The sequence below is a fragment of the Pecten maximus genome, chromosome 13, assembly GCF_902652985.1.
Source record: "Pecten maximus chromosome 13, xPecMax1.1, whole genome shotgun sequence".
Classification (NCBI taxonomy): Eukaryota; Metazoa; Mollusca; class Bivalvia; order Pectinida; family Pectinidae; genus Pecten; species Pecten maximus.
The window spans coordinates 9626764-9687711 of NC_047027.1; the positions used below are offsets into that span (position 1 = coordinate 9626764).

Sequence of the window (60948 nt, forward strand, 5' to 3'; positions counted from 1 at the left end):
CATATAACACAACCGAAAAAAAATAGTTTGGTCCTTCAGCTGAAATTTTCTCCAGGGTAGCCATTTTGAAAATGGGTGAATTTCGCAGGAAAAAATCTCAAAAATCTTAAATGTTTACCTGATGATTATTATTACCTGAACTTTTTTGGGGGAAAAAATCAATCGGACTTACAAAATTTATATCAACATTTCTTATGTGTAGTTGCGAATCAGGCTACATATCTATTTTCTTACTTCATAACAAACTGGCCAATCAGTGGCTGCCAGACATTTTATCCTTGGCTCAACTTTCTATACACAGGTGACTACACACAGGGGATGTTTCAAAAATATATTGTTTTTCACTTGGTTGGTTGTTCCCGATATAGTGCTAATACTGTATTATGCGGTAAATGGTCATAACGAGATCGTGAAGTTATTACTGGATAATGGTGCCAAAGTAGATTCGGGGGATATTTCAATATGTATACTTTAACGTTCAGAAATTTTAAATAGTTTCGACATTACCTTGTTTCCAATCAAATTAAAATCTAGATGGTCATTCTCACTACGTTACATGAACATCTAACAACATCCCATAGGGGTCACGTCAGGGCGACCTTTTGGATTAGCCAATCAAATGACTACTTCCAGAATCTTGGAAGTGAATTTTACGTGTCCGAATTAGCATGACTAGAGTGCATAGCTTGTATAATCTGTCAATTTGTTTCAAGTCTTTTCGTCCAACAAAGCATATAGCTATATACAACCTGTGCCGAAATGGCTTGCTTCAGGTGCAATTTGTGACGAAATGTTTTGCTTCGACGACATCGCCAAATACACAACTCACCCTGAAAGTGAAACACACATATCGGAGGTCATCAGAACGTGACCCCTTATGGGATGTTGTTGGATGTTCATGTAACGTATTGAAATATTCACGGATTGATGCCTTACATATGAATGAAAATAAGATTTTGGAATTTGGTACATGGAATTGGCACGTAGTACATCTAAATAATTTAGTATTGCTAGTCGTAGAATCGTTACTGACGTTTCTTTCTAACACAAATTGTACTTTTGTAGCTGTATTATCTCCGTATAAGACGATGTTTTAGCATTAATTTAATTTACGCCCATTTCAATTCGAAAATATATGTATATCGTGATACTTTTATATTTGTTTACTAATAACTTTTCTTTATGTTTACCATCTAATCTCTAAGCCAAAGCTGATCGAAATTAAATTAGTCGTTCAAGTTTTGGCAGTTAAAATAATTCCCCTCTATTATCCTTCGGGGGGAGTAACACCCTCCTTTTATATAACATCGGATCTTGTTTATCTAATAATGATGTGGAACAAAGTAAAAAAAATCATTAAATCGTCCCAATTTATAAGAAATGCTGGTGGACGATGGACTATGTGACATGACGTAAACTCGTAGGTTCTTCTGGCGATGAGAGAAAAAAGTTTGACGAATATTGGCATGTTTAAAAAAAATGTTAAAAACTATGTGTTTGAATATAAACTTTCAATATTTAGCAGAAAGATAGACTTAATTTTTAAGCTGTAGACCAATGCAATCCAATAAAAGAAATGTTTAATTGTAAATGGTGTATCCTCATGCTTCAGAAAGTGGTGTTTCGTTATATGTCGGTTAAAAGTAAAAAGAATCTACTGCATCCTCGACAAGAAACTGGATAATTAATATTTCATATCTCATTTTCACTTTTTGTCATATTAAATTGATTTTCTACAAGTATGCATTTTTTCTTAACCCGTTCACACCGTACAACTCACCAGTGGACCACTATTTTGGTACTGTTTAAATCAAAATACAGACCCGTGTACGTTCGCAGTTCCGGTTTAAGCGTAGCATTTCCGTAGCATTTCCGTAGCATTACCGTAGCATAACCGTAACATTTCCGTAGCACTTTCGTAGCATTACCGTACCATTTCCGTACCGTTTGCGTCCACTCACCGTAGCATTACCTTAGCATTTGCGTTTACCTATTTTCACTCGCAGACCGTATCATAACCGTTCGGTAGAACATTTTGCGGAGTGTATTTTTTATCCAAACGAAATTTTGTTTAATATACTTACCGAGCATCAAAAAAGAATGTAGCGACAGCAAATAATTTGATAAGGAGGTGCGAATTACAAAAATACGATTATAAATCTTTCTGTATCTTTGTATAGAAAAAATAACACTCACAAGAAACAAGTCAAGTCTGGTCCATCGATCTTGGTGTAATAAAAAATGGCGGATACTTGTAGTAGTCGACGCATTACGATGGAAACAAAGATGAAGATCGTGTCAAATAAGCAATATTACCTCTAATGTGATATAGTCTAACCATTAAAACAGTTACATATCATATGCACTGGTCAGGCTACATGTATAGGGTATAAATGGTCCAGACAGTATCACACAGGTAAACCAGGGTAGTTAGACTTAATTGTCAGGAATGATGCAAACAACACAGCATGCTGTATACAGGTAAACTAAAAGTAAGGTGTTGTGTGGACCAAGTGATACTAGGTGTGAAAGGTAGAACAATAAGATATAATTATAGCCTACAGGTAAGGCTATAGACTGATTCATAAAACGTCCAACTTTAATGAGAATGGCACCGTGATCTATGGAGTTGTTCATTATTTATTTCAATTTTAAAACGCAAAGGTCTAATCACAGAATTGATAACAAATTGATGAAATCAGAGACGTATATATCGCATATGTGTTACATATATATGTATCTGATAAGTATAACAAGAGTAAATTAATTACATATTAAGAGCAAATACGGTATATAAAGTGCATACGCATGTTAAATAGAACTGATGTCCTAAATAGAAATCATCCAGACAATCAAGTAAGTCTTGCTATGAATAGTACAAAATAGACATAATTCTGAAAACAAATCTTCGTCCGACATAAATATCTCAAGTGAAACGTTAAAAAACTGTCAGGAACATGACGAAGATAGTTAAAATTAATTAGGACTCTTTTAAGAACACTGCCCTGCAGGTAGGGCGTAAGAATTGTACCTGCTGCCCCCATTGCATGATCGTAAGAGGCGACTAAACTTGGGATCTTATCTTTTCTCTTCTTGATAACTTTCTACTTTCTAATGTCTCCCTTGACAATGCCGCACTTTTGGCCTTTAGTTGAGCGTTCGCCCCTGTGAGGAAGGTTTTGGGTTCTGTCCCCTAGCCGAGACATACCAGAGTCTTTAAAAATGGTAGTTGCTACTCCCGCTTAGCGCTCAGCATATTTGGAGTGGAACGACTGGTTGGCCCGTTGTCAGTATAATGTGACCGGGTTGGGTGTGCTGCTGGGTGTCTTCGGCAGTATGCTTCAGTGAAATAGCACTTTAAATCGGCAAAAGTTCCGGCCTATCACAAGGAGACTTAACACGAACATACCGCAGCCTCCCAAAACTCACATACGCACTCATCACACTCATACATGTCGCACGCAGGCCGTCCTTAAATGACCTTAGCTGTTAATAGGACGTAAAACAAAATAAACCAAACCGCAGCCTCCCAAAACACACACACTCACTCACCACACTCATGCATGTCGCACGCACGGGAGGCCGTCCTTAAATGATAAACCATACTAGAACCAATCCAGTCGAGTTAATATAGAATAAAGCTTCACATTTAAAGTCTTGTACAAAAAACTCATATTTCGTGCTTTTTCGGTAGAAGGTTTTTTTTTGGTGTTTTTTTTTATAATAAGTTTTTTTCCACATTGCTATTACACAAAATTAGACATGATCCACTGTTATGAATAAATACTAATACACAATTGTGTGTTTTGCTGTTCACAAAATTGAATATTAACTATTGAGTGACAATGTCCTCTTTTTTAATATAATTATGTTGTTGTGTTTCCCCCGTTTGTCCTTGAGTTTTGTCTTTTTTAGTACTACTTCTTAACCTTGAAATCTTTTCAACCTATGAAATATAACTCAGAGTAGTATATGAGGTTTTAAAGAATCATACATTGAACATAAGTAAGAGTTGTAAATGATATCATAATTTCTCATTTTTTAAAAGTATTTTTTACTTTAAGGTGTAACAAAAATAAGAGGTTTATATGATGTGTTAAACTTTCGTAACTTTTATATATTTTACTATACGCTGTAACAAGAGGAGTTACAAATGATATGGTAATTCATCAAACATATACTTCTACATGGTGTAACTTAAGTGAATGTATATGAAGTGTTGGATTAGCATACATTTGATCAATATTTTCACAAATAGATAGAGTAGTTTTTGATGTAGTTAATTGTTTGTATTTTTTTCAGCATTCCTTTATTTTACACTATATACAAAAAGTAGACAATACAAATAGTATTTGAACCTTCACAAATGCTATTAATTTTACCTTATGCATTCTGATTGGGCGTTTTCGAGACAAAGATGAAGCAGACACATTTTGTTTACTAAATTTACACTAAAATCAGATCACTTAAACAGACTTTGCTTTTATTACCTGTCTTGAAAATGGAAATAATGGAATAAAAAAAATGGAATAAGTTAAATGTGGGTTTAATTATTAAAAAACGAGAGTGTAGCATATATAGTAAAAAGAAATGTTAAGTGAACCACTATTTAAAATAAGTTAGGAAATAGTTCCAATTACTTCCATATTAAGTGTTTTTGACGCTTTTTAATCTTTTGTACAACAATATAAGGACAATTACCAAATATCAACTGAAGCAAAATGAACTTAGATAAATCTGAACATGACGTATGTTAGATTAAAATCGTTCTACTTCGCAATATACAATAGAAACCATGTGTGTCGTAAAATAATTATTGTATTTATATTGCTTAGAAGATTCATGAATGCACTTGTGATTGGATCATGATGATTGTGGAACAACATAATCTGTGTATTTCCAGGATTATTTCATAATTTGTATTAAATGATGGCTTTATTTCAAGACCAGCAAAGTATTGAAGACATCAGAAACGACAGAGATGGCTTTGCAGAGTGACACAATTAAAGGTATGAAGATATTACAAATACACAACAGGCTTAAGTTGAGGATAATTATGTCAAAGGAAACAGCTTTAGTATTTTAGTGCCTGGATAGTTAGTTTTTATTATATATTTTAACACAAGAACAATCCTTTTTAATTTGAAGCTGTTTTGTTCTGTGTTATCCTGATTTTCGGATTATCATTATTATTTGTTCACCTAGGGACGATGCTTTTGGTATTTCCATATTGTTGCCATATTGTTTGCAAATTAAGGAGTATTGTAGGCTTAGGTTAAGTATTGTCATCAAGTAAGTCTTTTTAGATGTACACTGTATATTAATCATGTATTTAAACAGCATATACATTTGTAAAGTATTGATAGCCACGAGTTAAAAAACCATTATCATTGTTGTGTGTATAATCAAATTACCTTTTCGCTGCAGTTTCCAATCATACATTCTGCATTAGATTCATCAGACCAGAAAAAATCAAATCGACTGTTTACAATTAAGTGTTTGCCTGAAAATGCATGGATGTAAATACATTTACTCTCAAAGAAAAAATATCTCCCTCGGGCTATAGATGGTAACATATTAAAGTATAACACATAAGATACCGCGGGTGATTTGGACAATGTGTTTTGATTTCAATAATTAATTCACAGGACCGAGCGCAAGCAGCAGTTCAACGGCTGGATCATCGGAGAGAAGTTTTCAAACAGATGTAGAAATAACAGGCATGGACACAGCTTCTGTTGTTGAACAAAACAATATGACTGATACTGGTTCTGCGGTCGATATTGACGACAAAAAAACAAAGGCTGAGCACAAAGCTCAAGCACCCGAACATAGTTTGCCTGACGATCCTGGCGCAAGTACAGAATGCGAACCTATTCCTGGTCATTCAGGTGCTTTCTCAACTACCCTCGACACACCATCCTCTGTTCCACAGCAAAGACAGGGTAAGTTCAAACAAACTGGAAATTAGAATTAGAGCTCAAATATAAATTAATGTTTTACGACATTGAGTTGGGAATATAATTTTAGTAGTAATGTATCTAGAGGAAGTGACCAAGGAATGCAGACTACAAACGGAAATTAGGCGTTATGATAAAGTAAAATGTGTGTGCTATAGGTCAAATGACATTATAGCACTGATGTAATCTAAATCATAATTCAGTGATGACGTTTCTTTATTGCAAACGGTAATGAAGGGGTTAAGGCGGCTTTTCAGGTTTAAATTGCATTTTACAGACGAAGAAATCCAGTAGGATCACGTTATAGAATGCATGGCCAAAGTCGGTGCATTACATTGATGGAATACGGTGTTATCATGATAGGTCACCATAGCACCAGTTTTCTTATATAATGTTCAATTAAGCAACAGGTCGGATGATCAAACATATATGTAAAACATGTTCTTTAAAATTTAATACTATGTTGACATGATACTTGCTAATGATGAACGCAAACGTATAATTACTTTTATCATTTTAAGAATGATAATTATGATAATCACGACCTCTTCCCTGTCCAATTTCTATCACATGAGACTGATCAGGCGCCAATTGAAATCATTAATGAACTTTCAACACGAAAATGACACTAAATGAAATTCACAACTTACGATGAACAAATTGAAGAGGTAAAAAGTACATTTAGGAAGTTAAAATTTAATGTGTTTGATAGCATCATTCCATTTTGATATAGTATATGTCTTTGTGGGATCTGAAGTCAGACGTTTAATATGCTTGTTGATATGATTAATACTTCTGTTTTCATCACCATAGTTCTCATTTGGAGAGTGTGTTTAAATCGAATTTAACCTTGATCTGTTTGACGCTTAATCTTTTACAACTGATATTAAGCTTCTTGTACTTTTTAAGGTGGCCAAGCAAGCGTAATTTATCGATTAATACAGGTTTAACAATGAGTATACAGCTAAAGTGTTAACATCAGTTCATTGAATGGTCTGCCCTGCAGGAAGGGCGTAAGAATTGTTTGGTTTATTTTGTTTAACGTGCGTGCGACATGCATGTGTGTGGTGAGTGTGTATGTGTGTTTTGGGAGGCTGCGGTATGTTCGTGTTACGTCTCCTTGTGATGGGCCGGAACGTTTTCCGATTTATAGTGCTACTTCACTGAAGCATACTCCCGAAGACCTTAGATGTTAATAGAATGTTAAACAAATAAACCAAACCAAACTGTTAAGAAGTGAAAAGATAAGATCCCAAATTTAGTCGCCTCTTACGATCATGGAATGGGGGCCGCACGGGAGGCCGTCCTTAAATGACCTTAGATATTAATAGGACGTTAAACAAAATAAACCAAACTAAACCAATCATTGAATGGTATGGATAGATGGCTTTGTTTTCACAAAAAACTTGTGGTATGTGCCTTCGGCAGTATGCTTCAGTGAGGTAGCACTATAAATCAGCAAAAGTTCCGGCCTATCACAAGGAGAGTTTACACGTACATACCGCAGCCTCCCATGTCGCTCGCACGGGAAGCCGTCCTTAAATGACCTTAGCTGTTAATAGGACGTTAAACAAAAGAAACAACCAAACCGCAGCCTGCCAAAACACACATACGCACTCACCACACGCATGCATGTCGCACGCACGGGAGGCCGTCCTTAAATGACCTTAGCTGTAAATAGGACGTTAAACCAATAAAACCAGAACCAAACCTTAATTGTATTGTTACATGTTTCGTGAGTAGTTGTTCAATAGCTACATTCTTATGTACCTATCGGCATTTTGGCTGACAGTTGCCAGGCAACAACCAAAGTTGCCCTGCTAAAGTTTTCCGCTATACGATTTAATAAGACGAGAACATAGACAGAGAGACATACACACTTAACCACACACATACTAAATCTCACGCTTTATAATTATCATCACAATCTGCTTAGAATTTGACAGTACAAAGTACCGACATACATATATAATTACTGCATGTATATTAATCCACACCACCAAACTCACAGACATGTAAAGATATAAAAGTAAATTTGACAGCTTTGGACTTGCATCTCTGGCCCCGGGATGGACAAAACTATTTTGTAATGTTAAACTGTTATAATTCCAATAAAATCTTTCAATGAGTTCCATTCAAAACTTCTATCAAATCTTTCTATAAGTTCCATTCAAAACTGATTAAGTTTCCTATATACAATTGTATATTATTACAAACTTCAACCCTTCCCAGAGGCAAATACGAAGCATAGGGATAATAAGATCCTCAACTTTATTAAAGAACCTTGCAATCCTTACATCAATTTAGAATATTTTATTCTACTATATTTAGATATTAATACTTGAAATGTTTTAGTCAATCTGGCCCATTTTGGCCCTGCGAATCAGCCCTTGCAGTCAATTAGAACCAATGCCGGTATGTGCAAAATCGGACTACGCCGACAATTATAACTAGGTTTTCATTTTGTTTCCAGTTAAAATTGAACAGGTACAGAAAAGGGTATATAAAGTTTGCTACGTGGTGTTGGAAAACGTGTGAGCCAAGGGTCATTAAATTATCACTGGAACATGTTCTTCATTTTAGTAAAATATCAATAACACCATATCAAATATAGAACACTCCATCTTTGAATAGTATTTTATTTTACCAAATCTGGGAACTGGGAAGACGTTGAATGAAGTCGAAGTCAGTTTTACCCATTTTCGCCCCATCAGTCTTTGGACGTTGAATTTGTTGCGCACATCATTAAGTCGCCTCACCGTGGGGAAACGTAACCTTTGGCCCAGTAGGGCCCTGTGGTGTATGAGGATTATTTGATTTTATCATATATGGGTATTTTGTGGCCGTCAATAAATCTGCCCCTGTGGTCAGACAGGGCTAGTATATGCATATCATAAATTTCCCTACCGCTCTGATAGTAGTTACCATTTTGAAATATATACAACGGAAAATAATGCAATTGTGTTCAAAATTCGAAAATTGTTCATCAGTGTCATGAAATCAACCATTTCGGTGAAAATGCCATAAAACTCTTCCATCAATAAAAATATTTGAATCTAGCATACCTAAAAAGAAGGAAATGTTATGAAATTGCAATGCAGTTGACATCATTTTTAAGCTGAAACAGTATAGGGTGCTACATTTAAAAGATGAATACAAAAGAATTCTTTGGAATATACCTAAACATTTGTCATTCTTATTACAGGACATAGCAGGTACATCGCTGATTTATGTATTTTTTACTATGAAAATTGGAATGACCCTGATAGAAAATATTCATCATTGAAAATGTTTACAATGAAAGTATCATTATTTTAATACATAGCAAAATACATGTACTGGTTATGTTATTGTACAGAATTGCTTTTATAAAACCTTTACATTACAGACAAAAGTAATAGAACCTTCTTGGAAACATTTGAAGATGTACTCAACAGTTCCAAGGACATGGCTGAGGTTGGAGAACGACTGAAAATGAAATATTCAGAACAAAAACCTGCGGTTATTCCTGGTCACATGAAAACGGATGACGGTTCATTGAGGAAAGTATTTGTGGTATATTCTCCACACGTATTGCACGCAAGCAATCACGAAAAGGAAGGTATAGGATTAGTCATGTTGAGAAACCCCTACAAAGTCGATAACGAAGCCCGGACAGTGTCACAAAACAAAGGGAAAGAGTACACTATCCCCAAAGAGGACATGGAAAGGGCAAAACAAGTCATTCAATCACACAGCAATACCCTATGGTGTAACCATAGCAACCTCAATATCATCAGTGTTTCTTCTGTGCGGTCTAAACGTAAAGGAGCAGAACTGGAACAGTGTCTATGCATTGTGCTTTACTGTAGTACGAAAGGTGTTGTACCTATCGGAGAAGAAGAGTTCCCTCGAGAGCTTGATTCAGTTAGTATCGATGTACGGGAAGGCTATTTTGAACTTGGAGGATATAATACTTTGCCAAGCTCGTCTCGACACAGAGATCTAAAAATGGGATGCAACATTGGGAAGATAACAAAGCGTATTAAAAACGGCGGAGGATCACTTGGTCCGTTAGTAAACTACAATGATAAGATGAGTTTCCTAACATGTGCCCATGTGCTGTTTGATTTCAACCCACAGATTAATTATAGCGTCAATGCATTCAACCGCATTTATGTCGCCCAACCTTCTCCGGGTTCTTCAACTGCAAGTGGTGATAGTTGTGGATTTGTGCAGAGGGCAATTTTCAACCCACAGCTACCTACCGGCATTGATGTGGCTGTTGTGGCCATATCTGATTCAACTAGAAAACCGATTAAAGGAAGATTTGCCATGGATCACACTTTCAGATATAGAAATACGGGTAGGTACTCTAAGGTAACCATGTAGTCTTAAAATTAAGTGGAATGAGCACCTTACCTGAGTGTCCACAAGTTATTACTGTTTGCATTAATTCCCATGGTTTCTAGTTATTAGTCTCCAATGTGTGACGTGTAATTAGGCCCAGGGAGAGGGACTAGTTTTGCGTTATGTCCGTTCTTCCTTCTGCCCATCCTTCCGCACTTTATCTTGCCCGGGCTCCATCCCCTAGACTACTTGTCACTGGTACTTTGTACTTCGTCATGGTTTCACCTAGGTCAGCCGCTATGTCATGTACCAAAATACAGTATTTCCGACCTACATCAGAGAAAATGTTTTTTTTTTCTAGTTTCTATCATCTCCAATGTTTTGACTGGAACTTCATACTTGACATGAAGTTACCTAGATGACGCGGTTATCATGCACCAAAGGTAGATCACGGACTTCATTTTTGACCTCTGACCTTCATTAATGTACACTAATATTACTGGAACTTTATATTTGGGTCATGGGTTCACCTAAGTAAGCTGGTGTGTGTGCCCTGTACCAACCATACTGATCTATACCTGGACCTGCTGCTCCTGTAGCGCTTACTAACATAGTTAATATTTTCTATTTGAAAGCACCAACAGAAATTCAAATGCTGGTCTATCAGACAAATTTTATTATCTACACATTCCTTGCTATAGTGTCACACCTGGTAGTAGATTGTTAATCACTGAGTTGCATTGTTCATTCAAGGTCTTAAGTAGTCCAGTGATCATATCGATTTATTATTTTGCATGGTTTTATTTTTCAATGCTTCGCATCCTATTACAAACCTGCTGCCCCCATTGCAAAATCATCAAAATTCGACCAAATTTGGGATATTGTCTTTTCTTCTTTTTCTACTTCTTTCTAAAGTCCCACTTGCTATCGTCTCATGTTCGGCCTTTATGTGAGCGTTCGCCCTTAAGCGGGATGTTTAGGTCCCTGTCTCCTTGTCGAGGCATAACAGAGTGAACGAAAATAGTGGTTCATACTCTTGATAAATGCTCAGCACTTTTGGAGCGGAAAATGCTGGGCGTTTTCGGCAATATCTGCCCTGTAGGTAGGGCGTAAGAATTGTCCCCCCCCCCCCCCCCCCCCCCCCCCCCCCCCCCCCCTTTTGCATGATCGTAAGAGGCGACTTAACTTGGGATCTTATCTTTTCTCTTCCTTCTGAACAACTTTCTTCTTCCTAATGTCTCCCTTGACAATGCCTCACTTTTGGCCTGTAGTTGAGCGTTCGCCCCTGTGAGGAAGGCTTTCCGTTCTGTCCCCCTGGCCGGGACGAGTCTTTAAAAATGGTAGTTGCTGCTCCTGCTTAGCGCTCAGCAAATAAGGAGTGGGACGACTGGTTCGCCCGTTGTCAGTATAATGTGACCGGGTGGGGTGTGCTGCTGGGTGTCTTCGGCAGTATGCTTCAGTGAGGTAGCACTCTAAATCGGCAAAAGATCCGGCCTATCACAAGGAGACTTAACACGAACATACCGCAACCTCCCAAAGCACACATACACACTCATCACACTCATACATGTCGCACGCACGGGAGGCCGTCCTTAAATGACCTCAGCTGTTAATAGGACGTTAAACAAAATAAACCAAACCAATTCGGCAATATACTTCCTTCAGTGAATTAGCTTAGTGTTACATTGTTAATCACAGGCATGCAGCTGGCACACAGGGAAAACCGGAAATGTTAATTGAATGAACGACAACAGCAATGCATTTGTTATGTATGTCTGTGTGATATTTTTATTCTTTCATTTCAGGATTTAAAGAGCTACCAGAATACAACAATGGTTCCATAGTCCGCAATATTTCCGAGTGTGGCACTAGCAACATGGTTGTCCAGTTTGGAAGCGAAACCCACCTAACAAAAGGTTCTTTGGTCGTTGATGGTGTAAGCGTGAGACCTCTTTCCACTGTTCTAGGAAAGCTATTTTCTGCTAATATGTATTGTTTCAAAGATCAGTATGAAGTGGAGGGACTAAAATCAGCTGTTAATATGTTTCTTCCGGGTGACTCTGGATCAGCAGTGTTTATGCTGAATGGAACGTCTTTACACTGCATCGGTATGTCTATTGGTCACATGTCTAACGGAAGTGCTGTAGTAACGCCAATCGGAGCACTGCTAGATGCTCTTGGTCCTACTTGTAGAATGGAAACATTTTAAGGCAAGTTCACAATTCACAATCAGTGGGTAAAAGGGTTATTGTTCACGGTCAGTCGACGAAAACTCAATGTAACTTGGTCCATACCTTGAATAAAACAAAAAAAAATTACAATTGATTTTTGATAAGGATGTGTCCGTTAGCCAAAACATTATTGAGGCTACTTACGATTGTGTGGGATGTTTGACCAGAAAATAGGTGCTGACCTGTTAGTGCTCTAATTTTGAAGCGTCAGATCAAATGCATGCAGCAGTCTAGGGAACACTGGCCACCAGCTATGTAGCCAAAGGCCTCTTTTCTGTATCTTTTTTTAGTAAACCGAGTCTGTTAATATTGCGTAAAGAAATGCCAACCAAACTTAAGCAACAGCCTTTGTATCTTATATATAAATAATTATAATACAATATATTTTGATATATGTAATACATGGTACATGCATTTTGAATCTGTTATTTCTGTTAGAAATCAGATAGGTTAGCCATCATCATGCTTTGCGACGAAATGTTTAAGTTTTCTTTATTGTTAAAACATATTTTGACTTAAGATTTAATATCCTAGCTTTGGTTTGGTTTATTTTGTTTAACGTCCTATCAACAGTTAGGGTCATTTAATGACGGCCTCCCGTGCGTGCGATATGCATGCATGTGGTGAGTGCGTATGTCTGTTTTGGGAGGCTGCGAAATGTTTGTGTAAAGTGATAGGCCGGAACTTTTGACGATTTATAGTGCTACCTCACGGAAGCATACTGCCAAAGACACCCAGCAGGACACCTCAAACGGTCACATTATACTGACAACGGGCGAACCAGTCGCCCCACTCCTAATATGCTGAGCGCGAAGCAGGAGTAGCAACTACCGTTTGTAATGACTCTGGTATGTCTCGACCAGGGGACAGAACCCAAAGCCTTCCTCACATGGGCGAACGCTCAACTAAAGGCCAAACGTGAGGCATTGTCAAGGGAGACATCAGGAAGAAGAAAGTTGTTCAAAAAAAAAAAAGAATAAGATCCCAAGTTTAGTCGCCTCTTACGAGCATGCATTGGGGGCAGCAGATACCATTCATACGGCCTTCTGCAGGGCAATAATATCATAACAATGATATTAAACAGTATGTTTGATTGTATATTGGTCTTATAAGTTGTTTTCGTTTTTGGAATTATACAGACATAACATTTATCATATTGCAGAACAAAATATCACTATTATATTCTTAATGGCCCATGAATACTTAGCAGGTTGTTTGGGCCAATAAATAGTTAACAAAACATGTATCAAATAAAACAACATGACACATTTAAACATTGATGTCACTTTTTTTTTAGTTCAATAAGGGTATGAAACAAATTTTGAAAAAAAATTTCATACCCCGATGAAACTAAAAAATAATTGACATTAACGCTTATAATTAATTTTTGAAAATGATTTTCTAATTTAAAACAGGTTTTATGTACAATTTTACTGGTTTCAAATGGGATTCTTTTTCTCAAATCAATACGTAACGTCAATTGTCGTATTGTGACGTCACATTTTTCGCGCCATTCTCGAAATTTCTTTCATAGAAAAATGAAAAGAATTTTTCGACCAATCACATTTGAGTAAATTTGGCCATGGTTATTCATATCGGGTATAGACCGACATCGTTTCGGCGATTGTCTTTACAGCATCAGACCATTCATCGATATTTGTTTTAACCCAATGTAATTTGTTGTCTATGTATTGATTCCATTCATTTTGCACATAATTAACCGTAAATTTTGTTAAAATGTTATAAACGGTTTCAAATCGGTTAAACGATGTGAACAATTTGTCGGTGGAAGTGATTATGCTGAATTTGCAGCTTTTTCATTACCGGGTATTCCCGTATGTGCAGTAACCCAATCGAATATAACATGACGACTTCAGGTAATATGATTTAGTAAAAATAACATTTTTCCGTATAGGGATATTGTCCAGTTTTTTTCACCGCATCGGTTCCCATGTACCTAAACAACTTGTTTCTCTCTTCCTTATACCGCACTCTATTACTTTCAGTTGACGTATTACTCCTGTTAAGTTGTCCTAGAGTTATGACGTACGGAATGCTCATGTTGTCCTATTTGCATGCTTATCAATAGGTACTCTTCGGGATGTGCTTTGATGTGTGTTTTTGTTCTTTTTAGCACTTCTAAAAAGCTTTCAGTTCTGTACTGTTCTCTGCTTGAGCTTCACCTTAAATATGTTGGTGATAAGGACTAACTTGCTTTCGGTAATATTCTGTAACCGGTTGGCATCACGTTAGCGTGACTTTGTGTTGTGTCCGTTAGTCGTGTACACAATCCTTAAATGACCGTACGTTTTAGTAGGACTGTCCCCTGGTATTGGCATATCAAAGTCAGTAAAAAATAACACTTTCTTCTCAATGTATGAAAGGGGTACACAATAACACATAACTGGCTTATCCCTGTCCGTAGATGCAATAGGCCAAGGAGAATACCATGGTTAAAAACAAAGCTTTTATCAAAAAGGACATGTATCGCCTCTTGTTGATAGGGTCAATAGGGGATAGCTCAGTCGGTTGGGGCGTTGGCCTTCGTTATCTCAGCTGAAGATCCGAGGTGCGTGGTTCGTCGCTCCCCACTCTGGTGGTTTGTATTTCTCGGTAGGAAGAGAAACGGACCGGTCTGCAATTAAATGATAACATCCTTGAGCAAATCACTTTAGCCAAATTGATCTAGATTTGCAGTTTGTTGTTCAATGAGGTAGCCACCAGCTACGACAAGGAGACCCGGCCTCAAAATGATACTGGCTGTTAAAGGGGCGAAAAAACAGCAAGATAAATTATAAAGTACCAACAATTTTTTCACTCTATATATGTGTACGGACCGACCATCACTGTGCCATTGAAACGCTCCTTTTTAGAGCAGCGGTATTAGCTGCGGGTATGTGTGGCTCGGCGACTGGGTCCCGTAGATCGTGAATTCGAGGCACGAGTCATAAAGTTGTCTTCCTTCGTCAGTTGTGTTACTATATTACAAAGCATAGTGTTATTATTATAAGTCATAGATTAAACAGTATATAGTAATATGTCGGAAGTAGATGCTTCTTATATCTTTATATGATAATTAATTTACAGCAATCTGAAGTGCCATTGTATCTTAAGTTGTATGCAAGGTTAATGATATATTTGTAACTCATTAAAAACGACGCAGCGTCTGCGTTTGTATAAACCTTGTATCTTATGTGTTATCGTAGCGATGTGGTTATTTCATTTGTATGAAATATATGTCTGTTTTTTATTATTATCATATTGCACTTAGATATTGGTATGTAATAAGTACTGATTGTTTTATAAATTTATGATTAGAATGTGTTTTGTTGCAATAACGATGTTTAATCATTATCTTATTTTCCATATCTTTGAAACGAGGGTATATCATATATGTGCCTCGAAATGAATTTTTCAGGAAAGAAAATTAATATCAAACTGAAAGATTTGCATTGAGTCGGTCGTTGTTTTTTGTTTCTTGTTGTATTTTTTTTTTTTTTGTGAATGGACAGGCAAGACATAAAGTGAAGTTATTTTTGATATTCAAAACAAATTTTTAAAAAGTATAAGTTATCACAAACAAGAGACCCAATGAGCCTTCGATGATCGACTGATAACGACTTCTTTTAATGATTCTCAGCCTTGCGGTTGTTCTAACTTTCTGCCTTTATTCTAATAAACTAAAATCATTTCAGTGTTTTAACAAATCTGACGTCATCGCCCAAGAATATGTTTTGCATATTTCTGTGGTATTAGGGTTCTTTTGCAAGAATGACCAAAACGTTCGTCGGTTCTAATTCCTTTTATTCCTAACAGAAATGGTCCATGCAATGTTAAAAATACAAATATATATATACGAACTTCGTACACGAATGCACTTGACCTATAGACAATCAACACATACAAAACACTAGCGTGGCTTTCACACGGACTTACATACCAGCGCACATACACAGTCCAGAAATATATTAACTGGTCTAGCTAATAAGGATAGTTAGGCATATGTATATAAACTGGCTATGAAATGTACTGAAACTATATCTAGCTTCGGCTTAGAATTATTAGAAAATACAATAATAACCGATACGGCATTATTTGATATAAAATATATAGAAATCCTATAGAATATAACAGCAATAATTAACAAAATATAACTAGCTGTACTCCGTGTACTCACCCTGCATATGGTGCTGGGGACCCGACACAAAGTGTAGACAAAATAGCTATAGTGGTTTCGTAACCATGGCCAGAGAGCGTATGTGTAGATGTGGACAGCTCCACGTCTGGATGAGAAGTGCGGTAGAGAGAGAGAGAGAGTCTAGGGAAAGAAAGAAAGGAAGACGGCGGGAAAAGAAATGCGCCCAAGTCATGACGCACGAGGTATCCGTGGTCAGTCAGTCCAGTCACGAGACATGATTGACAGATACACAAACATTACGTCACACAATAACTTACATAGATAAAACGAAAGTAGCAATCACGTGACATCGCGTGTACGGTGGTACGGAGGGCGGATCATAGGAACATACATAATGTAATAAGATTCTAAGCACCAACAATGCGGAGCGCGGGTTAACACAATGGATTGCACATATATATATATATATATATATATATATATATAATATAGCAAACAAACACTGTGCTACATTTCTATCAGGGGAAGCAAGTTATACTTCCTCGCTCAGGAATAACTTTACCAGGACTAAATCATTGATAGTTTGTCATCAATAACACATATTGATGAATCAGAGGACATTGCATATTCATAATACATGGTTATCATTATCATGATAAGTCATATATTACCGAACCGTTTAATATGCGGGCAACAAGTTACTCATTATATTTTGTATATGAAACTTATCGTTAGCAATTCTAAAGTGTCATTCTTATCTAATGTTGTATGCAAGATAAGCGTTTTATGTGTTTCTCATTCAGAATCATGCAGTGTCTGATAATTTATAAATATAAACATGTATAACAATCGCCTCGTATACATAATTTAGCGTAACGATTGTATTACTATATTTGTATGTAATACGGATTCAATATACTAGTGTGTTTATCCATTTAACGGTAACAGTTTGTTGCAATAATAATGTCCAATCAGCATCTAACTTTGAATTTCTGTTGATATTGTCAAAAATATTTTTCTATATTTTAGGTTATCATTGAAATTGGTTTTATACTGTACCCATATATTAAGTGTTTATTTTTATATTCAATAAAATACTAATATTCCAAAAATACATTTTTGTTTTCTTTTGCTCTGTATTATCCGTGTTGTCAGCATAACGTATTTCAAATACATGGGTAAGGTACGGATGTCAAAGGGACACCTATATCTAAGGTCATGTGAGGACTGTTGTCATGGAGACACCAGTAGCTAAGGTCCTTGAAGGCCGGATATAAATGGAACACGGAGAGTTAGGGTCATGTGACGACGGTTGTCAAAGACACCCAAAAACCTAAGGTCATTCGAACGACGGATGTCAAGTAAATTACTTTAGCGAAGGTCATGTGAAGGAATGGTGTCAAGGTGACACGAATAGTTAAGGTCATGTGAAGGACGGATGTCAAGGAGAATCCAATATATATGTCAGGTAATGTGAGGCAGTTGTCAAGGAAACACCAATAGCTAGGGTTATGTAAGGACGGATTTCAAGGAGATACCAGCAACGCAGATCAGTTGAGAATTATATAAAGGAAGTGATATTGAACTTGTGCTTGCTTTTCGCATGGCTGGATCTGGTCGGCTCACAACAAAATGACCATAATCAACCAGCATAACAGTGCTATGTGACCTGATATTTAGTGCTATGCTATGAAGTTGCTTAACAACAATCCTTGAAATATTTGCGAAGTCGAAGGAGTCAAATATCAAGTTCCAGAAGACCCGGCGACCTGATATTTTGCCAGCAGAGTGTTATATTTGTTTTCTCGTATCAAAAGGACTTACTTTCTGAGCTCAAATATGTTAATAACCTGGATTTGATATACAAATGTATGTTTTGTCTTGATTTATAAATAAAAAAAATAACGTTATTAGCTCGCCGGGGCAAAGTTCAATGGAACTAGGTTTAAGTTTTAATAAAACCGCGTTGTGTCAACATTAACGAGGATACAGCTTAGGTATTTGACAAGGCCTTTCCATTGGTATTAGGGACCAACCAACCAATTGTTTTTCCATAGACTTTAGTGTTAACGTTTTGGAGTATATCATTAAAATTCTTGAATTCAATTTGGCAGTTATGGTTTACAACAGAAGTTTAGGGTCTCGTATAGCACATAATCAAAAAAAAGTTGGGTCCTTCAGCTCAAATTGTTTCCTGGGTAGCCATTTTGAAAAAGTTATATAAGATTTCTAAAAATAGTAACAGTGACCTAGATTCACAAACCATGACCTTGAAGTTCGACTCGTCTCCAGCACTTGTTGCAAGGAACACATGTGTGAAGTTTCATTGAAATTCATTCAGTACTTTGACGGGAAACCGCCGGACAATGGAAATGTTGACGTACGAATGGACGGCAGACAGGGTGACGCCAGTATACGTCTTCGCGGCGGGCGTATACAAACTAAGTAAAGTAGTGATTTTGAATTTCTAACGGATAAGATCAATTACATTCTGGTGATAATACAATGAAACATTTGAAGAGATCTGCATTTAACGTACTACAGCCGTGCTTGAGTCTAGTGTGTATAATATCAAGTTTTCTATTGCCAACAGACCGTTTAGTAACAGGTTTGCCTTTCCTAGAAACACTGCTTTTGAATTTTTATACCTATTATTTAGTTCTGGTATATATATTTAGCAAGTTCCATATTTTCAGAGTACTGGGGATAAAAGATTTTTCATACAAAACGTATCGACACTTGGGTAGTACATAGTCTTGGCCAATTCTTAGATTATATCTATTATTGCCATTTACTCTATTGGGAGAAATATCATTTCAATAATAAAGAGCTAGCTTATCATGCATTTTGTACAACAATAACAACTTTTTCTGCCTTCGTCTGTCTTCGAGTTTTTTCCCAACCAGTTTTATCATACAATAACCGTCTACTAGCAAATAAAGGCAAACCTGTTACTATTCTGGCCGCTTCCAGTTGTAATTTATCTATCTTATCAATATCTACAATGGTACAACCATGATTCCACACTTCACTAGCATATTCTAAAATAGGTCTAATGAATAAAATATATAATTTAGATGAAAGTTCTTTTTAACAGTAAATTTCAACTTTCGTAAAACAGACAAATGCTTAGAGGCTGATCTGACAATGTTATATATATGTGTTTCCCTCTTTCCATTTTCTTTTAAAGTTACTCCTAAGTGTTTATGTGTAGCACTCTTTGTGGGTGTATTATTATTCAAAGTCAACCGGATATCAAGCTGTTCTAGAGAACCATTAAAAATAACTACGTCTGTTTTATTCGGATAAAAAATTTACATTCCATTTATTCCCACCAATACTCAATAACGGCTAAATAACAGTTCATATAATTTTCAATGTCTGCGCTGTTATTTGAAGAATATGCCAGCGAAGAGTCACAGCAAACATTCTTGTCATTGAAAACAAATTTTCACAAATAACATTGATATATAACAGAAACAAAAACGGACGGACCTTATACAGAACCTTGTGGTACATCAGACTTTATGTATCCTGTATAAGAAACTGCATTGAATAAATAAACAAAAAAATGATTTCTACCACTTAGGTAATCTTTCAACCAATTAAAAATATTCCCTTTAAAACCATATGCTTTAACTTTCATCATTAAACCGTCATGTCAAACTCTGTCAAAAGCCTTTGGTATGTCATAAAATACCATACAGGTTTGTTTGGGATTTTTTCTCTCTAAAGATAAACAAATGTTATGATATGTGTAACTGTTTATATTTGTATAAAAGATTGTTATCTATGACACAATTATATAAATGTTTGTAGATTACTCGTTCAAACACCATAGTAACAGTACTAAGGAGATAAATAGATCTGTAATCAGAGGATAAGAAACGTTCACCTTTTTAGCCCACCATCATCAGATGGTGGGCTATTCAAATCGCCCTGCGTCCGTGGTCCGTCGTCCGTCCGTCCGTCCCTCCGTCCGTCCGTCCGTCCCTCCGTCCGTCCGTCCGTCCGTCCCTCCGTCCGTAAACAATTCTTGTTATCGCTATTTCTCAGAAAGTACTGAAGGGATCTTTCTCAAATTTCATATGTTGGTTCCCCTTGGTGCCTAGTTATGCATATCGCATTTTGAGACCAATCACAAAACAACATGGCCGACAGGCAGCCATCTTGGATTTTGACAATTGAAGTTTGTTATCGCTATTTCTCAGAAAGTACTGAAGGTATCTTTCTCAAATTTCATATGTAGGTTCCCCTTGGTACCTAGTTATGCATATTGCGTTTTGAGACCAATCGCAAAACAACATGGCCGACAGGCAGCCATCTTGGATTTTGACAATTGAAGTTTGTTATCGCTATTTCTCAGAAAGTACTGAAGGTATCTTTCTCAAATTCCATATGTAGGTTCCCCTTGGTGCCTAGTTATGCATATTGCGTTTTGAGACCAATCGCAAAACAACATGGCCGACAGGCAGCCATCTTGGATTTTGACAATTGAAGTTTGTTATCACTATTTCTCAGAAAGTACTAAAGGGATCTTTCTCAAATTTCATCTGTAGGTTTCCCTTGTTGCCTAGTTATGCATATTGCGTTTTGAGACCAATCGGAAAAACAACATGGCCGACAGGCAGCCATCTTGGATTTTGACAATTGAAGTTTGTTATCGCTATTTCTCAGAAAGTACTGAAGGGATCTTTCTGAAATTTCATATGTAGGTTCCCCTTGGTACCTAGTTATGCATATTGCGTTTTGAGACCGATCGGAAAACAACATGGCCGACAGGCAGCCATCTTGGATTTTGACAATTGAAGTTTGTTATCGCTATTTCTCAGATTGTACTGAAGAGATCTTTCTCAAATTTCATATGTAGGTTCCCCTTGGTGCCTAGTTATGCATAAAGCATTTTGAGACCTATCGGAAAACAACATGGCCGACAGGCAGCCATCTTGGATTTTGACAATTGAAGTTTGTTATCGCTATTTCTCAGAAAGTACAGAAGGGATCTTTCTCAAATTTCATATATATGTTCCCCTTGGTGCCTAGTTATGCATATTGCATTTTGAGACCAATCGGAAAACAACATGGCCGACAGGCAGCCATCTTGGATTTTGACAATTGAAGTTTGTTATCGCTATTTCTCAGAAACTAATAAAGTGATCTTTCTCAAATTTCATATGTAGGTTCCCCTCGGTGCCTAGTTATGCATATTGCATTTTGAGACCTATTGGAAAACAACATGGCCGACAGGCAGCCATCTTTGATTTTGACAATTGAAGTTTGTTATCGCTATTTCTCAGAAAGTATTGAAGGGATCTTTCTCAAATTTCATATGTAGATCCCCTCGGTGCCTTGTTATGCATATTGCATTTTGAGACCAATAGGAAAACAACATGGCCGACAGCCAGCCATCTTGGATTTTGACAATTGAATTTTGTTATCGCTATTTATCAGAAATGGCTGAAGGGATCTTTCTGAAATTTCATTTGTAGGTTGCCCTCTTTGCCTAGTTATGCATATTGGATTTTGAGACCAGTCAGAAAACAACCTGGCCGACAGGCAGCCATCTTGTATTTTGACAATTGAAGTTTGTTATCGCTATTTTACAGAAGGTACGGAAGGAATCTTTCTCAAATTTCATATGTAGGTTCCCCTTTGTTCTGTCGTATTGCATTTTGGGACCAATCCGAAAACAACATGGCCGACAGACAGCCATTATCGCTAAATCTTAAATTTTATATATAGGTTCCCCTTGTTTGAAAAGTACTAGAGGGCTGTTTCTGGATTTACCCAGATTAGTAAGACTTAGAGGAAGGGAAAAGTAGAGAAAAGATCAATCTGACATGGAACCTATAAAGATCATTCAATGGTGGGCGCCAAGATCCCTCTGGGATCTCTTGTGACAATTGAAGTTTGTTATCGCTATTTCTGAGAAAGTACTGAAGGGATCTTTCTCAAATTTCATATGAAGGTTCCCCTTGGTGCTAGTTATGCATATTGTAGTTTGAGACCAATCAGAAAACAACATGGCCGACAGGCAGCCATCTTGGATTTTGACAATTGAAGTTTGTTATCACTTTTTCAGAGAAAGTACTGAATGGATCTTTCTGAAATTTCATATGTAAGTTTCCCTTGGTGCCTAGTTATGCATATTGCGTTTTGAGACCAATCTGAAAACAACATGGCCGACAGGCAGCCATCTTGGATTTTGACAATTGAAGTTTGTTATCACTATTTCTGAGAAAGTACTGAAGGGATCTTTCTCAAATTTCATATGTAAGTTTCCCTTGGTGCCTAGTTATGCATATTGCATTTTGAGACCAATCTGAAAATAACATGGCCGACAGTCAGCCATCTTGGATTTTGACAATTGAAGTTTGTTATCGCTATTTCTGAGAAAGTACTGAAGGGATCTTTCTCAAATTTCATATGGAGGTTCCCCTTGGTGCCTCTTTATGCTTATTGCATTTTGAGACCAATCTGAAAATAACATGGCCGACAGGCAGCCATCTTGGATTTTGACAATTGAAGTTTGTTATCGCTATTTCTGAGAAAGCACTGAAGAGATCTTTCTCAAATTTCATATGGAGGTTCCCCTTGGTGCCTCTTTATGCATATTGCATTTTGAGACCAATCGGAAAACAACATGGCCGACAGGCAGCCATCTTGGATTTTGACGATTGAAGTTTGTTATCGCTATTTCTGAGAATGTACTGAAGGGATCTTTCTCAAATTTCATATGAAGGTTCCCCTTGGTGCCTAGTTATGCATATTGCGTTTTGAGACCAATCGGATAACAACATGGCCGACAGGCAGCCATCTTGGATTTTGACGATTGAAGTTTGTTATCGCTATTTCTGAGAATGTATTGAAGGGATCTTTCTCAAATTTCATATGAAGGTTCCCCTTGGTGCTAGTTATGCATATTGTAGTTTGAGACCAATCAGAAAACAACATGGCCGACAGGCAGCCATCTTGGATTTTGACAATTGAAGTTTGTTATCACTATTTCAGAGAAAGTACTGAATGGATCTTTCTCAAATTTCATATGTAAGTTTCCCTTGGTGCCTAGTTATGCATATTGCGTTTTGAGACCAATCTGAAAACAACATGGCCGACAGGCAGCCATCTTGGATTTTGACAATTGAAGTTTGTTATCACTATTTCTGAGAAAGTACTGAAGGGATCTTTCTCAAATTTCATATGTAAGTTTCCCTTGGTGCCTAGTTATGCATATTGCATTTTGAGACCAATCTGAAAATAACATGGCCGACAGTCAGCCATCTTGGATTTTGACAATTGAAGTTTGTTATCGCTATTTCTGAGAAAGTACTGAAGGGATCTTTCTCAAATTTCATATGGAGGTTCCCCTTGGTGCCTCTTTATGCTTATTGCATTTTGAGACCAATCTGAAAATAACATGGCCGACAGGCAGCCATCTTGGATTTTGACAATTGAAGTTTGTTATCGCTATTTCTGAGAAAGCACTGAAGAGATCTTTCTCAAATTTCATATGGAGGTTCCCCTTGGTGCCTCTTTATGCTTATTGCATTTTGAGATCAATTGGAAAACAATATGGCCGACAGACCGCCATCTTTGATTTTGGCAATTGAAGTTTATCTCTATTTCTCAAAGTACTGAATGGATCTTTCTCAAATTTCATAAGTAGGTTCCCCTTGGTCCCTTGTATTGCATTTTTGGACCAGTCTGTCCTGAAAACAACCTGGCAAACAAACAGCCATTATCGTTAAATCTCAAATTTCTTATATAGCTAGGATTCCCTTGTTTGAAAAGTACTGGTGGGATGTCTCAATTTGCACAGATTAGTAAAATGAAGGGAAAAGTAGAGAAAAGATCAATCTGACATGGAACTTACGAAGATCATTCAATGGTGGGCGCCAAGATCCCTCTGGGATCTCTTGTTTAATAAAGGTTTTGTTATAGCAGTTTTTCACCGACTTCGAAACTTGCATTGACTCAGAGATAAATTAAAGAGTAGTTGAAGAGGTATGCATATACTTTCTGCGGTATTTTTTAGCATTTCATGACTAATCTTATCTTTTCCGGTTGTTTTACATAAGTTCAATGTAAAAAGAATATCCTTTATTTCATTTGTAGTAGAATGAATATAAGTAATTGAATTAGGGCATCTTGAAGGAAATTCTGGGATGTTAGTAGGCTCATCAACATTATTAGCTATAGAGCAAAAAACTTGAGAAAATTTGCTTTTTCTTTATCAGCATAGACTAACACACCTGTGTCACTATCATATAACGAGGGATTTGATTCAGATTTAGCTGTTTTACCAATGAGTCGATGCACGCGCTTCCACTAGGTTTTAGAGTCATTCACTGAAGAATTATCAATGATACCAATAGTATTTTCAAAAAATTATGATTTCGCATACTTTTTCATATTATTTACTTTATTTCTTTGTTGCTTGAATTTCAGGATATCGTTTTGGCGATTGAATCTACGATCTTCTTTGTATAACCTATCCATTTTTCTAATTTCCCTTCGCAAATCTGAATTGAAGCAATGTTTATAATTCTTTCTAATATTTATTGTTTTCATCGGTATGCAACGATTAGCAAACTCGAGAAAGAATGAAATAAAAATATCAAAAGCTTTATCTAAATCACAATTTTCAAAATGTTCTCTCCACGAAAAATTCCTAATCAATAATTAAACTGGTTAAAATCAGTGTCTTCATATACCCACACATCGCGTGTATGTGTAGTTATACGGGTAGGCTCGTTTATAACATTAGTAAAATTAAAAGGGAGAACAACACCAGTCAGTCAATTATTTCTAACTTTTATCAATAATAATATCGCAAAGTATAATAATATTAGAACAATAACTAAACGCTAGAGGTTTGGAAATTGTCCCAAAATGGTATGTTGAATCCTTCAGGACGGTATACAGTGCAAATAAGACAAGAGTAATCAGTACAATTTAATTCAATCCAAATTAGTTCACCCCCGTTAAATTCAAGATCTTGTAGACGTCGGAAATGAAAATCTTCGGTTATACAAACCATTACACACGGTACCACCGCCAAAACAGTTTCTGTCTTGCCGGAGTGGCTCAGAAAAGCCCTCAATTAAAATATCAGAGTTTGGTACATTATCGTCGAGATGCGTTTCAGTAAATAATAAGACTGTATATTCATGAGCTAGAGATTCTATGTCGTAAATTTTGTTGTGGATACTCCTTATATTTAAGTGGGGGGAAACGATAACTCCTTTTGCTCTTATCCAGGTCCAAGTTTGGTTTCAATGTCATTGCATTAGAGTAATATCAGTATAATAATATAACAGGGGTTGTTTAAAATGCATCTCTGGGTACAGAAGATAATCAACATTGGTGCGCTGTTTAATGCGAGTAGTTTCCTAATACCAAACAACAGAATAACAGAAAAACAAAGGGTACAGTAGCATATTAAAAGTGGCCATTTACATAAACAAGATGTAACTTTGCCATACATTTTGAAGTAATATGTCCCTATTGCCACTCGATACATAACTAAATCAATGCACGTTTTACTATTTTGAATTTGAAAAGTGAGGCAAATGGACTGAAATACAACCTTTGGAAACTGATATAGGATCACTGGTTTTGTTATGTATAACAAATATGTAAATATATACAAGAACAGAAAAATAGCAGAATAAAAAGACTCGTCATACGTTTCAAACGAAACAAGGCGTCATTTGCCATTACGGATTTTGTATATCCTTTAATAAACGAAGGATGGACAGCTTAACAAAATTGTAACTAACGTATACACAATTAATAAATTAAGAGCACATCGTTGCGATAGAATTCAGAGTATACAATATATCTATAGCCTGATCAATCGTGTAAAGGGCTCAGTTTCTGTGTTGGTCATGTCAACTCTTGCCACGTCAACTGAGTCATCGGCACGATTGACCACGCTCTACTCTGATTGAACCAATTACTAACATCATTGCTTTATTGTAACACATTTTAAACAAATAGTTTGACATTTATATTTACCGACATTAAAATATAAGACAACACGTGTAACACAAAAACGAGCCTTGCATTGCCAGGACAGACAGTACTGCATCGGTGAATTCCATACACGAAATCGTTATTACGATCAAAATATTAAAACTTTTATTGTAACTCGTCAATATAATAGATTAATGGAATCATGTTGCATATATTGAATACCTGAGTACTTTTCCTCGCCGTTTTCGATGTTATTGCAAAAGTAACAAAACAATAATAATAAAACTACACATGGAACCTCAAGTAACATCCCCATCTATCCCTACATCTTATATACATTGTATACATATATTCTTTTTTTAACTCTTGCCACGTCAACTGAGTCATCGGCACGATTGACCACGCTCCACTCTGATTGAACCAATTACTAACATCGTTGCTTTATTGTAACACATTTTTACAACATTACGATATTTTTTGTTGTTTATACCTACTATATTTGTGTAACTGTTCCATGTTCTATGTCTATATGTGATCGTATGTAATTTACCTGTGTCTTGATAAAGGGGCAGATTGCCTCGAAAATTCGACAATTTACTTGTCTGTACTGTCGTTATTACTACTTGACATATATATATCCTTTTTTTAGATATATTCTTTAATCAAAGAGAGGGCGCATATGCATAATCAAAATTATATATGTTTAAATGTCCTTAGGACGTTAAAAAAACAATATGTACATGCACGTATATTTGTATTGTAGAAATGCGAATAATTAAAAAGTCAATCTAGGAAAATTGCTAGATTTTGTTGCTTTACTTCACTATCATTTATCATATAATTGATAAAGCCAAATGTGTATATAGATATAATATATTCCTTTTGTCTGTTAGCGTCTTGGGTCAGGAAGATCGATGTCTTCGTGGGCGTCAGTGATTTGTTTCTGGTTGTTAGGGGTTTCCTTGGCAAATATCCGCAGATTTCTCTTCTTTGAGTTGAAGCAAATGTGCGACTAGACCCTGGCGATGTTTCGTCAGGTCCTCCGTGATAAAGGTTTTGTTTTGGTTTTGTTCTAGTTTAGACTTGGATGTGTGTATGTCCTTTTTTATTTTCCAGTTTCCGAAGCGACAGGTAAGCTGCGCTTTGCCGGTAGTCGGGTTTATCTTTCCAATTATATGAGACCTGTCAATGTCATTTTCAGTTATGGAACATCGAGTTTGTCGCGCACTACCTTTACTATAACAGAGTCGGTTTTTTGCGACTCCTCGGGCTTTAGCTGCACATTATGAAACCTGTAAGAGTTTTTACGACCATATTGTTCTAATTGTTCCAGGTTACTCTGCACTTCATTTACCTGTCCAACTAGAGCCTTGTTCCCTTCAGATAGCTTTATTTTGTTCTTCTAATGAGTCAATTTTCTCAGCCTGCGACTTTAAGCTATCATCAAGAGGTTTGACGGCCTCTCGGACAGCGTTTTGGACCACAGCATTGATACTTGGGGTAATAGCTTCCGTTACCGCCGTACAAAGGTTTCTCATAAAAGCAGAGTCATTTAATTTTGTGGTACATGTAATGAATAACGATATATGTACTTGTTCTGTATGTAATATCATTATGTAACTCGTCTGTCAGTCATAAAAATATCATGAATTTTATTGACCATTTCTGGGGTTACAACATTGACAGGCCTTCCAGAACGGGGGTCATCCTCAAGGCGTTTAAATTCCAGCAACCCACCTTTTCAGTGTAGCATATGAATAGGCATCTGTCCTTAGTGTTGATATCAAATCTTGATGGATATCCTTAGGTGTTTAAGTTTTTGATGCAAGTATTGGATCACTGCTCTTTCACCGATTTTGTCCATTTAACAAAAGCCGCTTGTCTTGTTTATTTTAGAGTGCCACATGTACCTCGTCAAATAAACTAACCAAATGAGACCAATCCATATAAGCATACGGCATATTTAGCCAGAGAATAGAAGAACTTAAACAGAATATCCTTGAGTAACTCCTTTCATCACTCGTATTTACTTTTTCAGACTAGGTGACACGAAGATGGACACCATCCCTAAGGAATCCAGGACCGTTACACATCTTCTTAAAGCTGACAACACAAGTTAAATAGCTTTCGTTTAGAAAGAAAGGTTTTTAAAAATGGTTTTGAGATGTTCCCTGTGATCAATATATATCTTCCGGTCACCGTTTCCAAGGAAGTGGCAGACTCGTAATATAGACATTTATCAGTGATCGCAGTTTAGAGGACAGGTGTGAGGACGACTCAGTCGTAGAGGACAGATGTTAGGATGACTCAGTTGTAGAGGACAGATGTTAGGATGACTCAGTCGTAGACGACAGATGTTAGGATGACTCAGGCGTAGAGGACAGATGTTACGATGACTCAGTCGTAGAGGTCAGATGTTAGGATGACTCAGTGGTAAAGGACAGATGTTAGGATGACTCAGTCGTAGACGACAGATGTTAGGATGACTCAGTCGTAGAGGTCAGATGTTAAAAGGATGACTCAGTCGTAGAGGACAGATGTTAGGATGACTCAGTCGTAGAGGACAGACGTAAGGATGACTCAGTCGTAGAGGACAGATGTAAGGATGATTCAGAGGTAGAGGACAGATGTTAGGATGATTCAGAGGTAGAGGACAGATGTTAAGATGACTCAGTCATAGAGGACAGATGTTAGGATCACTCAGTCGTAGAGGACAGATGTAAGGATGACTCAGTCGTAGAGGACAGATGTTAGGATGACTCAGGCGTACAGTCGTAGAGGACAGATGTAAGGATGGCTCAGTCGTAGAGGACAGATGTTAGGATGACTCAGTCGTAGAGGACAGATGTTAGGATGACTCAGTCGTAGAGGACAGATGTTAGGATGACTCAGTCGTAGAGGACAGATGTTAGGATGACTCAGTTGTAGAGGACAGATGTTAGGATGACTCGGAGGTAGAAGACAGATGTTAGGATGACTCGGAGGTAGAAGACAGATGTTAGGATGACTCAGGCATAGAGGTCAGATGTAAGGATTACTCAGTCGTAGAGGTCAGATGTTAGGATGGCTCAGTCGTAGAGGACAGATGTTAGGATTACTCAGTCGTAGAGGTCAGATGTTAGGATGGCTCAGTCGTAGAGGACAGATGTAAGGATGGCTCAGTCGTAGAGGACATATGTTATGATGACTCAGTTGTAGAGGACAGATGTTAGGATGACTCAGTCGTAGAGGTCAGATGTAAGGATGACTCAGTCGTAAAGGACAGATGTAAGGATGGCTCAGTCGTAGAGGACATATGTTATGATGACTCAGTTGTAGAGGACAGATGCTAGGATGACTCAGTTGTAGAGGACAGATGCTAGGATGACTCAGTTGTAGAGGACAGATGCTAGGATGACTCAGTCGTAGAGGACAGATGATTTTACACGTTAAAATTCGTTCTTACGATAAAGATTGTTTCAGCTCAGGTTTGATTTAAACATATTTTATTGTCATAAATTGTTGACAAATGGGATTGGACACAAGTCTTTCCAACTTAGTGACGCCCTCTCCCTAGTACATAATATAAATCAATACATAATGGACAGCGGTGAATGCAATATATATATATATATATAAATAAAAAAAATCTATAAAGGAGAGAAGGAGAAAAAGGGAAAGATGGAAGAAAAAGAAGGGGGGGGGGTGTTAATAGTCATTTCCTATGTACAAATACTCTTTTACATACACATACATTTTAGCAGTAGCGATAAGTTGTAAATAGTTATCTGACAGGCTGGAAAACATCGATCAATACACTTTCTTAAAATTTTGTCCGTTATGCACATTCCATGAAAAACTTTACTTTGTAGATACACTAGAAACCGTTCCTGTCCTTGAGTCGTTCAACCATACCAGCCAGCAGATACATGTATAAATGATATATACTATTGACATATATACAGTATAACATATAATTAATTAATTAGGTAATAGCTAAGATACAGGGTAGTTAAAGGAAATGGGGTAAGGTGCTCAGAAAGTCCAAACCTGCCAGTACTGTCAATATAAAGTTGGACTGCTTTTGCAATACTAAGATTTGCATCTTTTTCTAGATCTGCATCACCTCTTAGAAGTATATCTAATGTGATATTACCAGGGTACCAATGGAGATCATTTAAAAGCGTCTGTCGTATAATGTGATATTTAGGGCACGCAAAGAAGAAGTGATACGAGACCTCGCACGCGGATCCACATACATGTACGCATCGTGCTGAAGGCAAAAGATTGGATCTCAGGTTTATTTTTGCTTTGTGCCGTTATTCGGTTTCCGATAGACAATTAAGTCGGCATTCAATGTTAATTGTAATTAAAATGATAACTATTACACACAATACAAATGACCGTATTTACATTAAAATGATTAAAATGATACAATAATGAGAATTTATTTCCTGAGGAACTATGGTATTACGTTACCACTACCTGTACCAAAGTTATCAGTGGTATAACACACGCGTGTAACACTCGGTTAACCATAGGGCACATATTAAATTCAATTCAATTGATTTTATTATTGATAATACACAAAATGAATGTGAAACAGCATGATCAACCTGGAGTACAAGTTACAGAAATACAGCTCGTATCTTATTGGCTTCTGAAATAAAGCCGAGACGGCTGAATTCCTTGTTGTTATTGACAAACAATAACTTTACAAAACATTGAAGATGTTGGTCAATAACACTTTTTGATATATTTATTTCTTAAGTCGTTGTACATATCACATATTAAGACAATATGATATTTGTCTTCTACTTCGACTTACAAAACGCTCAGGATCTCCTAATCCGCTCGATATTTCTATATCGGCCAGATACGATAAAATTGTCAAGGAATATGAAGATATTTGAAGTTTCTCAATTGATAAGTTACATAAATCTGAACGTGGAAACACACTGTTTAGTAGAAATGTATATTTAGCCGTTGTATACCACAGGCTGCTTCCAGTCAGTACTGACCCTATCCCTACTATATTAGGAGTAGGGACTAATATTTTTGTCTATCATTACTAACCAGAAGCAGACGCCTATGTCAGTACGGTATAAGCCTCCAGACTTCGTCCCCGTATACCATAATGAAAGTTAATCCCATGTTTAATAACTTAAATGTTTACTCAGGCGATACTGATTTTCCTTCAAACATGGCTAGCTAAGCTTAATCAACTGACATTGTTCACTAAATATACAAAGCTTCATTATGGAATAATCTACCATTAAATTAAAAAAATGGTTGATATGTACTTAAGTATCCAATGTCTTCAATATTCACTAAATGAGCAATGCAAACTGTTATTGACTAATATACACCAGAAGATTAACTTCTAATGGAAAACCGTCATCCAGGTCAAAAATAGAACTGTTCACAGGAAAAAATACATTATCATGGAGTCGTAGATATATGAATATCGCTCCCTCGAGGCCAGTCATATGACTGTTTTGTGAGAGTTTCTCTGGGGGTAAATGACTGGACGGAATACATTTCTGATGTTAATAAAATGACCGAAAAGATGGGACGGGTCGTGTCGTCGTCGGAGGAGGAGGAGGAAATACAGTAATCGCCTTCAAAACACGGCAGTCCAATGCCTGAGTGAACCCACCTTAACAAAGAATCAGATATAATGTGACTAGGGTTTTATAACTAAGGTCAGTTTCCGCTACTGATTGGCTATCGTACCTACGTATAGACAAGTTGTTCATAGCTGCGTGTCGTTCCCTACACCCGGCCGTGTACATGTTGTGCTACATGTCTGTTTACACCACAGCGGGACTCCAGGTGACATACAACTAGTAAAACTAGTCACGTGACCGTATGAGTGCATACTGATTACGTCTGCACCTTTATGTACCCCGGAACACATGGTTTACCTGTTGAATACTTTTGGAAATCGACAGATTGTCCAGCCCGACACGATTTATGACACGATACAGGTAAGGAACTATTATAGCTTAATCAAGCATGTATATTTGTGTAGGTATAGGATAAAATACATGTATATGGTGATTTAATTGACCTGACAATGGGTTACAAGTTACAGGTATTCTCGTACATACACCTCGCTACCAGTAGATTAATCACTGCATTCTACGTCTCTATAAATAGAATACATTTCTGACGTCATACACTTTGCGGGATTACCCGTGTTTACTGAGCAATTGAAAACCGTACAGACTGCCACAGACATGTGTAAAACATATTTAGCAGACGCCCGGGTATAAGTCTATACTTCGTACTGCGGCTTGTGTATGTCAGGATCGGAGCTTTTAATTTGTCATTCATATTTGTTGAGAACGCAGAGTCCTGGTAGTTATGGTTTAGTTTTGTCGTACATGTATTCTCTATGTGTGTTCAGTGAATTAGCCACCAACTACTACAAGGAGGCCCAAACTTAGATGTGACAGTTCACGGTGTGATATTACACAGAAAATCACAACGTAAACCATACAAACTGTGATAATTAAAAATATAATTAATCAATTCATATGTATACGTGTTTCGAGGGGAAATAAGCGATATCCTGTGAATTTCCTTCGTATAGGCTGTGAAACCTTACAGACATCCGGGTCAACAAAATGATAAATATCAATCGATGTAAATCTTGATAATTGACCTGAAGGTCACTTGTACATGAGGCTTGTGATTTTAAAAGGCGATTACAACTGCTATCTTTTTTTCTCCTCTTTATAAATATTTTCTTTCTCAATGGCTCCCTTGAGACTGCGTCACATCAGCTCATTAATGTGAATGACCTTCAGGTAGGGCGTACCTGCTGCCGTCATTGCATTTTTCTCTCCTTTCTAAGCATTCTTCCTAATGTCTCCTTTGACACTGCCTCACTTTTGGCCTTTAGTTGAACGTTCACCCCCGTGAGGAAGACTTTGGGTTCTATCCCCTGGCCGAGACAGGCCAGAGTCATTAAAAATGGTAGTTTTGCTCTTGGTTATCGCTCAGCATTGTCACTTGTCAGTAAGACGTGGTTTGGTTTGGTTTATTTTGTTTAACGTCCTATTAACAGCGAAGGTCATTTAATGACGGCCTCCCGTGCGTGCGACATGTGTGTTTTGGGAGGCTGCGGTATGTTCGTGTTAAGTCTCCTTGGGATAGGCCGGAACTTTTGCCGATGTATAGTGCTACCTCACTGAAGCATACTGCCGAAGACATCCAGCAGCACACCCCAACCGGTCACATTATACTGACAACGGGCGAACCAGTCGTCCCAATCCTAATATGCTGAGCGCTAAGCAGGAGTAGCAACTACCATTTTTAAAGACTCATGTTATGTCTCGGCCAGGGGACAGAACGACCGAGTGGGGTGTCCTGTTCAGTTTTGAACTCGCAAGGAGACAAACACGAACATACACATGTACCACAACCTCGCGAGTCACGCACACATACACTATACACGTACACTATACATGCACACATATACTACACACGTACACTATACACGCACACATATACTACACACGTACACTATACACGCACACATATACTACACACGTACACTATACACGCACACATATACTACACACGTACACTATACACGCACACATACACTATACACGCACACATATACTACACACGTACACTACACACGAACACTATACTACACACATATACTACACACGTACACTACACACGTACACATATACTACACACGTACACTATACTACACACGTACACTATACACGCACACATATACTACACACGTACACTATACACGCACACATATACTTCACACGTACACTATACACGCACACATATACTATACACGTACACTATACACGCACACATATACTACACACGTACACTATACACGCACACATATACTACACACGTACACTATACACGCACACATATACTATACACGCACACATATACTACACACGTACACTATACACGCACACATACACTATACACTCACACATATACTACACACGTACACTATACACGCACACATATACTACACACGTACACTATACACGCACATATACACTATACACGCACACATACACTATACACGCACACATATACTATACACGTACACTATACACGCACACATACACTATACACGTACACTATACACGCACACATATACTACACACGTACACTATACACGCACACATACACTATACACGTACACTATACACGCACACATATACTACACACGTACACTATACACGCACACATATACTACACACGTACACTATACACGTACCTTATACCCCGCACACATCATAATACACCACCCCCCCCGCACACTATACACGACAACCATATACTTCACACGTACCACTATACACGCACACTACTACTATACACGCACCATATACTATTATCCCGCACACAGTATACTACACACGTACCCCCACTATACACGCACAACATACACTATACACGTACACTATACACCCACACATATACACACACGTACACTATACACGCACACTAATACTACACACGTCCACTATACACGCACCACATTATACTACACACGCTACCACTCTACACGCACACATATACTACCACACGTACAACTATACACGCACACATCTACTACACAAGTCACTTATACACGCACACATATACTTACACACGTTACACTATACACCGCACACAGATACTACACACCGCCCACTATACACGCACACATATACTACACACGTACACTATACACGCACACATACACTATACACGCACACTATACACGCACACATACACTATACACTATACACGCACACATATACTACACACGTACACTATACACGCACACATATACTACACACGTACACTACACGCACACATATACTACACACGTACACTATACACGCACACATATACTACACACGTACACTATACACGCACACATATACTACACACGTACACTATACACGCACACATATACTACACGTACACTATACACGCACACTTATACTACACACGTACACTATACACACACACATATACTTCACACATACACTACACGCACACATATACTACACACATACACTATACACGCACACATATACTACACACGCACACTATACACGCACACATATACTACACACGTACACTATACACGCACACTTACACGAATGCATCTGGTAGTGGTCCTTGAATTATCATATATGTTGATGAGACATTAAACAATTTAAACTAAACAATAATTGTTATAAAATTAGATGTGCAGTCATAAAAAAATATAACAATAAAGACTTCTGTTGGTGCTTCAAAAGAATTTGATATAGTTGTACATTCTCGCGCAGGTTTAACACTGGATTCGGGGTATAGGGATTAAAAGGACCGTGTACCTGATATTTAATTACCGGTTGACTTGTTATAGTTAAACGTGCTAATAACACAATACGTCTTCTTAATAGGGGTCGTGTTATAGTGTCTACTCACTGAAACAGGTCACAGGTACAGGGTACAATGACATGGTATACCTTACCGGTAAAATATAGTCATGAGAGATTTCATTGTTGAGCATTGAGAGATTTCCGTGTTGAGTCAGGAGATATTTCCGTGTGGAGTCAGGAGAGATTTCCGTGTGGAGTCTTGAGAGATTTACGTGCGGAGTCTTGAGAGATTTCCGTGTTGAGTCAGGAGAGATTTCCGTGTGGAGTCTTGAGAGATTTCCTTGTTGAGTCTTGAGAGATTTCCTTGTTGAGTCTTGAGAGATTTACGTGTGGAGTCCGAGAGATTTCCTTGTGGTCTCAGAGATTTCCTTGTTGAGCATTGAGAGATTTCCGTGTGGAGTCTTGAGAGATTTCCTTGTTGAGTCTTGAGAGATTTCCGTGTGGAGTCTTGAGAGATTTACGTGTGGAGTCTTGAGAGATTTCCTTGTGGAGTCCGAGATATTTCCTTCTTGAGCATTGAGAGATTTCCGTGTGGAGTCTTGAGAGATTTCCGTGTGGAGTCTTGAGAGATTTACGTGTGGAGTCCGAGAGATTTCCTTGTGGAGTCTCAGAGATTTCCGTGTGGAGTCCGAGAGATTTCCTTGTGGAGTCTTGAGAGATTTCCGTGTTGAGTCTTGAGAGATTTCCTTGTTGAGCCTTGAGAGGTTTCCGTGTTGAGTCAGGAAATATTTCCGTGTTGAGTCAGGAGAGATTTCCGTGTTGAGTCCGAGAGATTTCCGTGTGGAGTCCGAGAGATTTCCGTGTGGAGTCCGAGAGATTTCCGTGTGGAGTCCGAGAGATTTCCTTGTTGAGTCCGAGAGATTTCATTGTTGAGTCTTGAGAGATTTCCGTGTGGAGTCTTGAGAGATTTCCTTGTTGAGCATTGAGAGATTTCCGTGTGGAGTCTTGAGAGATTTCCGTGTGGAGTCTTGAGAGATCTCCGTGTGGAGTCTTGAGAAATTTCCTTGTGGAGTCTTGAGAGATTTCCGTGTGGAGTCTGAGAGATTTCCTTGTTGAGCATTGAGAGACTCATTCCGGTTCATTGGGGAATCTGAGAGATTCCCTGGGCTTGTGTTTCGGTTCATTGGGGAATCTGAGTGATTCCCTTGGCTTGTGTTTCGGTTCAGTGAGGAATCTGAGTGATTCCCTTGGCTTGTGCAGTCTGAGAGGCAAGTAAGTCGGTATGTCTTTAGCAGGCGTCAAATTTCAATCACTGGGCGAATGCTCAACTTAGAGTCTAAAGTGGTAAAAAAGTGAGGCAATGTCGAGGAAATATTAAGGGGAAAAAAATCTACATAGAAAGTAAAGATCACATATTTAGTCGCCTCTTACTAATCGTGTTATGGTGGCGACATGTGTAGTTGTTAAATTGTATTGTAAACAAACTGACGCTATCGACCAGTATCCCGACATCGTAAGTAATCCCTGGGGACAGATGTTACGTCACCTCCAGAAACAGGCCAGGTACATATTGAATATATTGATTTTAATTGGAGTGTTGCTACAAATCAAAGCCAAGTACACCTGTTGACTTATACAATATACAAATGACAAATACCACCTGAATGGCTAAAACACAAAGTAGGATGTCTCCATAGGACAGTGTTCTCTGTGTTGGTGTCTCCCTGGGACAGTGTTCTCTGTGTTAGTGTCTCCCTGGGACAGTGTTCTCTGTGTCAGTGCCTCCCTGGGACAATGTTCTCTGTGTTAGTGTCTCCCTGGGACAGTGTTCTCTGTGTTAGTGTCTCCCTGGGACAGTGTTCTCTGTGTTAGTGTCTCCCTGGGACAGTGTTTTCCATGTCAGTGTCTCCCTTGGACAGTGTTCTCTGTGTTAGTGTCTCCCTGGGACAGTGTTTTCCATGTCAGTGTCTCCCTTGGACAGTGTTATCTGTGTTAGTGTCTCCCTGGGACAGTGTTCTCTGTGTTAGTGTTTCCCTGGGACAGTGTTCTCTGTGTTAGTGTCTCCCTGGGACAGTGTTCTCTGTGTCAGTGTCTCCCTAGGACAGTGTTCTCTGTGTCAGTGTCTCCCTGGGACAGTGTTCACTGTGTCAGTGCCTCCCTGGGACAGTGTTCTCTGTGTTAGTGTCTCCCTGTAGTGGTGAGGAATATTGGTTTGGTTTGTTTTTATTCACCGTCCTATGAACAGCCAGGGTCATTTAAGGCGTGCCAGGTTTTGGAGGCGGAGGGAAGCCACCGGCCTACAGTCAGTACTTGGCAGATGCCCCACGTAGGTTTCGAACTCGTAACCCAGAGGTGGAGGGCTAGTGATAAAGTGTCGGGACACCTTAGCCACTCGGCCACCGTGGCCCCCTGGTGATGGCTACCTCACAGAACAACACATGGATGTCCCATAGATCATTAAGGTTAAGTTGGTAACCAATCCAAGAAAAACTACAACGAGAGTACAGTAGTGTTGGTGATCCCAGCTTGTAACCACCTAGATGGGTATCGAGCCACACAGCTCAGATTTCAGCTTTGACATGTGGTTATATTCCATGTAATAATGACATATGATGGGTGGCAAGGAAATCATAACCTAGGGGATGACAGAGAATGTACACCTTAGGGGATGGCAAAGAACTCAAACCCTAGGGGTAACAAAGAAATCAAACCCGAGGGTCTGAAATTATACTCCCAGGGATGACAGAAAATAACACCTACAGTAGGGATGACAGAGAAATGACACCCCAGGGGCTGACAGAGAAATGACACCCTAGGGGCTGACTGATAAATCACACCCTAGAGCTGACTGAGAAATGACACCCTAAGGGCTGACTGAGAAATCACACTCTAGGGGCTGACTGAGGAATGACACCCTCGGGGCTTACAGAAATCAAACCCTAGAGCTGACTGAGAAATGACACCCTAGGGGCTGACACCCTAGGGCTGACTGAGAAATGACACCCTAGAGCTGACTGAGAAATGACACCCTAGGGGCTGACTGAGAAACTATACCCTAGGGGCTGACTGAGAAATCACACTCTAGGGGCTGACTGAGAAATCACACCCTAGGGGCTTACAGAAATCAAACCCTAGAGCTGACTGAGAAATGACACCCTAGAGCTGACCGAGAAATCACACCCTAGGGGCTGAATGTGATATCACACCCTAGAGCCTGACTGAGAAATTATACCCTAGGGGCTGACTGAGAAATAACACCATAGGGGCTGAATGAGAAATCAAACCCTAGCGGCTGACTGAGAAATCACACCCTAGGGGCTGACTGATAAATCACACCCTAGGACTGACTGAGAAATGACACCATAGGGGCTGACTGAGAAATCAAACCCTAGAGCTGACTGAGAAATTATACCCTAGGGGCTGACTGAGAAATCACACCCTAGGGGCTGACTGAGAAATGACACCCTAGGACTGACTGAGAAATCACACCCTAGGGGCTGACTGAGAAATTATACCCTAGGGGCTGACTGAGAAATCAAACCTAGAGCTCACTGAGAAATGACACCCTAGGACTGACTGAGAAATGACACCCTAGGGGCTGACTGAGAAATGACAAAAGAGGTGTACAGGAAACAACTGGTCCATTCCGGTGTCAGTATAATTGATCGGGAGAGATAGCATGATTCCTAAGAAATGTAATTCTAGTAAAAATTTATTCTTTGAAGTCATACTAGTCCACATTTGTTTTCGCCTTACATTACAGAGTACGCAGAAGTGTAATACAAAATCGAAATCACAATAGATATTTTAGTGTTGAGAGTGGATAATCAAATAATTGTACTCATACTTGATCTGCTTCAAAATAAATCTACCAAGTTGAAATGAGGCTTGGAGGTGCGGGTTGGGGAATAAGGGTTGAAGATAGGGGTTGGAGATGAGAATTGGGGATGGGGGTTTGTAGATGGGGGTTGTGGGTGGGGGTTGTAGATAAGGGTTGTGGGTGGGGTTGGAGATGAGAGTTGGAGATGAGGGTTGGAGATGAGGGTTGTGGGTGGGGTTGGAGATGAGAGTTGGAGATGAGGGTTGGAGATGAGAGTTGGAGATGAGGGTTGGAGATGAGAGTTGGAGATGAGGGTTGGAGATGAGGGTTGTGGGTGGGGTTGGAGATGAGGGTTGTTGATTGGGGTTGTAGATGAGAGTTGTAGATGGGGGTTGGAGATGAGGCTTGTAGATGAGGGTTGGAGATGAGGGTTGTGGGTGGGGTTGGAGATGAGGGTTGTTGATTGGGGTTGTAGATGAGAGTTGTAGATGGGGGTTGGAGATGAGGCTTGTAGATGGAGGTTGGGGATGGGGTTGTAGATGGGGGTTGTAGATGAGGGTTGGAGATGAGGCTTGTAGATGGAGGTTGGGGATGGGGTTGTAGATGGGGGTTGGGGATGGGGGATGGGGTTGGGGATGAGGGTTGGAGATGGGGGTTGGAGATGAGGGTTGGAGATGAGGGTTGTTGATTGGGGTTGTAGATGAGAGTTGTAGATGGGGGTTGGAGATGAGGGTTGTAGATGGGGGTTGGGGATGAGGGTTGTGGATAGGGGTTGGGGATGGGGGTTGGAGATGAGGGTTGGGGATGGGGGTTGGAGATGAGGGTTGTGGGTGGGGGTTGGGGATGGGGGGTTGGAGATGAGGGTTGTGGATGGGGGTTGGAGATGAGGGTTGTGGATGGGGGTTGGAGATGAGGGTTGTTGATGGGGGTTTAGGATGGGGGTGGAACGCTCCATTAAAGCTGACACCGTCCCTTATATGACCCGACTGTGTTGAATAAAAACGTTAACATTAGCCGTGGCCGTGTAACAAGAGATCCCACGGTAGACCTCCAGATCAGAGAACCAGACTATCTTTACTTTATTCTGTCGCTTGGATGCGTTCGCTAGTTCGTGATGTGGTTTATTTCAATGATCTCATCTGTTTAATAATGAATACACTGACCTGACTTTTTACCTGTATCGTCAGGAGACCAACACTGGCACAGGTGTCTATACAAACTCAATCAATTGTCAATATCTTTGATATGGCGGCCTGTTAGGGCAATATACAAATCAGGTATACTGCTATGTTCAACATAAGATGCAATTATGCGTCAATATTGGTGAAATTGACCACAAGAACACGACAGGAAGAACGCTATATTACCATGAGGATGACACGAGACCGCGAAAACACGACAATTACAACGCGAAATATTGATTACAACACGAGACAGCGAATATAATACACAATGACAACGCGAAATAGTGATAATACAAAACTGACAACAGAAGACAGCGAAAATATGACAATGGCAACGCGAAATAACAATGCTACGAAACACGTGGTTCACCAGCAATGTATATGTACCAGAGTGGACAACCACCACCCCAAGGTCACAGAGGGTCCCGACCTAGATCGTGCCATAGATGTAAAGGGAAAGGTCATGTCCCGGCCATATATGTAAAGGGGAAGGTCGTGTCACAGCCACATATATAAAGGGAAAAGTCATTTCCCGGCCATATATGTAAAGGGGAAGGTCATTTCCCGGCCATATATGTAAAGGGGAAGGTCATGTTCCGGCCATATATGTAAAGGGGAAGGTCATTTCCCGGCCATATATGTAAAGGGGAAGGTCATTTCCCGGCCATATATGTAAAGGGGAAGGTCATGTTCCGGCCATATATGTAAAGGGGAAGGTCAAGTCACGGCCATTATATGTAAAGGGGGAGGTCATGTCAAGGTCACAAGTAATTTGGACGGACAAGATGAACGGGTTCCGACAGTCCATTGTTCGATTTGTGGTCAGTTCGGACACATTGCTGCCCGATGGCAATGCTACAGGATCCCATCGATGAATACTAATACCACATTGACCAGTCTACCACACACTAATAGACAGCCAATCATGGCACTCATCCCACCTCCGAATTTCTTTATTAATTGTGGGCCATATTGCCTATTAGTACATATCATATACACAATCGTAATATACGTACAGTCCACCGCCGTCGGGAGACGTGTATGCCCCGAGAGGAAAGTCACGGCATCTCGGGAGGATCACGGTCTCTCGGGAGGATCACGACCTCTCGGGAGGATCACGGGCCTCTCAATCAAAACATTAAGTTAAGTGTTCAGATATGGACACCGCAGTCAATCTCCAGAACGTCCAGTTATCAATAACATTTAATTAAATATTGTATATACTAGCTCCAGTGATGACCATATACCAGATCGCGTGACAGTGATAGTTCCAATGAAGGTGTTGACTGTTAATTTATATACACGTCAGTTATAATTTATGAGGTGAAAGTATTGGTAGACTCGAAATGTGATATTAATATTATTTCTAACTCACTTTTTAACTAATTCCCTAGGAGATGTAAGACTCAATTTCATAATTCAAAGTCAAAGGTCAAGGATGATGACATGAGGTCAAAATATATTCACCTTATTGGAACAGACAATGGCAATTGTTTATTCTCGTAAACAATACAGTGTAGAGTATATAAATATTAACAACAATACATGGTAAAACAGGATGGACATCAACATTATGAATTCATTATCTCATTTATATCAATAATAAATCTAGCCAATAAAAATGGTCATTTTGAGTTACGTGATTGAATAATGTATGAGATTTGGTCTATCATAATAATATCTAGACATATATTTCCGTCAGCTATCGGATATGATTTGTTGATCTCAGTTAAATAAATAATGAAATTGGTTACTTATATTACATAAATGCCCATTATATTTCCACGTGGTTCTTTCTGTGACACTCATGTAGGTGTCGCCCCACTAGTTAGACCATCTTCCACTTCCGATTGGTATTTTTGTATTACCTTTTACAGTAAACTTTGTCCGTACATTGTTACCGCCCTGGCGACTTTATCTTGAAGGACATTTATCAAACTTTATATATTGGTCAAGTATGAGATAACCTCGGAAGAGTTTTGTGCTTCAGGATGTCACTTTCAAGGTCAAGGCCAGACATACGTCGGCCCAACGTCGGGAATTTGTTGGCATGGTCGGCCACCGTTGGCATCGTCTATATCATACGTCGGCCCAACGTCGGGCCATCCTCGTAATTAACCTGTAATTTGGCATCAGAAGTTGGCTGGGTGTTGAATGTTGGTATAACGTTGGCCCAACATTGGAGTACAATTGATTTATTTGTACCGTGGATTTGACAGTTGGACAACATGACTGTCAGAATATAGGAATGGGTTTTAACATTTTCTTTATCTAACTATTTCTTAAAGTGGAAAATATGTGTATTAATTTATTGGTCTAATAATCATATAAACATAAAAAAGTCATCGAAACCTTTTTTTCCATATTTCATCTCATTTGATATTTTAGAAAAAAATCTACCGAACAAAAAATGGCATATAAATACATAGAGATATGAACCGTGCAGAAAGGCAGATTATATAGGATAATAACCTTACTAGAACCTCTACACGAGTATGTGCACATTTTGCTGATTAGATGCCTAAGAAGTGAGTACGTTACGCACAGTTGGGATCTGGTCAGTTGTCATAGCAACCGGGAACATGATGCTCCAGGATGGGCACTGACGTCATCTAAACCCTGTTCGGTCAGTATTTGTAAATGAAACGGATTGACCACATGCACATTTCTAGATTATAATTTATATATATATACCCACTGGTGAAGCTGTTAAAGGAGTTAAAGGTTAATCTACCCAGTTTTGCAGCAATGTAAGTGGTTTTCGGTTTCTTATTTTTTGAAATTTCATTTGAAATGCTTTAATTCCAACAAAATCCCATGTTCTCTGTGTCTGGAAATATTTTCAGATACATGATCCTTGTAAGTATAGCCTGTATATAGGCCGACATATCCTAACCAGTGCCGGTTTTTATACATGTATTTACGGAATCTAGAAAAAGATGTGTTTTTTTAGCTCACCGGTTACGAGTAACAGCTACAAGACTGTACCGTACGGCTTAGTTTTGGAAAGCTTGTAAGTCCACACCCTTCTTATTTGGTTTATACATCCATTAGAGTTCTAGGAGCGATATTATGTGACATACAATTCAAAATGACATGATTATACATACATAAAAAATGAATGCATAGTGTGATTGCTACCGCCGGTGAGCTTTCGCAATCATGGATTGCACTTGTTTTTCTTGCAATCAAACTTTTGTTGTGTTGTTTACGAGACAAGCACATGACTTGCACACTGCAATTATAACAATATGTGTATAGTGCATATGCGTGTATTAAAAACACTTACATTGTATTTGTACTGTATGCACGTTAGGCATTTCTCATTTTTTTAGGAGAAGTGCATAAGAACTGATTATGTTCAGGGGTTAGGAGATACATTGTGTCATCAAAGTCTGGTTCACATTCGGGAGATAGAGAAGGGGATAGAAAGCAGTCAAGAGGCACCCGATCAGCACTTAGACTAAATAGCAATGACAGTCAGTTCAGAAACATCTAAAATAGTGTGTATACAATGTATATGATTGGTTAGTCATTTAATTACTATCAATTATAAATAAATCATTGTAACTTTTATATTTTTCATTCTTATTCATACAATGTTAATGTAGCCTAACAGTATAAATGTATATAAGGACATATGTCATGTGTACCTTGCCGTCGGATTGTCATTCTATTAAAGCTAAACGTGTACATTGAAGGTGATGGCATTAAAACGAGATGTAATCCATGATCAAGTAGTTTCGTGTTGTATTGAATCAACTGTATCAACTCAAACAACAGAAAACCAACACATAGGTCAAACTTCTGACATTAAACCACCGTTGGTCCAAGTTTCCTGATACTGCCAACGTAGAACCGACTTAAATTGTTTATTCTGATATTGGACCAACGTTGGGACAACAAGAGTTTTTTGTTCTGACAATGGACCATAGTTTTGTTATATTTCGATGGCATTTATACACAGGTAATTGCCACATACTTATTGATTTCTAGACAGGTTTTTGTTATATAAAGGTGACATCCAGGGTAAGTTTAATCATAGATTAATATGAGTTTCGCACTACGAACCAGAAGATCGGCCCCACAGAGCGATAATCCTGTGATTTCCACTACCAGCTACATTACAGACAAACGTTAACGTGATATACAAGGGTAGTTTATCGACTATAACGTCATCTGACATGTAGTATTAAGTGACATACGGTGTCGTGGGTCGTGTACAATTTGCATTTCAACTTCTCAGTAAACAAAAGGTCCATAGTTTTGGGTCAGAAGCATGCTGCGAAAGTGTCACCATGCTCGTTTAAATAAAGGGCATTGATCTTCTTTCAAAGCTATAGGGTAAATGTGATAAAATTTTAAAATGAGTTCTTGTAAATAACGAAGAGGGTTGGGATATTTGGCCAGTATCATGCTTGGTTGAAGGGCAGTCTAATTAAAATCTAGAAGGTCATTCTCACTACGTTACATGAACATCTAACAACATCCCATAAGGGGTCACGTTCTGATGACCTCCGATATGTGTGTATTTCCTTTCAGGGCGAATTGTCAATTTGGCGATGTCGCCGAAGCAAAACATTTCGTCACAGATTGCATCTGAAGCAAACCATTTCGGCACGATATATAGCTATATGTTTTGTGGGACGAAATGACTTGAAATAAATTGACAGATTATACCAGCTATACACTCTAGTCATGTTAATTCAGACATGTAGAATTCACTTCCAAGTTTCTTGAAGTAGTCATTTGATTGGCTAATCCAAGAGGCCACCCTGACGTGACCCCTTATGGGATGTTGTTAGATGTTCATGTAACGTAGTGAGCATGACCATCTAGCTTTTAATTAGATTGGATTGAAGGGCTACCAATTTTGTTCAAATGAACGACCTTGACCTACCTGCTTTTAACTACACAGGAGGCCTATGGTAATACAGGGATGAATGACTATATTTTTGTTAAAAATAATGACGTTGCCATACTTTCAGGGTCAAATAGGTTTAAATGTCTGGAAATATCTAATGTCTTCTCAATATCCAAGAGATCGAGGGTCATGGTATTAGTCATCATGGTGGGATGATGTGCTTGCAAGGTCACAGGGACGGGATGTGTTAAATCACACTTAAAAGCAATACTTCATCTATCAGAATATATATTTGAACTCGGATAACCGATAAGGCCCCTTGGCCTGTTGTTAAACTTTTTCTTATCTCTGTATGAAGTTCGTAGCATTGTCATTCCCCTCGTATTTCATGTCTCATTCCAGGAACACAGTCACGTTGGCTTTGTCGTACTAACTGACGTCGTCACGCCTCGATGACCAGGCATAATGTGTAGTAATTTGCTGAACACGTGAAAATCCTTAGGTAAGTACATGTTTATGATTTTTTTGAAGGATCAACTTGAATGTACGTTTATGTTATGGAGATATCACATACAATAGAAGTGTACCCTAAATAAACCGGTTTAATATGATAGTACACTCTGTGTATTTTGAATGTATTTTTATGTTGTGGAGATATAACATAAAATAGAAGTGTACCCTAAATAAAGTCGAACCGGTTTTAAGATGAGAGTACGTTACTGTTTCTGTCAATCAAAAGCGACGTTACGAACTGCGACGTCATTTTTGAAGCTATGGGCTGATAACATAATTTAAGGCAGTGAAAATGCTTCCTACAAGCAAAATTAAAAAAAAACGTTAAACTTTCCCTTTCTTCATTGTAGAATCTCTGTGTGTCTGTAAAGGATGACGATTTATTTCTTTTTGCAGTTCAACACCTTCGCACACACAATGATTATCACCAGACATCGGGTAAAACATCTGCCAGAAAACTGTTCAAAGGATCACTGCTCCTTTGACCACACATCTGCTCTAGCACGTGCTACTGCACAAACGTACCCTACTATCTTGTAACGATTGCACATGGTTTCAAACATATTATGACTTTATGATGTTCTCAGGAAAAAAACTGTATGTGATGCATGCCGATTGCATTACTTGTACTGTAAACCAAAAATAGTTTTGTCTGTCTCTGTAGTCCATGTTTTAATCATGTTGCAATGGTAAATAGATGATATAAAACTGAAACTTCAGAGACATTTTGACTGTTATTTCTCGATCGGGGAACACAACCAAAGAATTTCTCACAATGGCGAATGAACGACAAAGACTGTCAATGTAGACATAGGGAGAGAAGGAAGTTGTTAAAGAGAATTGTAAATGGCTGTCTGTCATCGATAGGTGGAGCTGTCTGTCGTTTTCACCATTAGGTAGAGCTGTCTGTCGTTATCACCGATAGGTGGGGCTGTCGGTCGTCATCATCGATAGGTGGAGCTGTCTGTCAATTTCACCATTAGGTTGAGCTGTCTGTCGTTTTCACTTTTAGGTGGAGCTGTCTGTCGTTTTCGCCGATACATTTGTAGGTGGGGCTGTCGGTCGTTTTCACTTTTAGGTAGAGCTGTCTGTCGTTATCACCGATAGGTGGAGCTGTCTGTCATTATCATCAATAGGTGGAGCTGTCGGTCGTTTTCACCATTAGGTAGAGCTGTCTGTCGTTTTCACTTTTAGGTGGAGCTGTCTGTCGTTTTCGCCGATAGGTTGAGCTGTCGGTCGTTTTCACCATTAGGTTGAGCTGTCTGTCGTTTTCACTTTTAGGTGGAGCTGTCTGTCGTTTTCGCCGATACATTTGTAGGTGGGGCTGTCGGTCGTTTTCACCATTAGGTTGAGCTGTCTGTCGTTTTCACTTTTAGGTGGAGCTGTCTGTCGTTTTCACTTTTAGGTGGAGCTGTCTGTCGTTTTCGCCGATACATTTGTAGGTGGGGCTGTCGGTCGTTTTCACTTTTAGGTAGAGCTGTCTGTCGTTTTCACTTTTAGGTAGAGCTGTCTGTCGTTATCACCATTAGGTGGAGCTGTCTGTCGTTATCACCGATAGGTGGAGCTGTCTGTCGTTATCATCGATAGGTTGGGCTCTCTGTAGTTATCACCGATAGGTGGAACTGTCTGTCAATTTTACCATTAAGTAGAACTGTCTGTCGTTATCACCGATAGGTGTAGCTGTCTGTCATTATCATCGATAGGTGGAGCTGTCTGTCGTTTGATGGAGATACATGTATTTATCAGCATCGCTCACTTAATGTTGATATACTATAAAGATAATACAATTCGGTACACCTGCAGAGTTGATACCAACCGATCAAATACAGCTTATATATAACGGCTGACTATAAATAGGTCCGCGGCCATTAGGTTACCGATAATAATAAGTAACAGTACTGTAAGTGAAATTTCTTCAGAGAAATAAGATCGTCCTTTTACCTGACGGATACGTTTATACATGACACTAACAACCTTTGTCATGTCGTTGGTCAACAGCATTTAAGAAACATCAAATAGTGTTGTTTTCGAGAAAATATGCCAATATCTGATCGTATGATGTTAGTCACAATCGGTATCCTAAATTGGAACGCCTCGGGCGTGCTTCACACAATGTGGCTAGAATACAACTCGAGGAGTACCGAGTGACTTTGACCCTGTATCGGGAAATCTTACCCCGACCTTCCAGGTATATCGTACTAGTTGAGTGATCACATATACCTGTATTTTCGTGTACGCTTCCTGTAAGCGATGGAGTATTATATGAGGAGTGGAGATCTCATCTCTTGTTTACCTTAAACAGGACGTTCTCAGAACTCCAACATATCTTTCAACAATAGGTAGGTGTTGTTTAGGAAACAATGGAGAGTCAGTTATATACAGTTCTATATATTATAGCTGTCTACATCTAACTGAGATGTACATGTGTTATACAGTCTTTGGTTAGATTGGTTATTTACTTTTTATTGCTCGTTTTCGTCGAAACATCTTCAAAACATTGGAGATATTTTCTTGTACGTTTGTATTTTGAAGAAAAAACGGAAAAAATAGATAAACAGATGACTTAAATATTGCTATGTGATATATGATATGCACTTCCTTTAGAAATCTTGTAAGACACATCACAGCCTTTGACCTGAACATTGAACTTGAACATTGTGTCCTTTAATATCCAGATAGATCAACTGCCAATCTACAGAAAATGTAAAAATAAACGAAAACTTGATGAGTGATGTAAGGGACATTACACCGCTGTTTTGTCCTTCTATGACCTGTCAGTTTTGGTAGGGGCACCATACAGCTGTTTCGATTTTCTATGACTTGTTTGTGATGTTACTTGCGTCATACAGCCGTTTCATCTTTCTAGGGCTCGGTAGTGACGTCCTCCTAGGGCTCGGTAATTACGTCCTTCTAGGCTCGGTAGTGACGCCCTACTAGGGCTCGGTAGTGACGACCTTCTAGGGCTCGGTAGTGACGTCCTTCTAGGGCTCGGTAGTGACGACATTCTAGGGCTCGTTAGTGACGTGCTTCTAGGGCTCGGTAATTACGTCCTTCTAGGGCTCGGTAGTGACGACCTTCTAGGGCTCGGTAGTGACGCCCTTCTAGGGCTCGGTAGTGACGTCCTTCTAGGGCTCGGTAGTGACGACCTTCTAGGGCTCGGTAGTGACGACCTTCTACGGCTCGGTAGTGACGTCCTTCTAGGGCTCGGTAGTGACGACCTTCTAGGGCTCGTAAGTGACGTCCTTCTATGGCTCGGTAGTGACGACCTTCTAGAGCTCGGTAGTGACGTGCTTCTAGAGCTCGGTAATAACGTCCTTCTAGGGCTCGGTAGTGACGTCCTTCTAGAGCTCGGTAGTGATGTCATTCTAGGTTCGGTAATGACGTGCTTCTAGGGCTCGGTAATTACGTCTGTCTAGGGCTCGGTAGTGACGACCTTCTAGGGCTCGTTAGTGACGTCCTTCTAGAGCTCGGTAGTGACGACCTTCTACGGCTCGGTAGTGACGTCCTTCTAGAGCTCGGTAGTGACGTCCTTCTAGGGTTCGGTAATGACGTCCTTCTAGGGCTCGGTAGTGACGACCTTCAGAGCTCGGTAGTGACGTCCTTCTAGGGCTTGGTAGTGACGTCCTTCTAGAGCTCGGTAGTGACGTCCTTCTAGGTTCGGTAATGACGACCTTCTAGGGCTCGGTAGTGACGACCTTCTAGAGCTCGGTAGTGACGTGTCCTTCTAGGGCTCGGTAGTGACGTGCTTCTAGAGCTCGGTAATGACGTCCTTCTAGGGCTCGGTAGTGACGACCTTCTAGAGCTCGGTAGTGACGTGCTTCTAGAGCTCGGTAGTGACGTGCTTCTAGAGCTCGGTAATGACGTCCTTCTATGGCTCGGTAGTGCCGTCCTTCTAGGGCTCGGTAGTGACGACCTTCCAGGGCTCGGTAGTGACGTCCTTCTAGGGCTTCGGTAAGTGACGTCCTTCTAGAGGTTCGGATAGTGACGCCCTTCTAGAGCTCGATAGTGACGCCCTTCTTCGGGCTCGGTAGTGACGACCTTCTACGGCTCGGTAGTGACGACCTTCTACGCCTCGGTAGTTACGTACCTTCTAGGGCTCGGTAGTTACGACCTTCTAGGCTCGGTAGTGACGACCTTCTAGAGCTCGGTAGTGACGTGCTTCTAGAGCTCGGTAATGACGTCCTTCTAGGGCTCGGTAGTGACGTCCTTCTAGAGCTCGGTAGTGACGTCATTCTAGGTTCGGTAATGACGTGCTTCTAGGGCTCGGTAATTACGTCCTTCTAGGGCTCGGTAGTGACGACCTTCTAGGGCTCGTTAGTGACGTCCTTCTAGAGCTCGGTAGTGACGACCTTCTACGGCTCGGTAGTGACGTCCTTCTAGGGCTCGGTAGTGACGACCTTCTACGGCTCAGTAGTGAGGTCCTTCTAGGGCTCGGTAGTGACGACCTTCTACGGCTCGTTAGTGACGTCCTTCTAGGGCTCGGAAGTGACGACCTTCTAGAGCTCGGTAGTGACGTGCTTCTAGAGCTCGGTAATGACGTCCTTCTAGGGCTCGGTAGTGACGTCCTTCTAGAGCTCGGTAGTGACGTCCTTCTAGGGTTCGGTAATGACGTCCTTCTAGGGCTCGGTAGTGACGTCCTTCTAGAGCTCGGTAGTGACGTCCTTCTAGGTTCGGTAATGACGTCCATCTAGGGCTCGGTAGTGACGACCTTCTAGGGCTCGGTAATTACGTCCTTCTAGGGCTCGGTAGTGACGACCTTCTAGAGCTCGGTAGTGACGTCCTCCTAGAGCTCGGTAGTGACGTGCTTCTAGAGCTAGGTAGTGACGTGCTTCTAGAGCTCGGTAGTGACGTCCTTCTAGGGCTCGGTAGTGACGACCTTCCAGAGCTCGGTAGTGACGTCCTTCTAGGGCTCGGTAATGACGTCCTTCTAGGGTTCGGTAGTGACGTCATTCTAGAGCTCGGTAGTGACGTCCTTCTAGGGCTCGGTAGTGACGTCCTTCTAGAGCTCGGTAGTGACGACCTTCTAGAGCTCGGTAGTGACATCCTTCTATGGCTCGGTAATGACGTCCTTCTAGGGGTCGGTAGGTACGCCATTCTAGGGCTCGGTAGTGACGTCCTTCTGGGGCTCGGTAATGACGTCATTCTAGGGCTCGGTAGTGACGTCCTTCTAGGGCTCGGTAGTGACGTCATTCTAGGGCACGGTAAAAGGACTCGTCTGTAAAATCAGAGGCATATAATGCAGCTGATTTGTCATTCTGGGACTTGACACTGAAGCTAGGGGCATCAAAGCTCTTCGTACGCGGTGGGTCATCCGTCGTCCGTCCGTAAATAATCCTTTTTATGGACATTTCTGGAGAAGTACCCGCATGTGTTGTATTTAGCTTGTTATGTAGGTTTCCCTTGGTCTTTAGTTGCGCCCGTTCCATTTCGAGCCTGACCAGAAAACAAAACGGGAGAAATGCGCCTCATGGATCTCTTATTAACATATTAGTATTATTACTACACAACTGTAAGAACGTAGTTGACATGATAAAAACGCCAACTTTGAGGCCTAAATTACTGATACGACAATATGAGTCCCTTTCTTGACCTCCGTTTCAGATATGGCTGGCTCGAAAAGATAAGATGCGTTTTGCTACATGTATAGTCAGCATTAAAGGATTAGCGTACAAATGCGTGAAATAGCCACCCCTTCCGCCTATCTATACCACAAAACCCCCTCCGTCTATCTATACCACATCAACCCCCTCCGTCTATCTATACCACATCAACCCCCTCCGTCTATATATACCACACAACCCCCTCCGTCTATATATACCACATCAACCCCCTCCGTCTATATATATCACAACAACCCCCTCCGTTTATCTATACCACATCAACCCCCTCCGTCTATCTTTACCACATCAACCCCCTCCGTCTATATATACCACATTAACCCCCTCCGTCTATCTATACCACATCAACCCCCTCCGTCTATCTATACCACATCAACCCCCTCCGTCTATATATACCACATCAACCCCCTCCGTCTATATATACCACAACAACCCCCTCCGTCTATCTATACCACATTAACACTCTCCGTCTATATATACCACACAACCCCCTCCGTCTATATATACCACATCAACCCCCTCCTTCTGTCTATACCACGTCAACCCCCTCCTTCTGTCTATACCACGTCAACCCCCTCCTTCTGTCTATACAACATCAACCCCCTCCGTCTATCTATACCACATCAACCCCCTCCGTCTATCTATACCACATCAACCCCTCCGTCTATCTATACCACATCAACCCCCTCCGTCTATCTATACCACATCAAACCCCTCCGTATATCTATACCACATCAACCCTCTCCGCCTATATATACCACATCAACCACCTCCGTCTATCTATACCACATCAACCCCTCCGTCTATATATACCACACAACCCCCTCCGTCTATCTATACCACATCAACCCCCTCCATCTATATATACCACACAACCCCCTCCGTCTATCTATACCACATCCAACCCCCTCCGTCTATCTATACCACATCAACCCCCCTCCGTCTATATATACCACAACAACCTCCTCCGTCTATATATACCACACCAACCCCCTCCGTCTATATATACCACATCAACCACCTCCGTCTATCTATACCACATCAACCCCCTCCGTCTATATATACCACACAACCCCCTCCGTCTATCTATACCACGTCAACCCCCTCCGTCTATATATACCACACAACCCCCCTCCGTCTATCTATACCACAACAACCCCCTCCGTCTATCTTTACCACATCAACCCCCTCCGTCTATATATACCACAACAACCCCCTCCGTCTATCTTTACCACATCAACCCCCTCCGTCTATATATACCACATCAACCCCCTCCGTCTATATATACCACATCAACCCCCTCCGTCTATATATACCACATCAACCCCCTCCGTCTATCTATACCACGTCAACCTCCTCCGTCAATCTATATCACGTCAACCCCTTCCGTCTATATATACCACATCAACCCCCTCCGTCTATCTATACCACATCAACCCCCTCCGTCTATCTATACCACATCAACCCTCTCCGTCTATATATACCACATCAACCACCTCCGTCTATCTATACCACATCAACCCCTCCGTCTATATATACCACACAACCCCCTCCGTCTATCTATACCACATCAACCCCCTCCGTCTATATATACCACAACAACCTCCTCCGTCTGTATATACCACACCAACCCCCTCCGTCTATCTTTACCACATCAACCTCCTCCGTCTATCTATACCACATCAACCCCCGTCTATATATACCACATCAACCCCCTCCGTCTATATATACCACATCAACCCCCTCCGTCTATATATACCACATCAACCCCCTCCGTCTATATATACCACATCAACCCCCTCCGTCTATATATACCACATCAACCCCCTCCGTCTATCTATACCACATCAACCCCCTCCGTCTATATATACCACATCAACCCCTTCCGTGTATATATACCACATCAACCACCTCCGTCTATCTATACCACATCAACCATCTCCGTCTATATATACCACATCAACCACCTCCGTCTATCTATACCACATCAACCCCCTCCGTCTATATATACCACACAACCCCCTCCGTCTATCTATACCACGTCAACCCCCTCGGTCTATCTATACCACACAACCCCCTCCGTCTATATATACCACACAACCCCCTCCGTCTATCTATACCACATCAACCCCCTCCGTCTATATATACCACAACAACCCCCTCCGTCTATCTTTACCACATCAACCCCCTCCGTCTATATATACCACATCAACCCCCTCCGTCTATATATACCACATCAACCCCCTCCGTCTGTCTATACCACATCAACCCCCTCCGTCTATCTATACCACGTCAACCTCCTCCGTCAATCTATATCACGTCAACCCCTTCCGTCTATATATACCACATCAACCCCCTCCGTATATCTATACCACATCAACCCCCTCCGTCTATATATACCACATCCAACCCCCCTCGTCTATCTTTACCACATCAACCCCCTCCGTCTATCTATACCACATCAACCCCCCTCCGTCTATCTATACCACATCAACCCTCTCCTTCTGTCTATACCACACAACCCCCTCCGTCTATCTATACCACATCAACCCCCTCCGTCTATCTATACCACATCAACCCCCTCCGTCTATCTGTACCACATCAACCCCCTCCGTCTATATATACCACATCAACCCCCTCCGTCTATCTGTACCACATCAACCCCCTCCGTCTATATACCACATCAACCCCCTCCGTCTATCTATACCACATCAACCCCCTCCGTCTATATATACCACATCAACCCCCTCCGTCTATATATACCACATCAACCCCCTCCGTCTATATATACCACAGCAACCCCCTCCGTCTATCTATACCACATCCAACCCCCTCCGTCTATCTATACCACATCAACCCCCTCCGTCTATCTATACCACATCAACCCCCTCCGTCTATATATACCACATCAACCCCCTCCGTCTATCTGTACCACATCAACCCCCTCCGTCTATCTATACCACATCAACCCCCTTCGACTATTTATACCACATCAACCCCCTCCGTCTATATATACCACGCAACCCCCTCCGTCTATATATACCACATCAAACCCCTCCATATATCTATACCACATAAACCCCCTCCGTCTATATATACCACATCAAACCCCTCCGTATATCTATACCACATCAACCCCCTCCGTCTATCTATACCACATCAACCCCCTCCGTCTATATATACCACATCAACCCCCTCCGTCTATCTATACCACATCCAACCCCCTCCGTCTATATATACCACACAACCCCCTCCGTCTATCTATACCACATCCAACCCCCTCCGTCTATATATACCACACAACCCCCTCCGTCTATATATACCACATTAACCCTCTCCGTCTATATATACCACATCAACCCCCTCCGTCTATCTATACCACATCAACCCCCTCCGTCTATCTATACCACATCAACCCCCTCCGTCTATATATACCACATCAACCCTCTCCGTCTATATATACCACACAACCCCTCCGTCTATCTATACCACAACAACCCCCCCCCCCCCCCTCCGTCTATCTATACCACAACAACCCCCCTCCGTCTATCTATACCACATCAACCCCCTCCGTCTATATATACCACACAACCCCCCTCCGTCTATATATACCACATCAACCCCCCTCCGTCTATCTATACCACATCAACCCCCTCCGTCTATCTATACCACATCAACCCCCTCCGTCTATCTATACCACATCAACCCCCTCCGTCTATCTATACCACATCAACCCCCTCCGTCTATATATACCACATCAACCCCCTCCGTCTATATATACCACATCAACCCCCTCCGTCTATCTATACCACATCAACCCCCTCCGTCTATATATACCACACAACCCCCTCCGTCTATCTATACCACAACAACCCTCTCCGTCTATATATACCACATCAACCACCTCCGTCTATCTATACCACATCAACCCCCTCCGTCTATATATACCACATCAACCCCCCTCCGTCTATATATACCACATCAACCCCCTCCGTCTATATATACCACATCAACCCCCTCCGTCTATATATACCACAACAACCCCCTCCGTCTATCTATACCACAATATTATACCTCATTCATTTAAGTGCCTATTTGAGTCTAGTAGTTGCTCCGGTCCATATATAGTATATGGCCCGGAGTCAAGGGCCGAAGTCCTTGACTCCGGGCCGACGCTATATGAAAATGACGTCATAATACCAAGTTGACGTCGTCATATTATGACGTCATCATTTCAGACACTGAGCGAAATGGCGTCTGGCAGTGATAGATTTGCGTCCTTGGACGAAACCGAACTTGTTTCGATAACCGATGCGAAGGACTCCATCAATACCAAACAAGCAACTAAATACGCAGTGAACACCTTCCGTTCCTATTTAAAAGAAAAATAAGGAACACCCTGTATTTTTGCATCGTTTTGTTTGTTTCAAATTAAATGTTTAATGATTAAGAACAACTTGTTGTTTATTTTTTCCATGTCATGTTGGTCATATTCGGTATAATATAACAAATATTGCATGTCACTTCGGGCAATATGGGAGTTTATGGACCATAAACTCCCATATTGCCCTCAGTGCCATGCAATATTTGTTAATTAACCCTCTCCGTCTATATATACCACACAACCCCCTCCGTCTATATATACCACATCAACCCCCTCCGTCTATATATACCACATCAACCCCCTCCGTCTATATATACCACATTAACCCTCTCCGTCTATATATACCACATCAACCCCCTCCGTCTATATATACCACATTAACCCTCTCCGTCTATATATACCACATCAACCCCCTCCGTCTATATATACCACATTAACCCCCTCCGTCTATATATACCACATCAACCCCCTCCGTCTATCTATACCACATCAACCCCCTCCGTCTATATATACCACACAACCCCCTCCGTCTATATATACCACAACAACTCCCTCCGTCTATATATACCACAACAACCCCCTCCGTCTATATATACCACATCAACCCCCTCCGTCTATATATACCACACAACCCCCTCCGTCTATATATACCAACATCCAACATCCTCTCTTCACAATATCCAATCCTATTTTTATGGTCGGAGTCTATAGGTTTTAATTCATCGGTACAGTTGTATATCTGTCATACACATGTGATTCCGTGTCAACACATTAACTTTTTGTTGTTGTTGTTGTTTTTTTGTTTTTTTTTTTATTTATTTTTTTTTTTTCAAAAAATACTAAGCCTTTCCATGTTGATTTTCTGTGTGAAAAAGAGACATGCATTTTTATTCCAAAAGGTATTTTGTTCGAAATAAGAATTAAACGATGCAACAATTCTCTCTAAATGTATAGCTGTTACAGGGAGATTTTTTTTTTTGAGAAACTTTTCCTAGACGAACTAATTTATTTTTAAAAATTCTATTTGGCATTATTGTTTCAACAAAATATGGTAATCTTTACATTTTTTGGGGGAAAAAAACCATAACGAAATCACATTATCGTTCTTGTAGTGGTAGAATGTGACAAATATTACATAATGATATAACAGAGGATGATTTGTTTAAGAATATGTATTGACCTTACAAAACGGATATACATGTAATTGTATAATTGAATTATTATAGCCTAGTTATTTCGGTCAATATATGGTTTCATTAACCTAAAAAAATATCACAGAGGATGCTTTTTTTAACTATGTATTGACCTTACCAAACGGATATAATTGTATGATTTATTTATTTGTCTACCGTTTGTTTCAGACCAATTAAGATGAGACATGTACACAAGAAAAGCCTCCTTTCCTGTTCCGGCTGCTTCCTCGTCACTTTTACTGTCTGGATCTTCATAATCAAAGTAATATGGAAGCTACCTACCGCCAACGAATCATTAAAAATCACACAGCAATCTATTGAAAAAGAAAAGTTTGTGGAAAAAATGTTACTAAAAAAAGACATCAGTGTAGGGTTGAACGCTCTCCGGAAAGTGTCAAGAGATTTTTCTGGTGACAGGAAAACTCAGCGGACTGGAATAATACTCTGGTACCAACCGCCAAATTTCCAGCATATTATCGATTCAGAAAAGAGCATGGATTTCTCAAAGTGTGGATTTCCTAACACGTGTACTCACACCACAAACAGTTCGTTCATCAGTAGCAGTGATGCCGTTATATTCCATGGATCTGTACTCCCATCGGTTTTACCGAAGCGCCGGGAAGATCAGTTTTGGATCTTTTATACGCTAGAAAGTCCCCCGAGTGTCTATCCCGTACGGAATGAATGGAGGAAGCAATTTGATTGGATGATGAACTATAGGAGAGATTCACAAATATTTCTACCCTACGGTAAAATTTTTAAAGAACCTAAAGGAAATTCTGAGTTAGTGGATACCATGAAGAAAAAAGATAAAGACCACCCTGTCGCCTGGCTTGTGAGTAATTGTCACGCGAGTAATGGAAGGAATGAATATGTTAAAGAAATGAAGAAGTTTCTCCCTGTAGATGTCTTCGGGAGGTGCGGGACTCCAATAGTCGCTTCCTTTGGGAATACGTCAATGGAAGCTTATAAAATATTATCGATAAAACATAAATTCTACCTTTCGTTTGAAAATAATCACTGCACGGATTATATTACAGAGAAGTTATATAACACGTACTCCAGGTTTGTACCACTTGTGCCGGTAGTACGGGGTGGGGCTTCCTACAGTGAAATATTACCACCTGGGACCTTCATCAATACCGCCGATTTTAAATCTCCTAAGGATTTAGCTAATCATTTGAAGTACTTAAATGAGAATGACGATGCGTATTTAAAGATTCTTCAAGAAAAAATGAAATATCACGTGAACAATATGGTGGAGGTGTACCGCCAGTCCCTGTGTAAAATATGTGAGAGAATTCAGGATCAAACGGAGGCTGTACGGACAAACAGGACGGATGTGTCGTCATGGATACATGACAATACTTGTGTTACAGTTAAGAACATCAGGTGATGTTTTTTTTATGAAAAATATATCGTGAAATCCTTCAGAACATTGTGACGTCGCTGTATCGTGAAATATTGATAACATCACAGCAATAAAATAATTAAAATTATATTTTAAGATACTTATTTTTATATTGTTTTTATTACAAGTATTACGTAACGTAAGACTATAAGATACCATGTGGTAAGTGTGGCGATAAGAAATTAGACTCGAGTTACTTCCCTTTGGACGATCCAACAATGTCCAGTATAGTATGTCTGGTGCTATAAATATGATTAAAATAGGCGCGAATGCTTTAGTTAACGTCTATAGTAAAATGTGTAATTATCATATATTTGGGAAATGTAATTTCTAGTTGTAAATATTATACAAAATTTGATCTCTACTAAATTACGTATGCGTTGTCAAATTGGAGTTTAAAGAGTATTGTTAAATATTATCTGTGAGAGGGGTGATGATAGATATTAACTGTGAGAGGGGTGTGATAGATATTAACTGTGAGAGGGGTAATGATAGATATTAACTATGAGAGGTGGAATGATAGATATTAACTATGAGAGGGGTAATGATAGATACTAACTGTGAGAGGGGTAATGATAGAACTGTGAGAGGGGTAATTATAGATATTAACTGTGAGAGGGGTAATGATAGATATTAACTGTGAGAGGGGTAATGATCAATATTAACTGTGAGAGAGGTAATGATAGATACTAACTGTGAGAGGGGTAATGATCAATGTTAACTGTGAGAGAGGTAATGATAGATATTAACTGTGAGAGGGGTAATGATCAATATTAACTGTGAGAGAGGTAATGATAGATATTAACTGTGAGAGGGGTAATGATCAATATTAACTGTGAGAGAGGTAATGATAGATACTAACTGTGAGAGGGGTAATGATCAATGTTAACTGTGAGAGGGGTAATGATAGATATTAACTGTGAGAGGGGTAATGATAGATATTAACTGTGAGAGGGGTAATGATCAATATTAACTGTGAGAGAGGTAATGATAGATACTAACTGTGAGAGGGGTAATGATCAATGTTAACTGTGAGAGAGGTAATGATAGATATTAACTGTGAGAGGGGTAATGATAGATATTAACTGTGAGAGGGGTAATGATAGATATTAACTGTGAGAGGGGTAATGATAGATATTAACTGTGAGAGGGGTAATGATAGATATTAACTGTGAGAGGGGTAATGATAGATATTAACTGTGAGAGGGTAATGATAGATACTAACTGTGAGAGGGGTAATGATAGATATAACTGTGAGAGGGGTAATGATAGATATTAACTGTGAGAGGGGTAATGATAGATATTAACTGTGAGAGGGGTAATGATAGATATTAACTGTGAGAGGGGTAATGATAGATATTAACTGTGAGAGGGGTAATGATAGATATTAACTGTGAGAGGGGTAATGATAGATATTAACTGTGAGAGGGGTAATGATAGATATTAACTGTGAGAGGGGTAATGATAGATATTAACTGTGAGAGGGGTAATGATAGATATTAACTGTGAGAGGGGTAATGATAGATATTAACTGTGAGAGGGTAATGATAGATATTAACTGTGAGAGGGTAATGATAGATATTAACTGTGAGAGGGGTAATGATAGATATTAACTGTGAGAGGGGTAATGATAGATATTAACTGTGAGAGGGGTAATGATAGATATTAACTGTGAGAGTGGTAATTATAGATATTAACTGTGAGAGGGGTAATGATAGATATTAACTGTGAGAGGGGTAATTATAGATATTAACTGTGAGAGGGGTAATGATACATATTAACTGTGAGAGGGGTAATGATCAATATTAACTGTGAGAGAGGTAATGATAGATACTAACTGTGAGAGGGGTAATGATCAATATTAACTGTGAGAGAGGTAATGATAGATACTAACTGTGAGAGTGGTAATTATAGATATTAACTGTGAGAGGGGTAATGATAGATATTAACTGTGAGAGGGGTAATTATATATATTAACTGTGAGAGG

At 39.6% G+C, this 60948-nt stretch overlaps 2 protein-coding genes and 1 long non-coding RNA gene across 6 annotated transcripts in view; all 3 read left to right on the plus strand.

Annotated features, from left to right (window-relative positions):
• LOC117340321 overlaps positions 1–5010 on the plus strand; it is a 10032-nt gene extending 5022 nt beyond the window's left edge. Inside the window, exon 3 of the long non-coding RNA XR_004535434.1 lies at positions 4946–5010. This is a non-coding gene — a long non-coding RNA (uncharacterized LOC117340321). The remainder of the gene's footprint in view (positions 1–4945) is intronic.
• A 635-nt stretch (positions 5011–5645) lies between these two features.
• On the plus strand, positions 5646–12498 carry LOC117340415. The gene is made up of 3 exons (XM_033902177.1): positions 5646–5945; positions 9349–10305; positions 12095–12498. Exons 1-3 carry the CDS (start codon positions 5723–5725, stop codon positions 12496–12498), a joined length of 1584 nt encoding a protein of 527 aa, XP_033758068.1. The 5' UTR covers positions 5646–5722.
• A 19848-nt stretch (positions 12499–32346) lies between these two features.
• On the plus strand, positions 32347–59061 carry LOC117341057 (alpha-(1,3)-fucosyltransferase 6-like). 4 transcript variants are annotated; one of them, XM_033902883.1, is made up of 4 exons: positions 32347–32605; positions 46245–46344; positions 46752–46793; positions 57719–59061. In XM_033902883.1, exon 4 carries the CDS (start codon positions 57729–57731, stop codon positions 58944–58946), a length of 1218 nt encoding a protein of 405 aa, XP_033758774.1. In that variant the 5' UTR covers positions 32347–32605; positions 46245–46344; positions 46752–46793; positions 57719–57728; the 3' UTR covers positions 58947–59061. The 4 variants fall into 4 exon arrangements, with proteins under 4 accessions (XP_033758774.1, XP_033758772.1, XP_033758773.1 ...); XM_033902882.1 differs by lacking the exon at positions 46752–46793 and having other exon boundaries at positions 32353–32605; XM_033902881.1 differs by lacking the exons at positions 46245–46344; positions 46752–46793 and having other exon boundaries at positions 32349–32605.
• The last annotated feature ends 1887 nt before the right edge of the window (positions 59062–60948 follow it).

Coding starts and splice junctions, on each gene's coding strand:
- LOC117340415 (XM_033902177.1), top strand. CDS start 5,723: ATGGACACAGCTTCTGTTGTTGAACAAAACAATATGACTGATACTGGT. Junction 5,946..9,348: donor TGTTCCACAGCAAAGACAGG/GTAAGTTCAAAC, acceptor TTTACATTACAG/ACAAAAGTAATAGAACCTTC. Junction 10,306..12,094: donor TTTCAGATATAGAAATACGG/GTAGGTACTCTA, acceptor CTTTCATTTCAG/GATTTAAAGAGCTACCAGAA.